Source organism: Triticum aestivum, chromosome 6B, assembly GCF_018294505.1.
Source record: "Triticum aestivum cultivar Chinese Spring chromosome 6B, IWGSC CS RefSeq v2.1, whole genome shotgun sequence".
Lineage (NCBI taxonomy): Eukaryota > Viridiplantae > Streptophyta > Magnoliopsida > Poales > Poaceae > Triticum > Triticum aestivum.
The window spans coordinates 689,320,723-689,392,811 of record NC_057810.1 but is presented as its reverse complement, the minus strand read 5'-3'; positions in this window follow the sequence as shown (position 1 = coordinate 689,392,811).

The window sequence follows — 72,089 nt, the reverse complement described above, 5'->3', positions numbered from 1 at the left end:
TCCGAACACTTTCACAAGTGCGGCACCCGAACTTATAGCATTATATGCATCGGCTCCGAATCATGTCTTGGGTCAATAGTTGGGTTTGCCCGGCTCCCATGTTTTGGTACCTTATGTTCCGTTGTATCGGCTAAGGTAGCACTGGGAGAACCACTGCGATTGTGCCCCAGTTGAGCTGGGCGAGCGCCTCAGTGGAGAAAGCTAAAACTGACCGTCATGATGAGGCGAGAGCCGGTCGCTGTTCGAAAGGTTTTTTGCGAGTCCCTAAAGACTTATGCCGCTTAGAGCGAGGAGCCAGCTTTGTCCGGCCCAGGCGTGGATAGCGCCCCAAATTCGGCCTTCCGAACACTAGGGGCTTCGCCGAAATTTAAAATTATAGAATTCTATGGCTAAGTGAGAGTGTTCAAGCATTATAAGTCCGGTTGCCTTGTTCGTTGTGTTGAGCGCCTCCCTAGATGGACCCAAAAATGGGAACAAGAGTGCTCAAATCTATCCCGAACACCCCAGCACTCGTGGTATGGGGGCTGAAGCCGACGACTTGCCATCTCTCAGATTTGATAAACAGCCGCACAGAAGGTAATGTTTTAAATTAACAAGCGTTGCTTAGCGCATATGAACAAAGTTTTCAGCGCACATGATAACAAAATGCGAGTCTACTCAAATATTACATCTTTGGGGCACTCACCCGCAATAATGCGGGCACCCTTCAGGACACTCTTATAATACATCTCGGGTGTGCGATACTCCTGGCCCAGCGGTGGCGTGTCCGTCACAAGCTTCTGAGCATCCATATTGCCCCAGTGCACCTTTGCGCGGGCAAGGGCCCGATGGGCACCTTCAATGCAGGCGGAGTGCTTGATGACTTCAACCCATGGACACGCATCCACCAGCCGCGGCACCAGGCCGAAGTAGCTCCCAGGCATGGCCTCCTTAGGCCACAGCCGAACTATGAGGCCCTTTATGGCTTGTTCGGCCACCTTGTGGAGCTCGACCAGCTGCTTCAGCTGGTCGCTAAGGGGCACCGGATGTCCGACCTCAGCATACTGAGACCAGAAGACCTTCTCCGTCGAGTTCCCCTCCTCGGCCCTATAGAAAGCGGCAGCTTCGGACACGCTGCGGGGCAGATCTGCGAACGCTCCTAGAGAGCTCCGAATTTGGGTAAGTGATAGGTAATCCACAGTCACATGCTTACTTTGCATGAAAAATGCCTTATCCGCTGCTATTTTCTTCAACGCCTCGACTTCCTGGAGGGCCTTATAGGCTTCTGCCTTAGCGGCTTTGGCACTCTCAAGAGCCGTTGCAAGCTCGGACTCTCGAGTCTTCGAGTCACGCTCCAAACTCTCATGTTTTTCCACGAGAGCCTGGAGCTCTTGCTGTACCTTCGCCACCCGCGCCTCCTGCCTCTCTCGCTTGGTGCGCTCCGCAGCCGCATTACGTTCGGCCGCGGACACCGCCTCCTTCAGGGTCGCCACCTCGTTTGTGGCCCCTGCAATACCCATGTTATCCTTGTCATTCTTCTTGCAACCAAATCCTTTTCTGTAAGGTACAATTTTAATAATGTGTTACTCACCTTCCTTGTCCTCGAGCTGCTTCTTGGCACGGCCGAGCTCGCTCTCGGACCGCTCGAGGCTTTGCTTCAAAGTATTGACCTCCGCAGTCAGTGCGGCAGAGGTCAGCAGCACAGCCCGCAATCCCATATTGACATATTTTTTATATGACTCCTGCGTATATCTTTTTAGATCCTCAGTCCGGCTTTTCTTTCCGAATACCGAACTGAGCATCAGGGGCTACTGTCAATGCGGTACTATTTTACATATATCAAAATTCTTACGTCAAAGCCTGTTAGAAGGCTGCTGCAGGCTTCGGTCAGCCCGCTCTTGGCGAGCTGAACCTTCTGAATCACCGCACTCATAACAGTGCGGTGTTCCTCTTCGATGGAGGCGCCATTGAGCGCCTCCAGCAAGCTATCCGGCGCCTCCGGTTGGACGGAGGCTGCCGGCGTCACAGTCTTGCCCTTCTTACGAAGGGGCCGCCCGCCAGACTCCGGAGCCACTATGGGTTCCGGGGCTGAGTCCGATGCAAAGTCCGAGAGGTTGCCCTGCGGCACCTCCGGGGCCTCCTCCTCCTAGCGGGTCCCTTCCCGGGATCCCACCTAGGCATCGTCCGCATCACGGGGGGTGGAGGCGGTCGGAAGAGAATCCATATCCGACGCACCCAAGGACCCGCTCAACGAAGCGGGAAGATCATCCTTGGGCGGACTGCAGGGTTGTATGCGGCATTAGAAAGACACTATGTGGCGAAAAGAAAAACCATGAAGTTATTCGGGAGTCCGGATACTTACGATCTCACCAGGGGCTTGGCCCTTGGAGGCCAATCCTCGTCGTCATCTCCGGTGTTGGCAGAGCAGGCCGGGGGAAGAGTACTTCCCTTCTTGGACCCTTCGGCCTCCCTCGTTGGGGAAGCCTTCCTTTTCTTCCCTCCCCCCCGCTGGGGGAGAGGCCTTCTTCTTCTCCTCATCGCCTTTGTGGGAGGAGTCTGCCTCGGAGTCATCGTCCGATGACACCTGAAAACGGGAACTCTTCCGAGTGCCCGTGGACTTCTTCTTGGCCTTCTTCTCCGGCACCACGAGGGGTGCCGGAGCCAGCAGCCCCGTTAAGCGGGCGTCCGCTGGGTCCTCTGGCAATGGGGCCGGACAGATAGTCTGTTCAGCCTTCTTCAGCCAGTCCTGTCAAAGGAGGGGGATTTTAGATCCCGCATAGAGTCAAACTACGGAAAACAAGTGTCCTGTAAAGGGCAAAATCGCTTACCTCGCTAGCCGGACGCTGCGAGCTGAATCCGCAATCTTTGGTAGCGGATGCGGGGGCCTCGGCGCCCTTAAACAACACCCTCCAGGCATCTTCGTACGTAGTGTCGAAGAGCCCGCTCAAAGTCTGGTGCTGCTCCGAATCGAACTCCCACATATTGAAGCCCCGTCGTTGGCACGGGAGAATCCGGCGGATGAGCATGACCTGGACTATGTTGACAAGCTTGAGCTTCTTGTTCACTAGCTTTTGGATGCAGGCTTGGAGTCCGGTCAGCTCCTCCGAATCACCCCATGTCCGGCCGCTCTCTTTCCAGGAGGTGAGCCGTATGGGGATGCCAGATCTGAATTCGGGGGCCACTGCCCATTCAGGGTCACGCGGCTCGGTGATGTAGAACCACCCTGATTGCCACCCCTTAATGGTTTCCATGAAAGTGCCCTCAAGCCAAGTAACGTTGGGCATCTTGCCCACCATGGCGCCTCCGCACTCCGCTTGGCTGCCCTTCACAACATTCGGCTTGATATTGAAGGTCTTGAGCCACAAGCCGAAGTGGGGCTGGATGCAGAGGAAGGCCTCACACACGACGATAAACGCCGAGATGTTGAGGATGAAATTCGGGGCCAGATCATGGAAATCCAGGCCGTAGTAGAACATGAGCCCCCGGACAAAGGGATGGAGTGGGAAGCCCAGTCCGCGGAGGAAATGGGAAAGAAATACTATCCTCTCATGGGGCCTGGGGGTGGGGATGAGCTCTCCCTCGTCGGGGAGCCGGTGTGCGATGTCGCTGGACAGATATCCGGCGCTGCGCAGCTTCTGGATGTGCCCCTCCGTAACGGAGGAGGCCATCCACTTGCCTCCCGCTCTGGACATAGTTGGAGAAGGTTGAGGTGAGATGTCCGGACTTGGGCGCTGGAGCTCGAGTTCATGGAGATGGATAAGCCAAGGAGGAAGAAGGCGCAGATAAAAGGGTTGTATCTTTATCCCCTTATATGGGCGGACGAAAACATGCGTCCCCACCGGCCTGATAAAACTCGCTTATCTCCCAAGCGCCGCAGTCAATGGCGCGGTTGGGTTACCCATGTCCGTATTGATGGGAATCCCGGAATAAGGGGAACACGATCTCCGCTTCGACAAGACGTGCCAAGGAAACCGCTTCGCTAAACACGCTGAGGTGGTACAATAAAAATGATTCGAGTAAATGCTTGGTAGTGGTGTGACGTCACGCCACCAAATACGTCAGCAGATTGAACTTGTGTAAATATTATTCTCTCTATGGTTGTATGTGGAATTTATTTTGCAGAGCCGGACACTATCCTGGTGTTCACAATCTTCTATAAATTATTCGGAGAAGGAACCCGCCTTGCAACGCCGAAGACAATATGCGCGCCGGACTCGTCGTCATTGAAGCCTAGTTCAGGGGCTACTGAGGGAGTCCTGGACTAGGGGGTGTCCGGATAGCCGAACTATCATCATCAGCCGGACTCCAAGACTATGAAGATACAAGATTGAAGACTTCGTCCCGTGTCCGGATGGGACTTTCCTTGGCGTGGAAGGCAAGCTTGGCAATACGAATATGTAGATCTCCTACCATTATAACCGACTCTGTGTAACCCTAGCCCTCTCCGGTGTCTATATAAACCGGATGGCTTTAGTCCGTAGGACGAACAACAATCATACCATAGGCTAGCTTCTAGGGTTTAGCCTCCTTGATCTCGTGGTAGATCTACTCTTGTAATACCCACATCATCAATATCAATCAAGCAGGACGTAGGGTTTTACCTCCATCAAGAGGGCCCGAACCTGGGTAAAACATCGTGTCCCTTGTCTCCTGTTACCATCCGCCTATACGCACAGTTCGGGACCCCCTACCCGAGATCCGCTGGTTTTGACACCGACAAGCGTGCCTTCCTGTTCCGGATCCAGAGCAGTGCTGATACTAAACTGTTTGGATGAATCACCAGGAACAAAATCTACCAACTTAGTCTCATCAACCGGTTTAAACTTCAGGGTCGGATCATGCTCTGTGGTGGGCTTTTCAGAGGCGTCATATCTGCCGAATCAACATTGTCCTTGTAGAACTTCAACTCTTCTGCTACGCAAACCGACTCAGCAGAGGCTGCATCACCCTCTTCGCAGTCCAAAGCGATCTTATGACTCCCGTGCACCGTGATGGTCCCCTTATGACCCGACATTTTGAGCTATAAATAAATACAATAGGGCCTTGCCATGAACCTTGCGTAAGCCGGCCGTCCTATCAGGGCGTGATATGGGCTCTGGATTTTCACCACCTCAAAGGTCAAAGTTTCTGACCTGGAATCATGCTCATCACCGAACACAACCTCCAAAGCTATCTTGCCAACCGGATATGCCGATTTACCTGGTACTACACCGTGAAAAACAGTGTTTGACGGTCTAAGATTCTTATCCCTCAATCCCATGCGACGGAAGGTTTCATAATACAGGATGTTAATGCTGCTCCCTCCATCCATGAGTACCTTGGTGAACTTATAACTCCCCACCTGAGGTGCCACCACTAAAGCCAGATGACCCGAATTATCAACCCAGGGCGGATGATCCTCTCTGCTCCACACAATGGGCTACTCGGACCAACGCAAGTAACGGGGTACTGCCGGTTCAACAACATTAACTGCCCTCTTGTGAAGCTTCTGATCGCGCTTACACAAGCTCGTGGTGAAAACATGATACTGCCCGTTATTCAACTGCTTCGGGTGACTCTGATAACCCGATTGCTGCTGATTCCCCTGATTATTCTATTGGTTGTGACTGCCTTGGTTGTTCTGGTTGCCCTGATTATTCTGAAATCCTGAGTTTGAACCGCCGCCGCCGTAACCCGACCCGTGTGATCCTGGACCTGAACCGCCAGACGGACCCTGATCGTACCGGAAGAGATCAGAGTTTTTGAACTCCTTCATAATGAAGCAATCCTTCAAGAGGTGCGTGGCCAAAACCTCCTTCGTCCCGTGCTTTGGGCAGGGCTGGTTTAACAGGCGCTCCAGATTCATGCCTCCACCATGCTGGGGCGGTTTACCCTTACGACGCTGCGCATTGCCCTGCACATTGGTGTTAGCCACAAAATCCGAAATGTCCGCTTTACGCTTACCATTGTTCCCATGGCCCGCCTGGTTATGCTGCTGTCCCTTTGCACCGCCGTTCTTCTTTCCCTTCTTCGGCTTCTCTTCATCCGAATCGGGATCCTTGGTATTATCAGAATCGGCATACTTAACCAAGGCTGCCATAAGTGTTCCCATGTCATTGCAGTGCCATTTGAGCCATCCCTATTTCATCTTCAGCGACTTAAACAGGCAATTTCCCTCCAATGTCAGGATTGTCGAATCAGCCCTGATACGGTCCGATGAATGCAGAATTTCTGAAACCCGGCGCACCCAATGAGTCGTTGATTCGTTTTCCCCTTGGACAGAAGCAACCAGATCCACGATTAACATGGGTTGCTTACATGTATCTTTGAATTTTGCTATAAACCGGGCCTTCAACTCATCCCATGAACCGATGGAGTTAGTGGGCAGGCTCTTTAACCAAGTGCGAGTTGTTCCTTCCAACATCGTGGTGAAGAATTTTGCACACGCCACTTCATTTACATCCAACATCTCCATAGCCATCTCGTAGCTCTCAACCCATGACTTGGGGGGTAAATCGGCAGTGTAGTTAGGCACCTTACGCGGGTCCTTGAAATCCTTGGGTAACCACACATTGCGTAGAGCCGGGGTGAGACACGACACTCCCCAGGAGCTGAAAGCAAGTCCTCGTTCCACTGACGCCGCTGGCTGAACTGGGGCGGGCTGACGATGGCCCGCGTACTGTGCCGCTAACTCTGCCTCCCTTCGTGCTCTACCATTATCCACCATGTCTCGAGCATTTGCACCACCACGCGCCGGATTAGGCCCACGAGGGGCGTCACGGTTCCGCACACTGCTTGACACAGTCGGTTCATCAATGTGCCCGCTGTAGCTCTTGCTCGGGCGAGGGATTGAGTGAATCCTGTCTCGGTTGTATGAATAAGCCTGCTGCTACACCATGGCAGTCTGAAGAAGATCCCTGGCCCGCCGCGTCTCAATCGCTGCTGGAGACTCACCCTCCATTGGAATAGCTGCCAAATGAGATGCCGTAGCAATCATGTTGTCCAAAGGGGTGGAGAAGTGACCCAGCGGGGGTGTCATGTACTGCGGCGGGTTATCTGTTCGTTGAGGCAGGACCATCACCCGTGGTTGATCTGGCGCCGCGGTCCTAGGCGCTGCAGTCCGGTTTACCGCTGCTGGGTTGCTGGTCCCTGCTCCTGGCGTATTGACGAGATTCATTGCATTGTAATCCAGCGGCAGACAAGACTGATGCCTTCTCCTCAATACGTCATTCGAAGCGTTCTGATCCAGCAGGAGTCGGTAATTCTCGGCCTGAATCCTTTATGACTGGGAATCTAAAGCAACCCGTTCCTCAGCCATCCTGGTTTCCTCAGCTGCCAAATCCTCCTTGGCCCGAGTTATCTGATCCCGCAGCTTTGTGACCTCTGCATTATGGTGATCTTGAGTCGCTGGGGTAACTGCTATAGTCATCAACATCGTCCAGGCATCCAATAAACCAGACAGAACTTGAGTCAGCCGGCGCGCGGGGCCTCCTGCCCCGGCTGCCGATCCGGAAACCATAGCTGCTGAAGTTGAAGATTGTAAGTTGGGCTGCATATCAGCCATGAAGATCGCAATCTGGTTTGGCGGTTCCAAGAGGTCTGGAATACTGTCGCCATCGGAATAACCCTCGAACCGACGTCCTGCACTTGATACAACGACTCAGTCTCTCCGGTGGATGATCCGCCGTCGGAGTAGATAGCCGTTTCACCATCAGATACCGGTTCAGATTCGGTACCATGGATGAATCCTACAAATGCCCGCTTCATGGCAGGCTGAACCCGGGCAGGGCTTGCACGCTGAGCCGTCTCGGCGAGGTCGGTGCAGATGTCCGGCTCAGGTCCTGGTTCGCCGATCTTGCCGATGAAGATGTGAATTCCTCCAAAGGGGACCCGGTACCCGTACTCAATTGAGCCGGCGTCGGGGCCCCAGCCTGCGTCATTGATGTAGAGCTTGCCGCGATGACTCTTGGTCATCCGGCCAACTGCGTATCCTTTGAGTCCCTCGAAGCTGCCCTTCAAGAACTCGAAACCATCGTGCGATAGCCCCACGGTGGGTGCCAACTGTCGTGGAATTATCACATCAGATGTCCTAGCAAAAGGACTTAGTCGTGGAGCCATCGCAATGAGATTAGCTTGAAGGGGTTAAACCGGAACAAAGGACACGGGGAGTTTATACTGGTTCGGCCCCTTGCGGTGAAGGTAAAAGCCTCCAGTTGTTGTGGGATTGATTGATCTTGATGAGCAGGGAGCGAATCCGCTTTACCTATCTCTCGAGCTGTTGTTTCTTGTCCCTGAACCGCCGCCGGGTCGTCCCTATATATACACAGGTTGACGCCCGGCCGGTCTACAGAGTCCCGAGGCCGGCTCATACAAGTGTCCGGCTCGGTTTCTTCCTTTCCCTAACTTACAATACAAGTTATACGTCTATGGCAGTTTACTACTATGGGCCCTAATCCGCCATTTGGCTCTGGGCCTCTAAGCCTCCATAGATAAAATTCCATATCCTTCATCTTCATGGGCTCTTATACATGACTCCTTGTGAGTGTAATTCGGCCCCTCCTGGGCGGTTTACACTCAATAGTCATATCCCCAACATTAGGCCCTAGATTGGTTTGAACCTGTTCATGTCAATCTTCAACTTGGAAAAATTCTGATTTGAACATCTTCATGTTGACCATGTAAACCGCCATGACGTCATCTTCTGAAATCGCCGTAAACCGCCATGACGTCATCTGCGTAAAAAACTCATAAATATTTCCCTTTTATTAATTAATCTCTGAATATCGAGGCGACAACTGTGTCCCATTCACCATTTTAGGCTCCTCGATTTCCGCGGTTGCCTACTTATCCATCTGCCTTTATAAATAGGACCGGAAGGTCTTTTTCTTTCCCTTCCATGCTTCTTCTTCCTCCTCGCGACTCCCAAGCCCTATAGCTCCGCCGCCGCCCTCGACTTTCAAGCTCTGCATCGCCACTGGCCGCTGCATCAACCTGATCGTACCAGAGAACTGCAACACTTCTCCTCCGCTCCTGTGAAGCCGGTAAGCCTTCCCTCTTCAACCCTAGATCTGCATTAGGGTTTCATACCTTCGACGGTGTTCATCAGTGTTCATCGTTGTTCGTTTTCTTTCCCTTACTGTCTCATCGAATCTAGACAAACTTGACATATTTCCTTTTCGGCCGAAGCTGTAGTTTTATTTTGCCTCGCCATAATATCCCCTCTTTTATGAACAGATCCCATATGAACCTTTGCTATGCTGCTGTTGCCATTTTAGATCTTTGATATTTTTCCTTTTCCTGAAGCGCTAGATCCATAATGATAACCTTAGCTTGTGAAACCTGTTTGCGTAGCACTTAGCAATTTTCAGATCTGTTTTCTTCCATACCACTGTAGGCGGTTTAACCTTTAGAAAATGATAATCCGCCAGGTACAATTAGCCCTCACATAAACTGCCATCTTTACTTGAACATCAGTATCATGTTTAACGTGCACACATGCTCTGATTAAATCCCCTAGTTTGACACCGGTTTATACATATCAATCATGAACCGTGAACTGGCATTTGAACTTCCTTTACAGTTTGTCATCAAAAATGGCCAAACAGTTCTCCTCTTGCAATTGGGTTCCCTCCGCGGATTACAGAAGAGCAACTTACTGGGTATGTTGTGGCTGATGATACGTCTCCGTTGTATCTACTTTTCCAAACACTTTTGCCCTTGTTTTAGACTCTAACTTGTATGATTTGAATGGAACTAACCCGGACTGACGATGTTTTCAGCAGAATTGCCATGGTGTTGTTTTTTGTGCAAAAAATAAAGATTCTTGAAATGTCCTGAAACTCCACGGAACACCTTAGAAAAAATAACGAAAAATCCTTGCAAAAGATGAAGACCAGGGGGCCCGCACCCTGTCCACGAGGGTGGGGGGCGCCCCCCTACCTCGTGCCCCCCCTGGTGGCCCTCCACGCCAACTCCAACTCCATATATTGGCTTTCAGGGAGAAAAAATCAGAGAGAAGAAATCATCGCGTTTTACGCTACGGAGCCGCTGCCATCATCAACCATCCTCCATCACCAATTTCATGATGCTCACCGCCATGCGTGAGTAATTCCATCGTAGGCTTGCTGGACGGTGATGGGTTGGATGAGATTTATCATGTAATCGAGTTAGTTTTGTTAGGGTTTGATCCCTAGTATCCACTATGTTCTGAGATTGATGTTGCTAAGACTTTGCTATGCTTAATGCTTGTCACTAGGGCCCGAGTGCCATGATTTCAGATCTAAACCTATTATTTTTTCATGAATATATGTGTGTTCTAGATCCTATCTTGCAAGTCTATAGTCACCTACTATGTGTTATGATCCGGCAACCCCGAAGTGACAGTAATCAGAACCACTCCCGGTGATGACCATAGTTTGAGGAGTTCATGTATTCACTATGTGCTAATGCTTTGTTCCGGTTCTCTATTAAAAGGAGGCCTTAATATCCCTTAGTTTCCAATAGGACCCTGCTGCCACAGGAGGGTAGGACAAAAGATGTCATGCAAGTTCTTTTCCATAAGCACGTATGACTATGTTCGGTATACATGCCTACATTACATTAATGAACTAGAGCTAGTTCTGTGTCACCCTATGTTATGACTGTTACACGATGAACCACATCCGGCATAATTATCCATCATTGATCTGGTGCCTACGAGTTTTCCATATACTGGTTTACGCTCATTTACTTTTTCGTTGCTACTGTTACAATCACTACAAAATACCAAAAACATTACTTTTGCCGTCTTTACTTTTGTTACCGTTACCACCACTATCATATTACTTTGCTACTAAACACCTTGCTGCAGATACTAAGTTTCCAGGTGTGGTTGAATTGACAACTCAGCTGCTAATACTTGAGAATATTCTTTGGCTCCTCTTGTGTTGAATCAACAAATTTGGGTTGAATACTCTACCCTCGAAAACTGTTGCGATCCCCTATACATGTGGGTTATCAAGACCTTTTTCTGGCGCCGTTGCCGGGGAGCATAGCTCTATTCTTTGAGTCACTTAGGATTTATATCTGCTGGACACTATGAAGAACTTGAAAGACGCTAAGACCAAGATTTTACCCTCAACTACGAGGGGAGGTAAGGAACTGCCATCTAGCTCTGCACTAGATTCTCCTTCTGTTATGAGTAAGCTTGCGACCCCTAAACCTGCTACTGCTATGAATTCTGATATGTCACATGTTATTGATGATGCCACTTCTGCTATGCATGATACTTACGATGAAACTACTTCTATGCTTGATACTGCTGTGCCACTTGGTGAATATCTTGATGAGCAAATTGCTAGGTCTAGAGAAAGAGAAATTATTGAACCTGAACACGATGATGTTAGTGACGATGAACCTATGCCTGCTATTCCTGAGGGTTATCTTTTTGATGCAGAATCTTCTGCCTCTATTTTTGCTTGCCAGGATAGATATGAACTTAAGAGGTTGCTAATTAAATGGAGTAAAGAATATCTTAGAGATAGAATGAGACCCGACCCTGATTTTGCTACTTCACCTATTTGTGTTCTCGATAAGGATTATTATGATTTTTCTGTTGATCCAGATATAATTACTTTGGTTGAATCCGATCCTTTCTATGGCTATGAATCTGAAACTGTTGTGGCATGTCTTACTAAGTTGAATGACATAGCTGCCCTATTTACTAATAATGAGAGATCGCACTATCTTTATTTACTCAAAATATTTCCGTTCTCGTTAAAGGGTGATGCTAAGATATGGTATAATTCTCTTGATCCTGGTTGTGTGCAAAGTCCGCAGGATATGATTTATTACTTCTTTGCTAAATATTTCCCTGCTCATAAGAAACAAGCTGCTTTGAGGGAAATATACAATTTTGTACAAATTGAAGAAGAGAGTCTCCCACAAGCTTGGGGGAGGCTTCTCAAGTTACTCAATGCTTTGCCTAATCATCCTCTTAAGAAACCTGAAATATTTGATATCTTTTATAATGGATTAAGTGATGCTTCCAGAGATTACCTGGATAGTTGTGCTGGTTCTCTTTTGAGGGAAAGAACACCAGATGACGCTAAAATTCTATTGAATAATATGTTGGCCAATGAAAATAATTGGGCACCTCCCGAGCCACGTCCTGAGCCAGCTCCTGAGCCAACTCTTGAGCCAATTATTGAGCCTATTCCTGAACCAACTCCAAAGAAGAGAGGTGTTCTATTTCTTAGTCCCGAAGATATGCAATATGCAAAGAAATCTATGAAAGAAAAAGGTATTAAAGCTAAAGATGTTAAGAATTTACCTCCTATTGAAGAAATACACGGTCTTAATTTACCGCCTGTTGAAGAAGTATATGATCTCAATTACTTATTTACTGAAGAACCTCCCGATATCCCGACACAGGTAGTAAAGGCAAATTCTCTCTATAGATATGATAAAGCTGAAGTTCCTCCTACTAAAATTGCTAGTCAGTTCTTGGATGAGTTTGATAAATTTATGTTTAAGCAAGATGACTTCAATGCTTATTTTGGTAGACAATTAAAACAAGATGCTTATATGATTAAACGCTTGGGTGATTATATGGCTGATATTAGAGGTGAACTTAAACTTGTTAGCAAACATGCTTCTATGGTTACCACTCAAGTAGAACAAGTGCTTAAAGCTCAAAAAGAAGCGCTTGATGAATGAATAGTAAGAAAAATGATTATGCTATTAGAGTGGCTACTAGAACCGGTGGAATGACTCAGGAACCTTTGTATCCTGAAGGCCACCCTAAGAGAATCGAGCAAGATTCTCGGAGAAATGATATTGATGTACCTAGTTCTTCTAAAAAGAACAAAAAGAAAAATGATAGGACTTTGCAAACTTCTAGTGAACATATCGCTGAGCCACATGAAAATCCAATTGATATTTCTATTTCCGATGCTGAAACACAATCAGGTGATGAACATGAACCCAGTGATAATGTTAATGATAATGTTCATGTTGATGCTCAACCTAGTAACGATAATGATGTAGAAGTTGAACCTGTTGTTGATCTTGATAACCCACAATCAAGGAATCAATGTTATGATAAAAGATATTTTGTTGCTAGGAAACTGTTGGAAATATGCCCTAGAGGCAATAATAAATTAGTTATTATTATTATATTATATTTCCTTGTTCATGATAATCGTTTATTATCCATGCTATAATTGTATTGATAGGAAACTCAGATACATGTGTGGGTACATAGACAACACCATGTCCCTAGTAAGCCTCTAATTGACTAGCTCGTTGATCAATAGATGGTTACAGTTTCCTCACCATGGACATTGGATGTCGTTGATAACGGGATCACATCATTAGGAGAATGATGTGATGGACAAGACCCAATCCTAAGCCTAGCACAAAGATCGTGTAGTTCGTATGCTAAAGCTTTTCTAATGTCAAGTATCATTTCCTTAGACCATGAGATTGTGCAACTCCCGGATACCGTTGGAATGCTTTGGGTGTACCAAACGTCACAACGTAACTGGGTGGCTATAAAGGTGCACTACGTGTATCTCCAAAAGTGTCTGTTGGGTTGGCACGAATCGAGACTGGGATTTGTCACTCCGGTTGACGGAGAGGTATCTCTGGGCCCACTCGATAGGACATCATCATAATGTGCACAATGTGACCAAGGGGTTGATCACGGGATGATGTGTTACGGAACGAGTAAAGAGACTTGCCAGTAACGAGATAGAACAAGGTATCGGCATACCGACGATCGAATCTCGGGCAAGTATAATACCGATAGACAAAGGGAATTGTATACGGGATCAATTGAGTCCTTGACATCGTGGTTCATCCGATGAGATCATCGTGGAACATGTGGGAGCCAACATGGGTATCCAGATCCCGTTGTTGGTTATTGACCGGAGAACGTCTCGGTCATGCCTGCATGGTTCCCGAACCCATAGGGTCTACACACCTAAGGTTCGATGATGCTAGGGTTATAGGGAATAGATATACGTGGTTACCGAATGTTGTTCGGAGTCCCGGATGAGATCCCGGACATCACGAGGAGTTCCGGAATGGCCGGAGGTAAAGATTTATATATGGAAAGTTGTTGTTCGGGTTCCGGGAAATGTTCGGGTTTTTCTGGTATTGTACCGGGAAGCTTCCAGAAGGTTCCGGAGGATTCCGGAGGGGTCCGGAGGTCCGTGAATTGTTCCACCACGTCCAATACAGCAGCATGGGCTGTAAGGGGGCGCCCTAGCCTTAATGGGCCAGGGGAACCAGCCCCCCAAGGCCCATGTGCATGGGAGAGGGGAAACCCTAAGGGGGAGGGCCTCCACTTGACTTGGGAGGCACTCCTCCCCCCTTGGCCGCCGCCCACAACCCTAGATGGGATCTAGGGGGGCCGACCCCTTCTCTTCCCACCTATAAATAGTGGAGGGGTGGGAGGGCAGCCGCACCCCAAGTTCTGGCGCAGCCCTCCCCCTCTCCCAAGTACTCCTCCTCTCCCGCGCTGCTTGGCGAAGCCCTGCAAGATTGCCACGCTCCTCCACCACCACCACGCCGTCGTGCTGCTGCTGGACAGAGTGTTCCCCAACCTCTCCCTCTCTCCTTGCTGGATCAAGGCGTGGGAGACGTCACCGGGCTGTATGTGTGTTGAACGCGGAGGTGCCGTCCGTTCGGCACTAGGATCTCCGGTGATTTGGATCACGATGAGTACGACTCCTTCAACCCCGTTCTCTTGAACGCTTCCGCTTAGCGATCTACAAGGGTATGTAGATGCACTCTCCTTCTCCTCGTTGCTGGTCTCTCCATAGATAGATCTTGGTGACTCATAGGAAATTTTTGAATTTCTGCTACGTTCCCTAACATAAACATGGTAAAGAAAGGGAACCATGGGTTCAGAAACCCATGCCTTTTCCTCCGAAACTATCCAAGAAAAAGGATGATGAGGATTTCGAGCGCTTTGCTAAAATGATTAGACCCATCTTTTTGCGTATGCGATTAACGGACGCGCTCAAAAGAAATCCTTATTCTAAGTATATGAAGGATATTATTACTAATAAAAGAAAGATACCTGAAGCTGAAATTTCCACCATGCTCGCTAATTATACTTTTAAGGGTGGAGTACCAAAGAAACTTGGAGATCCCGGAGTACCTACTATACCATGCTCCATTAAGAGAAATTATGTTAAAACTGCCTTATGTGATCTTGGAGCCGGTGTTAGTGTTATGCCTCTCTCTTTATATCGTAGACTTGACTTGAATAAGTTGACACCTACTGAAATATCTTTGCAAATGGCTGATAAATCAACTGCTATACCTGTCGGTATTTGTGAGGATGTGCCTGTTGTGGTTGCAAACATTACTATTTTAACGGACTTTGTTATTCTTGATATTCCCGAGGATGATAGTATGCCTATCATTCTTGGAAGACCTTTCCTTAATACTGCAGGGGCCATTATTGATTGCACCAAAGGCAATGTCACTTTTCATGTTAATGGCAATGAGCAGACGGTACATTTTCTGAGGAAACAACCTCAAGTTTATAGTATCAACTCTATTGAAAAAGTTCCATCGATTATATTTGGAGGTTTCAAATTTCCTCTCCCTACTGTCAAGAAAAAGTATGATATTCTAATTGTTGGGGATTTTCATATCCCCGTTGAGGTAACTTAGTGCCATTCGAAATTTCTCCGGTTCCGTGTTAATCGGAATGAGCTCGTTAACAAGACTTGATCAACCTTGTTAGTGGATTCATTTTGATGACCACGAGATGGATGAAACTAGAAGAACAACCTTCTGTACCCTCTTTATATTTCCTGTTATTTAGTAGAAATAAAGTAAAATAGTATTTTTCTGTCTGTCTCCCGACTTATCCGTGCAATATGAAATTATCCCGAAAATAAAAGTCCTTAGAATGCCATGCCAATTTAATATGATTTTTCGGGAATATTTGAGAATTTACTGTGCAAAAATTACCACGGGGGGAGCTGCCACCTAGCCACGAGGGTGGAGGGCGCGCCCTACCCCCCAGGGCGCGCCCCCTGTCTCGTGGGTCCATTGTGGCCCTCCTCCACTTATTCCTGCACCCATGTTCTTCCTCTATCTCACACAAACATGAAAAACCAACTCAAGCATGAGTTCCAGCCCCCGTTGCTGTGATTTTCGATCTCCTTGCTCAAAGCACCTCTTGCAAAACTGCTTGGGGAGATTGTTCCTTGGTATGTGACTCCTCCATTGGTCCAATTAGTTTTTGTTCTAGTGCTTTATTCATTGCAAATTTGTGCTGCATAGGTGACCATGTTCTTGAGCTTGCATGTCAAATTTATATGGTTCCAAGTAGTTCCAATGCTTAATATAGGCTCTAGGCACTTGTAGGAGTTGTTGCTATCAATTTTATTGAAGTTGGTACACTTTCATTTGGAGTTACTAAAAATTTCAGAAATTTTTCAGAGGAAACAATATGTTTAGGAGGATGTTCCAAGGTGGACCTTCAGGAAAGCAAGGTCCCGGGCTTGCAATACGAGATGCTGACGAGGAACCACCAAGAGATGCTCCTGTGAGGCCCTGTGAATGGCCGTCGGAAAATTTTATGAATCAAGTGGGAATCAAAGAAGAATTTAGTGCGTATTTGAGTAACGCCAGCCTTGAGGACTTTGAGCTGACAAATGCCCCCAGTATCATGATCTCACAAGTTCATTTGTGAGGAGGTTTGAGTTTTCATCTTCGCGTAATTCTCCTTCAGTCATGTTTGACCTTTATGACAAATCTTATACCGTGGACTTAGAGGATTTCACTTCTGCTTGCAAGCTTCCATCATGGGGTAATGTCAGGGATCCCCCTAAATCTGAATATAGAGACTTTCTTGCTAAAACAACTATGGGGGAATCTAGAGATATAACACAAGCTACTTTAGGGAGCATTCATTTCCCTGCTATACACTATTTTGCTCTCTTTATAGGTAGATGTATTAATGCTAAGGATGAAGTATGTCACTTGTGTGCTCCTGATCTCAGCATTCTCAGAAGTGCTGTGTTAGGAGACCAATCTTATCATATGAGAGCCATCGTAGCTCATAGGTTGCATCAGAATAGACATAACGGGGATTTCTTTGGAGGAATTCATGCAACCCGCTTAGCTAATTTTCTTGAGATAGACATTCATGAGGATGACATGGAGTTATCCCCCTCTTATTTAGATTTTGATTATATGGTTTCTCGCCGGTTTGTTGAGAGGACAGAGCCACCTCTCCAGTATCGACTAATCTTTAACAAATGTCATGTAGTCCATATTGCTCTTCCTGCTCCCGCCTTCTTTGATTTTCAGACAAATGGAAGATATGTTATTACTAGAGAGGAGGCAGATGAATACGAGAGGAGAGAGGAGACAGCCCGACGCTACGCTGCGGCTCAGGAGGCTATAGCCGCTGCATCACAGTATGACCCCAGTTTCACTTACGGGTATCCGCCAGGCCATCCCTGGCAATAGACCAACTTAGGCCAAAAGCCTAAGCTTGGGGGAGTACGTATTTCCCACCGACATTACATTCATGTTCACACACACTCATTGCTAGATGTCGGTGTTCATACTCTTTCACTGTAATATCAATGCTAGTTTATTTTCTTTTTCCTGCTTGTGTGTTTAATAAACCTTAAGAAAAATAAAAAAATAGTAGTAGTTTATTTCTTTGCTGTAGTAATTAAAAAGGAAAACGCAAAAATATTTCCATTTCTTCTTTTGCTTGTTGGGAGCTTTCCCATGTAAATAGTTTTTATTTCTTTTCTTTTCTTTGGGGTCACTAGGAGAAGACCATGATTAAATTGTTGAAGTGGCTCTTATATGCATGAATGATTATTTAACTTAGAGCCCACATTACTTTTCTTCTCTCTTGAGTTGAATGCTTGCAGATTCCAGCTTAGTCCAATGCACGTGCACTCTTATTATTATACACTTCATTCGGTCGTGCAAGTGAAAGGCAATAATGATGATATATGCTGGACTTATTGGGATGAGAAAAGTTGGTATGAACTCGACCTCTCTTGTTTTTGTAAATATGATGATTCATCGTTCCTGAGTTAGCTATTATGAAGTAGACATATTTGCAATGACATTTAGAGATTATAGTTGCTTGTTCCATGCTTGATTAGCTATGAGTTATAATGGTTTACCTTGCGTACCAACATGCTATTAGAATGATTATGATGTGGTATGATGGGATGGTATCCTCCTTTAAATGAATTGAGTGACTAGACTTGGCACATGTTCACACATGTAGTTGAATCCAATCAACATAGCCTTCATGATATTTATGTTCATGGTGGATTATGTCCTACTCATGCTTGTACTCGGTGTGAATTAATTTTAATGCATGTTTACGACTGTTGTCGCTCTCTCAGTTGGTCGCTTCCCAGTGTTTTGCTAGCCTTCACCTGTACTAAGCGTGAATACTACTTGTGCATCCAAACTCCTTAAACCCCAAAGTTATTCCATATGAGTCCACTATACCTTCCTATATGCGGTATTTACCTGCCGTTCCATGTAAATTTGTATGTGCCAAACTCCAAACCTTCAAATGAAATTCTGTTTTGTATACTCGAGCAGCTCATGTTTCAACTAGGGCTGCCCTTATCTTCCATGTTAGGCGGTTATTCTCAAGAGGAGTGGACTCCGCTCCTCATTCACGAGAAAAATGGCTGGTCATCGGGATGCCCAATCCCATGCTTTATGCAACCTAAATCAAAATAATTGCAAACAAAACTCCCCTTGGGACCCGTTGGATGTTGGAGGCACTCGTTGTTTCGAGCAAGCCATGGATTGATGCTTGTGGAGGAAGGGGAGTATAAACTTTACCATTTTGTTTGGGAACCGCCTATAATTTGTTTAGCATGGAAGATATCATCATCTCATAGTTGTTGCGTTGACGGCAAAACTATGCCGCTCAAATGTTATTCAATCTCTATTTTAAAAACCGAGCTCTGGCACCTCTACAAATCCCTGCTTCCCTCTGCGAAGGGCCTATCTATTTACTTTTATGTTGAGTCACCACCCTTCTTATTACAAAGCACCCGCTGGAGAGCACATTGTCGTTTGCATTCATTATTATTGGTTTATATTGGGTATGACTTGACTGGATCTCTTTTACCATGAATTACAATGTTTAGTCAGTCCTTCATCTTTGAAGGTGCTCTACATTTATGTTTTGCGGTCTCAGAAAGGGCTAGCGAGATACCATTCCGTTATATCATGTTATGATTATTTTGAGAAAGTGTTGTCATCCGAGTTTTGTTATTATAGCTCGCTAGCTGATTATGCTATTGATATGAGCAATTGTGAGACCTTTGTGTTATTGTGAGAATGGTTAGTTCATAATATTTGCTGAAACTTGAATGCTGGCTTTTCATGTTTACAACAACAAGAGCAAACAGAGTTTGTAAAAGTTTTTCTTTTTCTCTTTCTGTTTGTCAACTGAATTGCTTGAGGACAAGCAAGGGTTTAAGCTTGGGGGAGTGGATACGTCTCTGTCATATCTACTTTTCCAAACACTTTTGCCCTTGTTTTAGACTCTAACTTGTATGATTTGAATGGAACTAACCCGGACTGACGTTGTTTTCAGCAGAATTGCAATGGTGTTGTTTTTTGTGCAGAAAATAAAGATTCTCGGAATGTCCTGAAACTCCACGGAACACCTTAGAAAAAATAAAGAAAAATCCTTGCAAAAGATGAAGACCAGGGGGCCCACACCCTGTCCACGAGGGTGGGGGCGCGCCCCCCTGGGTGTGCCCCCCTACCTCGTGGGCCCCTTGGTGGCCCTCCGACGCCAACTCCAACTCCATATATTGGCTTTCGGGGAGAAAAGAATTAGAGAGAAGAAATCATCGCATTTTACGATACGGAGCCGCCGCCAAGCCCTAATATCTCTCGGGAGGAGTCCGTTCGGGGCTCCGGAGAGGGGGATTCGTCGCCGTCGTCATCATCAACCATCCTCCATCACCAATTTAATGATGCTCACCGCCGTGCGTGAGTAATTCCATCATAGGCTTGCTGGACGGTGATGGGTTGGATGAGATTTATCATGTAATCGAGTTAGTTTTGTTAGGGTTTGATCCCTAGTATCCACTATGTTCTGAGATTGATGTTGCTATGACTTTGCTATGCTTAATGCTTGTCACTAGGGCCCGAGTGCCATGATTTCAGATCTAAACCTATTATGTTTTCATGAATATATGTGTGTTCTAGATCCTATCTTGCAAGTCTATAGTCACCTACTACGTGTTATAATCCGGCAACCCCGAAGTGACAATAATCGGAACCACTCCCGGTGATGACCATAGTTTGAGGAGTTCATGTATTCACTATGTGCTAATGCTTTGTTCCAGTTCTCTATTAAAAGGAGGCCTTAATATCCCTTAGTTTCCAATAGGACCCCGCTGCCATGGGAGGGTAGGACAAAAGATGTCATGCAAGTTCTTTTCCATAAGCACGTATGACTATGTTAGGAATACATGCCTACATTACATTAATGAACTAGAGCTAGTTCTGTGTCACCCTATGTTATGACTGTTACATGATGAACCACATCCGGCATAATTATCCATCATTGATCCGGTGCCTACGAGTTTTCCATATACTGGTTTACGCTCATTTACTTTTTCGTTGCTACTGTTACAATCACTACAAAATACCAAAAACATTACTTTTGTTACCATTATCACCACTATCATATTACTTTGCTACTAAACACCTTGCTGCAGATACTAAGTTTCCAGGTGTGGTTGAATTGACAACTCAGCTACTAATACTTGAGAATATTCTTTGGCTCCTTTTGTGTCGAATCAACAAATTTGGGTTGAATACTCTCCCCTCGAAAACTGTTGCGATCCCCTATACTTGTGGGTTATCACCTGACGCTTTAGCAAAGAAAGAGATCATTCATTAGAGAGTCCCGGGTACTGAAAATCCTCCTGAACCTCAAGATGGAGAAGTAGTTGTGTTTATGCAGCATCTGGACCGAGGGTTTAGCCCTCCCGGATCAAAAAATTTCCATGATGTACTTGCCAGCTTCCAACTCCATCCTCAAGACATTGGACTGAACTCTGTGTCCAACATTTGCAATTTCCAAGTGTTCTGTGAAGTTTATCTGCAAGAAGAATCGACTGTTGAACTTTTCAGAGACTTCTTCCACTTGAACCGCCGTACTGAATTTATCGATGGCCCCAATACTGAACTTGGCGGGGTGTCGATTCAAAAAAGGAAAGAAGTCAATTTTCCTCATGCCAAACATCACAGCCACCCCAAGGATTGGAGACAGACGTGGTTCTACTCCCGGAACACTGCTCTTGATGATGACAATCCTCTGCCAGGTTATCGTCTTTACCGGCTCAGCAATGAACATCCACTGCCCCAACGGCTTACTACCAGAGAACGATCAACATATGCACCGCAGCTTTCTAAGCTCCAGGCTCTTATGGCAAACGGTTTAACCGGTATTGACCTTATCCGTTGCTGGGTTTCATGGAGTATCTTGCCCTTAAGCCGTCGCACCGGATTAATGTATGAATATCCTGGGGATGTCAAGCATCCTCAACGGCACACTGATATACAGCTGACTGATGACGAGATCATTGAGTCTGTCAACAAGATGTTAGATGAACCAATATCTGAGTGCAACAAGACTGGGTTGCGTCCCTTTTATGCCTCCAACAAACCGCCAGCTGAAAGAATTTATCTTTTTGCTTTAATCCATCTCCCTTTTAACACTTTCTGATAGCCTTCTGTTTGTCCTTGTAGGACAAAAATCCGTTCTGGAAGAGATAAACTCAGGACAAGCCGGCAAAACCACAAGACAAACCGGTGAGAGCACCTCGTAGCAAGACCAAGGTCACAAAGAGCCCAGCAAAGAAGAAAACCGCCGAGTCCTCTGATCCACCCGAAGATGTTGATGACTCAGAACCAGAGGTAGAACTTCACTTGGTTCATTTTTCATGCATCTTATTGACAATCGTCATTATGAGGATGATGCAGAAGACAACCATGCTGACCACGTAGAGGTAATCTCCCTTTCCTCTGATTCAGATCATGTGCCAATACAAAAACTTCATCGCGCAGTCCGCAAAGTAAAACATTCACATCCTCTTGCTCATTTGAATCCACACTTTTCTTTGAAGACACATCAACATGAAGCTCGTCGCACCACCCGGCATAGTGGGCAACAGGTTACTTCCTCCGGTTTACTGGACATCCCAGTTCGAAAACGCTGTCCAGAGGTCCCTTGTACTTCTAAAGTTCTAATACATCTTATCCCTTGGCGGGTTACTTACGATACCCTCTTAATCCGTCCGATTCGAATTATCAGGGAACTTCCAATTCATCTTCTGGCGATTCATCAACCACATAGATGCCTCCACTCAAGACCGTTCCTGGGTAAGCATAGTAGACTTTATTTTTCTGTCTTGCTCCAGTTTACCGTACTGATCCCTGTATCTTGTTCTTTTCAGTGCCAAAGCCAGACTTAGCAAGAAAGCTAAGCTAACTATTCCAACTGATGATAATCAGACCCCTGAACCAGAGAGAACCTATGAACCTCACGAATGTCGATGATGTCCAAGAAGATCCAATTCCTCTGGTTCAAGATACTTTTGCTGAACCGGACGAGAGAAATGTCATGAACCAACCTGCTGATCCACCAAGCCCAGCCAAGGATGAAGATGCTCTGCCAAGCCCAGCCAGGAATACTGACAATCCGCCAAGCCCAGCCAAAGGTGGTGATGATGATGTTGTCATTACTGGTACTGGTCATACTGTTCCTGGCAACCCGGTCGCCTTATCCAAGCATATTGCCATGGAAGAATTTGCTGCTATGGGCAAAGGCAAGTGGAAAACAGAGTTATCCAGCTGTGTTAACCTCAATGCTCAGGAACTCCATTCTGGATTTCTAAACCGCCTGTATACAAGTCGTGATTATGAAGCCGGTTTAGTCAACTTGATGAAGGAGCGCTATGAGGTAACTTCTGTTCAAACGTTTTATAGAGTTCTTCCCTTTTGCTTTATATCAACTCCAGTGTAGCCCCCAAGGGCCGGTTTATCTCTTCAAGATGGACCGGTACTTCTTGTTGTAACACTTATCCTTGTTGAATTCCTTTACACCCGATTTATCTGATCAAATAGGCGTTAACCCCAAGTGCCAAGTTTAATACTTGTATTGAGCCTTGGGACTTAAAATATTAGTGAAAAAGAAGCAATCCACATTAGTCCCCAAGTGCCAAGTGCATAACTTGTTATGTGCTTGGGACTTTGAAAAAATATTTCCAATTTACTTCTTTTGTGTGTTGTAGGCCGACTTAACCAGCAAAAATTCTAAAATCGCCGATCTCCAAGAAAACATCAAGTCCCAACAAGCCGAAACATCAATGGCGAAGGATGAACTGAAAGGCGCTTTAACATCCATGGAGCAATTGAGGGATGGCTTTAAAAACGAGCGGACAGGCTGGGAAACTAAAAAAGCCGCTTTGCTGAAGCAGGCGGAGGATGCTGAAGCGGCATTGAAACCGATGGCAGAAGAGCTGACTGTCTTAAAGCGGTGAATCCACTATGACCTCTTTCATCTTTGGTAAGTACTTTTTTCAAGAGCCTTGCTTAAACATCATTGAAACTGCCGGTTTAACAGCATGTTCTTAAACCGTTGCAGGTAGTCGTGTTGCTCATCTAGGCTTGGATATGCGCAAGAAGTTGAAAGCAGCCTATACCTTGATAGAACAATTGTATACTGGCGCTCAACGAGTCATCTGCGCAGCCTTATAAAACAAACCGGCGCCAACTTTAATCAAGGATACGTTGGCCAAGTTATCTATGACTCCTGCCCAACTAGAGGAGATGAAGAGATCTGTTGCAAGGGCTGGCGCTTTATCTGCACTGACTCGGGTCAAGGCTTGGATAGCTGATCTTGACCCGGTAGACATTGGAGATGGCTATCCTAGCCAACAAGAAGATGGGTCAGAATTTGACAATGAAGCCCTCAAAGCCTTGACAAAGGAGATGCGCCCGCTTGCCAGCAAATTGGCGGAAGAAGTTGACTTGTCCGTCTACCAGTCCAACTATGATGCGGACAACAAGCGGATTGAGTCATCTGTGAATGAAGTGCAAAATCTTATCCCGCCAATCCGTAAGCACACTTATGCCCGTGACATTGAATCATCTAATCTTATAAGCAACGAAGCTGTCTTCCAAGCTTTAACCGGGATTGATTGTGCCACCATTGACTTCTAGCCACTGGGTGGGGAGGAGGAGGTTGAACCGACGCGAGATGATCCATCAACTTCACGTCAACCTGGTGACGAATCATAGTCCGGCAGCCGACTTTATTTCCACAGATTGCATTCTGGGCAACAAACAATTATTCTTTTGGGCATCAAAGCGCCTTGTAATAGGCTAGTTGAAATACTTTAATCTTCTGCCATCGTGCACTACTACATGACACTGTGTAATCCGTCATGATTGTTGCTATGCTTGCTCATGTGCCTTAGTGCTTTCATAAAATCCTGCTTTCTGCATTTGAGAAACTTAAATGTGCCCTGGCGGTTTACCACCGGACGGGTCATAATACCCAATACAGAACTAGAGTTTTTATAACCAAGGCTGTAAAGCAATGAAATATGAAATATATCATACCTGTGATATTGAATCACATCGTTGGCTTACCAATTTGCATAGTAAGGGTGATAACCCAAATCTTGAGTGTTGATAACTCCCACCATGCTATCCTGGTGCATAATAAGCCATGCCGGGTTATGATAAACACCGGATGATCATCCTGGCGACTTATAGTCAATGCCAGACCGGGCTAAGAAATGCCGGTTCATAATTGATTATGTGCTAACAACTGATAGTTGAAAGCTACGCCGGGTTAAGAAACACCGGGTTGATGTAATGACTTATAGTCAGGCCGGGTCAATAGACACCGGTTTAACTCAAAACCTTATCAAAGGAGAGAAAACTTTGCAAAAACAAAATCAAATGAAAATTTGTAGTCGAGGCTTTTCAAGGGCTGCCGGGACCAAATTCGAGGCTTTTCATGGGCTGCCAGGCCGCTGAGTTAAACCATTTGACACAACCTTTTAAGATGGGCCTCCAATTAACCAATCGTCATTTTAACTTTAACAAGTTCAGGGTCTGTACAAGATTGACTTGTCAAACTTTCGGCGGGTCATACCAGGATTACGTGGACAGGAGTGGCTTACTTGATGAAGGCAGGTTAACCTGGAGTTTTAGGCGAATACACCAGGCTTCCAAGCCGTGGCTTGATAGCCTATTACAAGGGTCCTTTCAAACTCTTTGTTGCTTTGCACAAAGAGCCCCCAAGTAACTTTGTGAGCTGTGCTCAATGGGTGCCTATGTTTGAGCTGTGCTTAGCAACAAAATTCTCTTTGGCCCCTTGGGTGTGAAGCTCCCAAGCTTTATTGTGGCATGATAGCCGGTTTAATGGACAAATAGGACGTCGCTTTATAAGCAGAAGCCCCCTTGTAGCCAAGAAATATTGGAAGAACGGCAGAGGCCTTGCTTGTAGCAAGGATGCCGGTTTATTATATTGATCATAATATATACATTGTCAAAATATGTACATAATGGGAGCCTATGGCTCAAGTGTAGTAAGGCCAAAGATGAGCGATATTCCACGGTCGACGGGTCTCCTCCTCCGATTTGCGTGAGTCTTTGTGCTATCGAACGTCAATGAGGTAGTATGATCCGTTGTGTAGATTCTTGCTGACCACAAAGGGCCCTTCTCAAGGTGGGGATAACTTGTGCATATTGGTCTGATCCTGGATGAGCCGGAGCACTAAGTCGCCTTCTTGAAAGGTTCTTGTTTTAACCCGATGGCTGTGATAACGCCGCAGGTCTTGCTGATAAACCGCCGAACGAGCCAACGCCATGTCTCATTTTCATCTAACAGGTCCTGTGCTTCTTGACGCGCTTGCTCATTGTCCGCTTCAACATAATTTGCAACTTGGGGGGAGTCATGATGAATATCACTTGGGAGCACTGCCTCTGCCCCGTAAACCATGAAGAAAGGTGTATAACCGGTAGATCAATTTGGGGTGGTGTTTATGCTCCACAACACAGATGGTAATTCCTCCACCCAACAACCCGGCGTTCGCTTCAAAGGAACCATAAGCCGGGGCTTGATACCCTTCGAGATTTCCTGATTAGCTCTCTCAGCTTGACCATTAGACTGGGGGTGAGCCACAGACGACACATCAATGTGCTCTCGTTGACAGAAGTCCTTCATCTCACCTTTGGAGAGGTTCATGCCATTATCTGTGATGATGCTGTGTGGAAAACCAAAGTGGAAGGTCACCTTCTTGATGAATTGAACCGCCGTGGCTGCGTCAGACTTGCTTACTGGCTTCGCTTCAACCCATTTAGTAAACCTGTCAACCGCCACCAATAGGTGGGTCTTCTTATCTTTGGATCGCTTAAAAGGCCCTACCATATCAAGCCCCCAAGTAGCAAATGGCCAAGTGATTGGAATCATCCTTAGCTCCTGAGCCAGAACATGAGCTCGTCATGAGAACTTCTGACAACTGTCGCACCACCTCACCAAGTCCTCAGCATCAGCATGAGCCGTCAGCCAATAGAAGCCATGACAAAAAGTTTTAGCAACCAAGGATTTTGAACCGGCGTGGTGACCACAGTCTCGTTCGTGGATCTCACGTAGAATCTCACAGCCTTCTTCAGGAGAAACACAGCGCTGGAACACACCTGAGACACTAGAGTGGTGTAACTCGCCATTGTGAATAACCATGGACTTGGATCGCCGGATTATCTGCCTTGCCAAAACTGCATCTTCTGGCAACTCGCCCCAGTTCATATACGCAAAATATGGAACCGTCCAATCTGGAATAATATGTAAAGCGGACACCAATTGTTCCTCCGGATCAGGAATAGCCAGGTCCTCCTCTGTAAGCAACTTAACTGACGGGTTATGCAAGACATCCAGAAAGGTATTGGGTGGCACCGGTTTATGTTGAGATCCCAACCGGCTTAAAGCATCTGCTGCTTCATTTTTGCGCCGATCAATGTGCTCAACCTGATAACCCTTGAAATGACTAGCAACAATATCCACCTCTCATCGGTAAGCCGCCATGAGTGGATCCTTGGAATCCCAAGTACCTGAAACTTGCTGAGCCACCAGATCGGAGTCCCCAAAGCATCGTACCCGGCTTAAGTTCATTTCCTTAGCCACCCGAAGACCATGGAGTAAGGCCTCGTACTCAACTACATTGTTAGTACAAGGAAACATTAAGCGGAGAACATAATGATTTTTATCACCTCGAGGGGAAGTAAGGACAACTCCAGCCCCCGAACCCTCCAATTGCCTGGACCCATCAAAGTGAATACTCCAGTATGTGCTATCCAGTTTGTCTTCCGGTGCCTGCAACTCTGTCCAGTCATTGATGAAATCCATAAGAGCCTGGGACTTGATAGCTGTTCGAGGCATATATTTCAAACCGTGTGGTCCAAGCTCAATAGCCAACTTAGCAACCTGGCCAGTTGCCTCCCTGTTCTGGATTATATCCCCCAAAGGAGCGGAACTGACCACTGTGATAGGATGGACCTGAAAGTACTGTTTAAGCTTCCGACTTGCCATGAAAACCCCATACACTAGCTTCTGCCAATGCATATATCTTTGCTTTGACTCAATGAGCACTTCGCTGATATAATAAACCGGCCTTTGAACCGGATATTCCTTCCCAGCCTCCTTGCGTTCCACCACAATAGCTACGCTGACAACTCAGGCATTGGCAACCACATATAACAACAGCGGGTTCTTATCGACCGGAGCAGCAAGAACCGGCGGTTCAGCCAACAGCTTCTTTAAGTCCTCAAATGCCGCATTAGCAGCATCACTCCAGACAAAATTGTCTGTCTTCTTCAACATCTGATACAGAGGGATTGCCTTCTCTCCCAACCTGCTGATAAAACGGCTCAGAGCCGCAATACGACCCGCCAGACGTTGAACATCATTGATACACGCCGGTATAGCCAGAGACGTAATAGCCTTGATCTTTTCCGGATTAGCCTCAATGCCCCTGTTAGATACCAGAAAACCTAAGAGCTTGCCTGCCAGAACACCGAAAATGCACTTGTCCGGATTGAGCATCATCTTATAAACCCGAAGATTTTCAAAGGTCTCCTTGAGGTCATCTATCAGTGTCTCCTTCTTCCTGGATTTTACCACAATATCGTCCACATAAGCATGAACATTGCGCCCAATCTGAGTATGAAGACAATTCTGCACACATCGCTGATAAGTCGCCTGGGCACTCTTGAGCCCAAAGGGCATAGATACATAGCAGAAGGCTCCAAAGGGAGTGATGAAGGTTGTCTTCTCCTGGTCCTTAACTGCCATCTTCATCTGATGATAACCAGAATAAGCATCCAAGAAACTCAAACGCTCACAACCCGTCGTAGCATCAATGATTTGATAAATACAAGGGAGAGCAAAAGGATCAACCGGACAAGCCTTGTTCAAGTCCGTGTAATCCACACACATGCGCCAAGTGCCATTCTTCTTAAGCACTAGGACCGGATTAGCCAACCACTCCAGATGAAAAACCTCAATTATAAACCCAGCTGCCAAGAGTTGGGCTACCTCCTGACCAATAGCCTTGCGCCTTTCTTCATTGAAGCGGCGGAGAAACTGCTTGACCGGTTTAAACTTAGGATCAATATTGAGATTGTGCTCAGCGAGTTCCCTCGGTACACCAGGCATGTCAGAAGGTTTCCATGCAAAGATGTCCCGGTTCTCACTGATGAACTCGATGAGCGCGCCTTCCTATTTTGGTTCCAGAGTAGTGCTGATACTAAACTGTTTGGATGAATCGCCAGGAACAAAATCTACCAACTTAGTCTCATCAGCCGGTTTAAACTTCAGGGTCGGGTCATGCTCTATTGTGGGCTTTTTCAGAGGCGTCATATCTGCTGGATCAACATTGTCCTTGTAGAACTTCAACTCTTCTGCTGCGCAAACCGACTCTGCATAGGCTACATCACCCTCTTCATAGTCCAAAGCCATCTTACGACTCCCATGCACCGTGATGGTCCCCTTATGACCAGGCATTTTGAGCTATAAATAAATATAACAGGGCCTTGCCATGAACTTTGCGTAAGACGGCCGTCCAAACAGGGCGTGATATGGGCTCTGGATTTTCACCACCTCAAAGGTCAAAGGTTCTGACCTGGAATCATGCTCATCACCGAACACAACCTTTAAAGCTATCTTGCCAACCAGATATGCCGATTTACCTGGTACTACACCGTGAAAAACAATGTTTGACGGTTTAAGATTCTTATCCGTCAATCCCATGCGACGGAAGGTTTCATAATACAGGATGTTGATGCCGCTCCCTCCATCCATGAGTACCTTGGTGAACTTATAACCCCCCACCTGAGGTGCCACCACTAAAGCCAGATGACCTGGATTATCAACCCGGGGCGGATGATCCTCTCTGCTCCACACAATGGGCTGCTCAGACCAACACAAGTAACGGGGTACTGCCGGTTCAACAACATTAACTGCCCTCTTGTGAAGCTTTTGATCGCGCTTACACAAGCTCGTGGTGAAAACATGATACTGCCCATTATTCAACTGCTTTGGGTGACTCTGATAACCCGATTGCTGCTGATTCCCTTGATTATTCTGCTGGTTGTGACCACCTTGGTTGTTCTTGTTGCCCTGATTATTCTGAAATCCTGAGTTTGAACCGCCGCCGCCGCAACCCGACCCGTGAGATCCTGGACCTGAACCGCCAGACGGACCCTGATCGTACCGGAAAATATAAGAGTTTTTGAACTCCTTCATAATGAAGCAATCCTTCCAGAGGTGCATGGCCAGAACCTCCTTCATCCCGTGCTTTGGGCAGGGCTGGTTTAACAGGCGCTCCAGATTCATGCCTCCATCGTGCTGGGGCGGTTTACCCTTAAGACGCTGCGCATTGCCCTGCACATTGGTGTTAGCCACAAAATCCGAATTGTCCGCTTTATGGTTACCATTGTTCCCATGGCCCGCCTGGTTATGCTGATGTCCCTTTGCACCGCCATTCTTCTTTCCCTTCTCCGACTTCTCTTTGTCAGAATTGGGATCCTTGGTATTATCAGAATCGACATACTTAACCAAGGCTGCCATAAGTGTTCCCATGTCATTGCAGTGGCGTTTGAGCCGTCCCAATTTCATCTTCAGCGACTTAAACCGGCAATTGCCCTCCAATGTCAGGATTGTCGAATCAGCCCTGATACGGTCCGATGAATGCAGAATTTCCGAAACCCGGTGCACCCAATGAGTCGTTGATTCGTTTTCCCCTTGGACACAAGCAACCAGATCCACGATTGACATGGGTTGCTTACATGTATCTTTGAAGTTGCTATAAACCGGGCCTTCAACTCATCCCATGAACCGATGGAGTTAGCAGGCTGGCTCTTTAACCAAGTGCGAGATGTTCCTTCCAACATCATGGTGAAGTATTTTGCACACACCGCTTCATCTACATCCAACATCTCCATAGCCATCTCGTAGCTCTCAGCCCATGACTCGGGGGGTAAATCGGCGGTGTAGTTAGGCACCTTACGTGGGTCCTTGAAATCATTGGGTAACCGCACATTGCATAGAGCCAGGGTGAGACACGACACTCCCCAGGAGCTGAAAGCAAGTCCTCGTTCCACTGATGCCGCTGGCTGAACTGGGGCGGGCTGACGATGACCCGCGTATTGTGCCGCTAACTCTGGCTCCCTTCGTGCTCTACTATTATCCACCACGTCCTGAGCATTTGCACCACCACACGCTGGATTAGGCCCACGAGGGGCGTCACGGTTCTGCACACTGCTTGACATAGCCGGTTCATCAATGTGCCTGCTGTAGCTCTTGCTTGGGCGAGCGGTTGAGTGAATCCTGTCTCGGCTATATTAATAAGCCTGCTGCTGCACCATGGCAGTCTGAAGAAGATCCCTGGCCCGCCGCATCTCAACTGCCGCTGGAGACTCACCCTCCATTGGAATAGCTGCCAAATGAGATGCCGCAGCAATCATGTTGTCCAAAGGGGTGGAGAAGTGACCCAGCGGGGGTGTCATGTACTGCGGCGGGTTATCTGTTCATCGAGGCGGGCTCATCACCCGTGGTTGATCCGGTGCTCTGGTCCTAGGCGCTGCAGTCTGGTTTACCACTGCCGGATTGCTAGTCCCTGCTCCTGGCGTATTGAAGAGATTCATCGCATTGTAATCCGACGGCAGGTGAGACTGATGCCTTCTCCTCAATACGTCATTCGAAGTGTTCTGATCCAGCAGGAGTCGGTAATTCTCGGCCTGAATCCTCTGTGACTGGGAATCTAAAGCGGCCCGTTCCTCAGGCATCCTTGTTTCCTCAGCTGGCAAATCCTCCTTGGCCTTGGTTATCTAATCCCGCAGCTTTGTGACCTCCGCATTATGGTGATCTTGAGTCGCTGGGGTAACTGCTTTAGTCAGCAACATCGTCCAGGCATCCAATAAACCGGACAGAACTTGAGCCGGCCGGCGCGCGGGGCCTCTTGCCCCGGCTGCCGATCCGGAAACCATAGCTGCTGCAGTTGAAGATTGTAAGTTGGGCTGCGTACCAGCCATCAAGATCGCGAGGTCCGGAATACTGTCGCCATCGGAATAACCCTCGAACCGACCGTCCTGCACTTGATACAACGACTCAGCCTCTCCAATGGATGATCCACCGTCAGAGTAGATAGCCGTTTCACAATCAGATACCGGTTTAGATTCGGTACCATGGATGAATCCTATGAACGCCCGCTTCATGGCAGGATGAACCCGCGCAGGGCTTGCACACTGAGCCGTCTCAGCGAGGTCGGTGCAGATGTCCGGCTCAGGGCCCGGTTCGCCGATCTTGGTGATGAAGACGTGAATTCCTCCGAAGGGGACCCGGTACCCGTACTCAATTGAGCTGGCGTCGGGGCCCCAGCCTGCATCATTGATGTAGAGCTTGCCGCGATGACTCTTGGTTATCCGGCCAACCGCGTATCCCTTGAGTCCCTCGAAGCTGCCCTTCAAGAACTCGAAACCATCATGCGATAGCCCCACGGTGGTCGCCAACTGTCGTGGAATTATCACGTCAGATGTCCTAGCGAAAGGACTTTGTCGTGGAGCCATCACAACGAGATTAGCTTGAAGGGGTTAAACCAGAACAAAGGACACGGGGAGTTTATACTGGTTCGGCCCCTTGCGGTGAAGGTAAAAGCCTACGATCCAATTATTGTGGGATTGATTGATCTCGATGACCAGGGAGCAAATCTTCTTTACCTATCTCTTGAGCTGTTGTTTCTTGTCCCTGAACCGCCGCCGGGTCGTCCCTATATATACATAGGTTGACGCCCGGCCGGTCTACAGAATCCTGAGGCCGACTCATACAAGTGTCCAGCTCAGTTTCTTCCTTTCCCTAACTTACAATACAAGTTATACATCTATGGAGGTTTACTACTATGGGCCCTAATCCGCCATTGGGCTCTGGGCCTCTAAGCCTCCATAGATAAAACGCCATACCCTTCATCTTCATGGGATCTTATAGAGGACTCCTTGTGAGTGTAATCCGGCCCCTCCTGGGTGGTTTACACTCAGTTGTCATATCCCCAACAGATTGCCTACACAGTGAAGAACATGATAGCCCTGAGGAATTTGAACATCAAAATATCCGACCGTTGCTGAGCCGCGCGCTAGCCGTTCCAAAATATCTACCACCTAACAGTCATATCATTGAAGGGCATTTATGTCTTATCATGCCGGGTTGCTCCCTAGGCTATAAATAGTCGCCCCCTACAACCAGTAGCTGGTTGGCTGCTCCGAGAGAAACTAACACTTGTCATTTGAGAGCATCCCATCCTCCGAGGACTTTGAGCGAAAATCATCAAGTGAGGAAAAACCCAAATCCCAAACCCAAACCTACAAACCCCAAAGTGATTGAGCATCACTGAAGAGATTGTTCTTGTGTGGAACCGACACTTGTTACCTTTGAGGACTGTGTATCCTCCAGACGGTTAGGCGTCATGGTCTGAGCATCCAAGAGGAATTTTGGATTGCCGAGTGACCAAGTCTGTGAAGGTTTGGAAGTCACCTGTGAAGACTTACCACTACTGTTGGGCGAGATTTGCGTGATCTTAGCTCAAGGAGAATACAGTGAGGATTGTGTGTCCGGGACTATGTGTCCTCGAGTTTGAATACTCAGCCGCTCCAACCAAAATACAACTCTCACAGCAGTTGGAACTAGTCGAACAAATCATTGTCAGCACCAAGCCAACTGGTTCTATTTCCTCAGCCCTTTCATTACCTCAGTTATGTGTTGATGTACATGATCATTACTGCTTGAAGACATTGACTGAAGACTTTCTCTATTTCCTCAGTCCTAATTCTTCAGTCTGTTTGCCTTCATCCTGCTTATCCCGTGTTTACGCTTTCGGTACTCAGTGTGTGTCTTTCATTTCATCACGATGACTATGTTGTTACTCTGTTTTGCTTATACCTGAGTACTTATTTTGCTGCAAGTAGTTCTTCTCTTAGGAATTTCCCCACCTTGAAATTCCTCAGTCAAGATTTCTTAAAAATCGCCTATTCACCCCCCTCTAGTCGACTTAACGCACTTTCAATTGGTATCAGAGCAAGGTACTCCCTTATTCTGTGTGATTTTGGTTTAACCGCCTGGAATTTTAGTCATGTCGACTGCAGGTATGATCAAGGTCTCGGCTGGGTGTCCTACCATTGACGGCACGGACTACCCCTACTGGAAGAACAAGATGCGTATACATCTTGATGCAATTGATAACGATCTTTGGTACATTGTGGAAAATGGCATTCCCTCAGTCACTCTGTCTATGAATGCTACCGATGTGAAGAGATTCAAGCAACTCAATTCTCAAGCGAAGAATATCAGATGTGGCCATCTGAGCAAACGTCAGTACGGCAGAGTGAGTGCATTGGAAACTGCTAAGCTGATTTGGGACAGGCTATCCAAGGTCAACGAAGGAGTCTCAACTCAACGTGACTCCCGAGTTTATGTTCTTCGCAATCTCTCCAATCGCTTCAAAAGACTCGACAACAAAAATGTTCAGCAAACCTTCGATCGCCTCACTAACATCTCAAATGAGATTCAAGCACTTGGTGCTACTGATATCACCGATCATGAGGTGGTGAAGAAATTGTGGAGATCACTTGACACCTCATTTGATACCCTCACACTGATGATTCAAGAACGAGCTGATTACAAGTCACTTGATCCCGCTGATATCCTCGAGAGGCTAAATACTCATGAGTTCTAGCTTGCTGAAAAGAGAGATCTCTATGGATCTAGCTACGGAAGATCACGTGCACTGAAGGCCAAGGCAGTATCTGAGTCCGAAGTTGAGGATTCTGGTAGCAGCCTTGGTGATCCTGAAGAACTGAGCCAGGAGCTAGCAATGCTCGTGAGGAAATTCCAGAAGTTCTCTCGCTGTGGCCGTTTTGGAAAGTCTTCAAGAAATGATGATTCCTCATCCCGTGACTACAAGAAGAGAACTTGCCACAAATGCAAGAAACCTGGTCACTACATGTCTGATTGTCCTCTGTGGGAAAAGGAATCAAAGAAGAAGAAGTACAAAGATGATGACTCTGACGATTCAAAGAAGAAGAAGAAATCCTCAAAGTCTTCACCATCAAAATCCTCAAAGTCCTCATCTCACAAGAAGAGCAGCTCCAAGAAGGCCCGGACATTCATTGGCTTGGAAATGGACTCTGAAGCGGAATCTGAGGATAATATGGAAGAGGAGGAATATGAGGAATCTGACTCTAGTGTGGCTAGCCTAGCCCTCGCTACTGCATACGTCAGCAATTCCATCTTCAACGCTGAAGAAAATGACTTCTCCGACTCTGCTGACAAGGGCAACGATGACTATGCTCCCACCTATTGCTTCATGGCAAAAGGTGCCAAGGTACTCAAGCATTCCCCCTTTGACTCTAGTGAGGATGAAACTGATGACAATCTTAATCCTAGCTATTCGAAACTTGCTAAAATTGTTGTTAAACAACAGAAGGCTTTAGAAAAGATTCAAAATCAGCTAGGCAGAAGTGATAACCTATTGGGTGAGGAATTGAATCGAACTAAGACTCTAACAGATAATCTTCAAAGACTTCAAACTCGGTTTAACAACCTTCAAAATCATCATAACACTCTCTTAACTGATCATGAGACGCTTTTTTATGAATTTCTTCAGAGAAATCAAGATCTTGAGATGTTAAAGTGAGTTATGAAGATATTCGGACGGAAAACGATTCATTGCTTGCTCAACAAATCAGTTCGGCTCAGGAAGAATTTGTTCCACCATGTCTTAAATGCATTGAGCGTGAATCTGCTAATTCATCACCTGAATGTTCAAATGCTTCTATTGCTGCAAATTCTTCAACTATCTCTGTGGTCACAAATTCCTCATCTAAGGATACCATATGTATCACTGACGATAATGCAGGGCTGAAAGAATTGTATGTGACAGGCATTTACAAAAGCCTCAAAGGGCATCAGACTCTTTGTGATGTGCTTAAAAAGCAGATCTTGAACAGGAAACCTAGGAAAGAGGGTATTTGCCTTTGAGAGGAAACTCAATGCTGATGGAACCTACTGGAAACCTGAGCAGTACCCCAAAACCTGATGGGTTGCTGTGAAAGGACCTCCTGTAGATCCATGCAATTTATCTGGCTTTACCTCGGATTCTTCATATTCCTCCGATGAGTCATTTGACTCCAATTATAAGCTGTTCAAGAATCAGAACAGTGAAGTATTTGCTCGATATGTTGGAACTAACTGCAGGAACGGTCCCCCTATGAAGAAAATCTGGGTTCCTAAACATTGCCTTGAAAATCTTTAGGTGAATGTCATCATGACACCATCCATGAAGAATAGGAACCCCAGATCAAATTCTTCATATGGACAAAACTCTTCATATGGATACAAGTCCTCATATGGACCAAATTCTTCACGAGGATCACATTCCTCACATGGATCAAAATCCTCATATGATTATCATCGTGCTAACACTTCTATTTCGCACGGAAAGTCTAAGGGCCATGAAGATGTGCATTATTCTTCAAATCATTATGTTCATAAGTCCTTGAAGAATTTCTCTGCTTATTCATATGCTTACCCTAACCACTCTTCTGTGAAACGAAGTGCACTCGCTTCTATGCCATCATTTTCTTATGGAGCTCGTAGAATGATGAACTCTTTGCCACCCCTCCAGATGTGGGTGGTGAAGAAAAAGAACTAATCTCTTATGCAGGGTCAGGTCTCCAGACGAACTTGATCGTCTGAAGAATTTGCTAGAGACCTGAATGTGCTTGAAAGGACGCAAGCTAATCACGAAGAAATGAATCATTCATTTCTCACGTCCTCATATTGCTATATTTGTTACTGAAAGATCGAGGATGTCGCCTAGAGGGGGGGGGTGAATAGGTGCTTTAAAATAATTATGGTTTAGGCTTGAAAAAATGCGGAATAAACCTAGTGGTTAATTTGTCAAGCACAAAACCTAAAACAACTAGGCTCACCTATGTGCACCAACAACTTATGCTAAGCAATATAAGCAACTATGTGATAGCAATATATATGACAAAGAACAATATGGCTATCACGAAGTAAAGTGCATAAGTAAAGGGCTCGGGTAAGAGATAACTAAGGCACACAGAGACGATGATGTATCCCGAAGTTCACACCCTTGCGGATGCTAATCTATGTTTGGAGCGGTGTGGAGGCACAATGCTCCCCAAGAAGCCACTAGGGCCACCGTAATCTCCTCACGCCCTTGCACAATACAAGATGCCGTGATTCCACTAAGGGACCCTTGAGGGCGGTCACCAAACCCGTACAGATGGCGACCCTTGGGGGCGGTCACCGAACCCGTACACTTTGGCAACCCTTGGGGGCGGTCACCGATACCCGTCAAATTGCTTGGGATGATCTCCACAACCAAATTGGAGACCCCGACGCTTGCCCGGAGCTTTACACCACAATGATTGAGCTCCGAACAACACCAACCCTCTAGGGCGCCAAGGCACCCAGGAGGAGCAAGCTCTAGGGTGTCCAAACACCCAAGAGTAACAAGCTCAATGGTACCAAGCTGTTGGAAATATGCCCTAGAGGCAATAATAAAATGGTTATTTTTGTATTTCCTTGTTCATGATAATTGTCTATTGTTCATGCTATAATTGTATTAACTGGAAACCGTAATACATGTGTGAATACATAGACCACAACATGTCCCTACTGAGCCTCTGGTTGACTAGCTCGTTGATCAATAAATGGTTATGATTTCCTGATGATGGACATTGGTTGTCATTGATAATGGGATCACATCATTAGGAGAATGATGTGATGGACAAGACCCAATCCTAAGCATAGCACAAGATCGTGTAGTTTGTTTGCTATGGGCTTTTCTAATGTCAAGTATCGTTTCCTTAGACCATGAGATTGTGCAACTCCCGGATACCGTATGAATGCTTTGGGTGTACCAAACGTCACAACGTAACTGGGTGGCTATAAAGGTGCACTACAGGTATCACCGAAAGTGTCTGTTTGGTTGGCATGAATCGCGACTCGGATTTGTCACTTCGTATGATGGAGAGGTATCTCTGGGCCCACTCGGTAATGCATCATCGTAATGAGCTCAATGTGACTAATGAGTTAGCCACGGGATCATGCATTACGGAACAACTAAAGATACTTGCCGGTAACGAGATTGAACGCGGTATGGGGATACCGACGATCGAATCTCGGGCAAGTAACATACCCATAGACAAAGGGAATTGTATACGGGATTGATTGAATCCCCGACATCGTGGTTCATCCGATGTGATCATCGTGGAACATGTGGGAGCCAATATGGGTATCCAGATCCCGCTATTGGTTATTGGCCGGAGAGGTGTCTCGGTCATGTCTGCATGGTTCTCAAACCCGTAGGGTCTACACACTTAAGGTTCAGTGATGCTAGAGTTGTTATGGGAAATTGTATGTGGTTACCAAAGGTTGTTCGGAGTCCTAGATGAGATCTCGGACGTCACGAGGAGTTCCGGAATGGTCCGGAGGTGGGAAGTCCAGTTTCAGTCGCGAAATGGTTTCGGGGGTTATCGGTATTGTACCGGGACCACCGAAAGGTGTCCGGAGGTCCACCGGGTGGGGCCACCTGCCCCGGGGGACTTAATGGGCTGAATATGGGAAGGAACCATCCCCTAGTGGGCTGGTGCGCCCCTCCCCAAGGGCCCAAGGCGCCTAGGGTGGGAATCCCTAGGGGAGGGGGGCGCCTCCACCTTGCTTGGGGGGCAAGCCTACCTTCCTGGCCGCCGCCCCCCTCTAGATGGGATCTAGAGGGGCCGGCCCCCTCTCCCCTTCACCCTATAAATATAGGGGGGTGGTGGAAGGGCTGCATTACCCCTTCCCTGGTGCAGCCCTCTCCCTCCTCCAACACCTCCTCCTCCCTCGTAGTGCTTGGTGAAGCCCTGCTGGAGAACCACGAGCTCCACCACCACCACGCCGTCGTGCTGCCGGAGCTCTCCCTCAACTTCTCCTCTCCCCTTGCTGGATCAAGAAGGAGGAGACGTCCCCGGGCTGTACGTGTGTTGAACGCGGAGGCGCCGTCCGTTCGGTGCTAGATCAGATCTTCCGTGATTTGAATCGCCGCAAGTATGACTCCATCAACCGCGTTCTGGTAACGCTTCTGCTTAGCGATCTTCAAGGGTATGAAGATGCACTCCCTCTCTCTCTCGTTGCTAGTATCTCCTAGATTGATCTTGGTGACACGTAGGAAAATTTTGAAATATTACTACGTTTCCCAACAGTGCATCATGAGCTAGGTCTATTGCGTAGATTCTATGCACGAGTAGAACACAAGTAGTTGTGGGCGTCGGTTTATTCAACTTTCTTACTATTACTAGTCCTATCTTGTTTCGGCGGTATTGTGGGATGAAGCGGCCCGGACCGACCTTACATGTACGCTTACGTGAGACAGGTTCCACAGACTAACACGCACTTGTTGCATAAAGGTGGCTAGCAGGTGCCAGTTTCTCCCACTTTAGTCGGATCGAATTCGATGAAAAGGGTCCTTATGAAGGGTAACTCACTACAGGAATCTGCTACTTTGCCATCTGCCACGGCGGACGGCAAAGGCATGGATGGCGGACGGCAAAGACCTTTGCCGTCAGCTGCGGACGGCAAAAGGTGACGACAAAGTAGGGGACGGCAAAGAGCTGCATTGCCGTCTGCTTCGGGCAGCTGACGGCAAAGAAGACGGACGGCAATAAATGCGCTGTTACTCCGTTAGGTGGTTAACGGCAGGCCTTTGCCGTCCGCTGCGGACGTCAAAGCCTTTGCCGTCAGCTGCTGATGGCAAACTGATCAAATTGGTCAGCCTCCCAGGAAGCACAGTTGCCTGCCACGTGGCCTCTTTGCCGTCCGCTGCTGATGGCAAAGAACCCTTTGCCGTCGGTGGCAGACGGCAAAGAGCCTGCATATTGTCTCTTTTTTCTGTTTTTTTAATCCAACAATTTTCACAACAAATATATATGACATATATAGATATATTTCCATATCACATATCCAGCACATAAGTTTCGTATCACATATCACATCAGTTTCATCCATACACATTTTTCATACATAAGCAAGTTCCATCCATACACATTGTTCATACATAAGCAAGTTCCATCCATATACATATTACAATGCAAAGTTTCGTCAAGATAGCAAGTTCTATCATAGCAAGCTAGATACAATGCAAAGTTTCATCAAAGGAAAAGCAAGCACTCCATCATAGCAAGCTAGCTTCCATGAAGTGAATGAAATCTGCAAAATGGTAAATAAGAAAGTTAGAAATAGGTGACTAGAACAAGAAGAAGACTAGAACAAGAAGTATATGTCATTTATGAGCTAACTTAGGTGAAATGGATCATATATGAGCTAACAAAGTTGAAATGGGTTGTTTGTGAGCTAACTTAGTTGAAATGGATCATTTATGAGCTAACTTAGTTGAAATGGGTCATTTATGAGCTAACTTAGGTGAAATGGATCGTTTATGAGCTAACTTAGGTGGAATGGATCGTTTTTGAGCTAACTTAGGTGAAATGAATCATTTATGAGCTTTTATGAGCTAACTTAGTTGAAATGGGTCGTTTATGACCTAACTTAGGTGAAATGGATCATTTAAGAGCTAATTTAGGTGAAATGGATCGTTTTTAGCTAACGTAGGTGAAATTGATCGTTTAGGAGCAAATCTAGGTGAAATGGGTCATTTTGGAGCTAACCTACGTGAAATGGGTCATTTTGGAGCTAACCTAGGTGAAATGAGTCATTTTGGAGCTAACCTAGGTGAAATGGGTCATTTTAAAGCTAACATAGGTAAAATGGATCATTTACGAGCTAATCTACTAAAATGGGTCATTTTAGAGCTAACTTGGATAAATTGGATCACTTGTAAGCTAACTAAGGTAAAATGAGTCATATTAGAGCTAACTTAGGTAAAATTGATCGTTTATGAGCTAACTAAGTTAATTATGCAATTTTTGACATAAGTAAGCTTATTAAGTCATTTTCAAGGAAAAGAAGCTAACTCTAGGTCATTATGGTAAGCATATTGGAGGAAATAAAGCTAAGTCTAAGTCTAGAGAAACTTACCGTGATCAGGGAGGTGGAGGAGCGGGCTGGCTCGTGCCGGTAGCTGGAGAAGGATCGTGCGATGCGTTTCTGGAGTTAAGCTGCACCAAAGATCATTTCCAATGTCTCGTTAGCATTATGACACTCAAATGTTAAGACTAGCAAGTAATGTCCATTCAAATTAAACTCACCGTGCTCCAAGGAGCAATCACTGGCATCGGCGGAGCGGTCTGACCGGACTTCTCGCACACAGACTACACATTTGGTTTTCACAACAGAGTCATACTAGTTAGTAATGAGACTCAAATGTTAAGACTAGCAAGTAATCTGCAGAAGAAACTTACCACAAGGAGCTCATACATGGCCCTTGCCTGCATGTCATTCCGTGCCCTCTCCTCCTCCAACATCTTTGTCGTCCTCTCCTCCAACTCCCGCTGCCTCTCCGCCGCCTCCGCCAGAAGTTTCTTCGTTCTATCTCTCTCACTCTGTATAGCAGCCTGCAACACCACTCTTATGACCATTTGTAATCATTGATGGAAGCGCACACAATGTAATGGAGAAAGATAGCTGAGTACGTATAACTAACCTTGATGGCGAGTTGGACTGGCCGTTCACGGGGCCTTATCTCAGGAGCGGAGCTTGACTGACGTGCCTTGATCTCCGGGAGAGTGCTAGGACAACGGATAAGTCCATCTCCCATGGCTATGGAGCCATGGGACCTCCCGCCACCAGATATCATCAGCAACTCTGTATCAATGGGACCCTGGCTCGGGTTAAAGTCCTCCCCTTTCCTCGCCTTCCCCTGATCTCTATATTGCACGAGATTGTCGTGGGCGGAGATGTTGGTGAAGTTCTTTGGATCATCGAGGTCAGACGCAGAGAATGCCTTGACTTTCTTGTAAGAGCCAGTGTGGGCCATGGCATACAGGTCGTACACCTCTGGCACCTTATTTGCCTTATTGTAGCATGCCTGAAAGAGAGAAACAAAGTAAATTAGTAATTAAAGGGCTAAAGCTAGCATGATGAATGAATTGCGTGAATCATGAAGCAAACCACATACCAAGTTCCGCCCGTACTGAAATAAGTTGGAGCTGCCTTGGTGGTGTGGCACACCTTCCATTTGGGCACGTTTGTCCTTGGCCTCGTTGTGGGTGGCCCTCCATTCTTTTGAGCACCACCCATCGACCAACACCTCCCAACAATCCATCCGATCCACACACCATCTCTGAGGGGCCTAAGTTAGCAAATAGAAACTTCAGCGCTACGGCTATGAATTACTAAATGAAGGAATTAAGTACAAGGCCTTAAGAATTACCTTCATGTACTGCTCCTTACTCAAGAACTTATCGCGGCAATCTTGCTTGGACTTCTTGATACCACGGTCGGCGTAGTAGTCTCGAACAGACTGCACCCGAGCCTCATGCCGTAAGTTCTGAAGTAGGCGCTTGCACTCCTTGTGGATAACATCTGCCGCCTCCTCCTCGTATCCCTCCTCACACCTATAGAATGACTGCAATCAAATGAGACAATATTGATTAGTACAATTAATAACTAGCTACTTGAAGATTTTTAATTGTGTAAAGGAGAAATTACCCAGAACTTTCTGATCACCATGTCTGCCCTTGTCTTGCACAAGACACCGTCGATAATCTCACCCGGCGGGGCCGGGGCAGCCAAGTAGTGCTCCCAACTGAATCCAACCTCTGGAAGCCGACCCTCACCAGGCAACGTGACAAACCCCGGAAAGTTTTGCCGAATCAGAACTCCAAGGACGGAGTTGGGCCGGCGGACACTTTCATGGTGGTCCCAACCCCTGCAGCATGAGAAGGCCAACGCATTAGTTATTTGAAGAAACGTGAATGCATAAGGTACAAAAATATTAAATGTACTTACCTCTCCCCATCAGGGAAAATCAACCACCTCTGCTCGCGGGTCGCCGGCACGGACGGGAGCCGTGTAGCACCACGCTGGTAGACGTTGCCACCCTCCTCCCCCTCCTCCTCAAAATCAGTCGGCTCCCCGCCATCATCAGCATGGCCACTCGGCTCCCCGCCATCATCAGCATGGCCACTCGGCTCCCCGCCATCATCATCATGGCCACTCGGCTCCCCGCCATCCTCATGCTGACCCGACCAAGTACCCCATCCAGACGTGTGCTCCTCCAGGGTCTTGTGGTCCCAACTCTCGTGGGCCGAAGGCCCGTCGACCCGAGGCTCATGGGCCGAAGACCCGTGGACCGGAGGCTCGTGGATCGGAGTCCGTGTAGCCTCCTCCTCAGATGAGTCCACCCTAGCAGTCACGTGCTCGGGTGAAACAGCTGGGGGCGGCGGCGAGGAAGGCGCCGTAAGAGTCACCCTACCTCTTCTCCCGCGACCACGTGCTCCACCTCGGCCCTTCTTCTTACCTCGTCCCCTGATGGGCACCGCGGTCGACGAAGAAGGGCCCGGCGGTGTCACCATACTGTCCAGCAACGCTCGGCGGAGAGGTGCGTGTGGAATGGAAGACCTCACACTACGCGCCGACGAAGAAGGGGCCTCGGCGCACTACCGACCAGCGCCCACCATCTTTCAACACCTGCCATGACAAAGAATAAACGAAATTAGTACAACATGAAAAAAGTACCGACATGAATAATAATATGTATATCACTTAAGTGTACCATCATCAAGTACAACATAAACAACTGCACATTTAAAACTACCCAATCAACACAATTATATATGATGTTTTTCATAACAAAATCGAAAATATATGACCTAACTAATAATTCACAAATATATGACCCCGTCGGCCTCTCGAAGGCCAAAGAACACCTTTTCGGGAGGTGTCGGGGGTCGGGGTGTCGTGTCGGTGTCGGGGTGCCGTGTCGGGGTCGGGGTCGGGGTCTCGGGGTCGGGGTGTCGGGTCGGGGTGCCGTGTTGGTGTCGGGGTCGGGGTGTCGGGTCAGGCTCGAGGTCGGGGTGTTGGGTCAGGCTCGGGGTCGGGGTGTCGGTGTCGGTGTCGGGGTCGGGGTCGGGGTCTCGGGGTCGGGGTGTCGGGGTCTCGGGGTCGGGGTGTCGGGGTCTCGGGGTCAGGGTATCGGGTCGGGGTCGGGGTGTCGTGTCGGTGTCGGGGTCGGGGTGTCGGTGTCTGGGTCGGGGTGCTGGGTCGGGGTCGGGGTGCCATGTCGGTGTCGGGGTCGGGGTGTCGGGTCAGGCTCGGGGTCGGGGTGTCGGGGTCGGGGTCGGGGTCGGGGTGTCGGGGTCGGGGTCGGGGTGTCGGGGTCGGGGTTTCGGGTCAGGGTGCCGGGTCGCGGTCGGGGTGCCGTGTCGGTATCGGGGTCGGGGTGTCGGGTCAGGCTCGGCGTCGGGGTCGGGGTCGGGGTGTCGGGGCGGGGTCTCAAGGTCGAGGTGTCGTGTCGGGGTGCCGGGTCGGGGTCGGGGTGCCGTGTCGGGTCGGGGTTTTTTCCCTCTTTTTTTCTTTTCTTCTTCTTCCTCTTCTTCCTTTTCTTCCTTTTTTCCCTTCTTCTTCTTCTTCTTCTTCTTCTTCTTCTTCTTCCTCCTCCTTTCCTTTTTCCTCTTCTTCTTCTCCTCCTCTCCTCTTTTTTCTTCTTCTTCTTCCTCTTCTTCTTTTTTCTTCTCCTCCTCCTCCTCCTCTTCTTCCTTTCCTTTTTCCTCTTCTTCTTCTCCTCCTCTCCTGTTTTTTCTTCTTCTTCTTCATCTTCTTCTTTTTTCTTCTCCTCCTCTTCTTCTTCTTCTTCCTTTCCTTTTTCCTCTTCTTCTTCTCCTCCTCTCCTGTTTTTTTTTCTTCTTCTTCTTTTTCTTTCCTAAAACTGAACTAAACCTAAATCTAAAACTAAAACTAAAACTAAAACTAAATCTAAACTAAACATAAACCTAAAACTAAAAAAGAAAAAACAGAGGAGGTAGAGCCCACCTGGGCTGGTAGAGGATGTGGCCGGTGGAGGAGGGGGGCGGGGCGGCCTGGGGCGGTGGGGCGTGGGGGGGGGGCGGGGGGCCGGGGCACGGCGGCGCCGAGATGCAGGGCGGCGGGGGCGACGGGGCGGGGGGCCGGTGGGGCGACGGCGCCGGGCGGCAGTGGCGACGAGGCGGGGGGCCGGTGGAGGAGGGGTGTCAGTGTCAAAACCGGCAGATCTCGGGTAGGGGGTCCCAAGCAGTGCGTCTTAGGATCAATGGTAACAGGAGGCAAGGGACACGATGTTTTACCCAGGTTCGGGCCCTCTTGATGGAGGTAAAACCCTACGTCATGCTTGATTGATATTGATGATGTGGGTATTACAAGAGTGGATCTACCACGAGATCAAGGAGGCTAAACCCTAGAAGCTAGCCTATGGTATGATTGTTGTTGTATATATCTATCGACTAGCCTGGCCCCGGTTTATATAATGCACCAGAGGCCTAGGATAACAAGAGTCCTAGCTGAATACGCCGGTGGGGGAGGAGTCCTTGTCTTGATCGCCAAGTCTTGTTGCTACTTCCTTGTATGCGGCAGCTGTCCGGACTGGCCCATGAGTATACGGCCATGGGGGTCCTCGGCCCAATCCAACTGATCGGGAGACGACGCGTTGAGTACCCCCTAGTCCAGGACACCGTCAGTAGCCCCCTGAACCGGTCTTCAAGTTAGGGACGCTCCTCGATTCTTCCGAATTGTTCTTCATCTTCGGTTGCCGGTCTTGAAAACTGGTTCAACAAATCTTCTCATCTTCGATCTTGAGGATCGCCGAAAATGCATTCGACGAGTTTACACGTCGGGTATCTGAGGAGCCCCTTTAAGTTTACGGCCTTTATCAATGCCTTGTTATTTTTATGCCATGCCTCGGGTTTGAAGTTGTTCCCGGGCGGCAATGTCCTCTTGCGTCCGAGCTCCAACGCTGGACTGCATTCGAGGTATCTTTTGCAGCCGAGCACCAATGCCGGACTGCTTCCCAGCTCTAACGCCGGACTATGTATCCGAGCTCCGACGCCAGACTGTATCCGAGCTCCAATGCCGGACTGTGTCCAAGCTCCAACGCCGGACTATATCCAAGATGTCATAGATCATCTTGATCCAAAAAAGTTGAAGGAGTTTAGCCGAGCTTAATGCCGGAAATGCCCTCTAAGTAGCCAGCCACTTGCATCCGAGTTATATGCCGAACTGCTTCCGAGGTGGTTAAGCACCTCGGTCATGGGCTGATTTTTGGTCAATGTTTTTTATTGATGCAATTTATTCTCTGACGAGATATATAGCCAGTAGCCCTCAAGGTGTGTATCGGTCTAAAACCCGAGATGCACCTGAAGGATGACATAAGACCGCTGATCCCAGTAACCGCTCAGACTCAGGTTGATTTGTGAAATCGACCTGAGGATCAAGTCCTAGCTCGGCAGAATACTTCGGGACACAAAAAGCGGCGTGCTCAGTCCTCGAGACTCAGGTTGGGTGCGGCCGACCAACCCGAGGATCAAAATCTCCTCGGAAACTATATTGCACTTAAAATATTCTGCATTGAACAGGCAATGCAGTAGCCCCCGAGACACTAGTCGGGTGGCAACACCAGATCAGGGGATCGATGTGCCCCTTTAATATTTGTAAATAATAAGCCCGAAGCCCAGTAGCCCCCAAGCCTTAATGCGGGCACGGGAGGCCGAATTAAGGATCGATATCCATAGTAAAATCACAAATTATGTGTAATGACTCTATGTATCCAAGTACTTTACGTCATTAATGCTCAGTTCCGCATTGTACAAAACTTTGTTGACCGGCCATCAGCTTCCACCTCCTCGGCCAATAGCCGATGAGTGTTTGTCCTACTTTATAAAGCCTTTATGAGGGCAAAGATTTACAACAAACAAGGCAATCTGGCCATACGGTTTTATAAACAAAGGTACGCGGAGAGACATGTTATATTACTGTTTAATAGAAGAAATTTCTTCCAAAGAAAATATTCCCGCTATCGGTTCCTTTCTTTGGGTTGTCATGCTAAGCATGATCATGAAACCGCAGCTCCAATGTAAGAGCAAAATATCGAGGATTTAGTTTGGGAGGCCAGTTAATAGCCGCCGGTAGTGTTCGGCGACAGTCAAGGTCAAGCCGTAAACACTTCGGCCATTGTTATGAATGGCCCGTCGTTTAACGCCATCATCGGATCGCCGACCAGTGTACGCTTAATGTGACAGTCAGTTTTTGGCTTTCTCCACTGAGGTGCTTAACCATGTGAGATGGAAGCACAATCGCAGTGGTTCTCCCTTTGCACACCTAGCCGAACAAAGCGGCACATAGGAGGGAAGCGCAGGAGCCGGGCAACCCAACTATTGACCGAAGACACAATTCGAAACCGATGCATATATAGCAATATCCGAGAATGTTTTTGCCGAATCTCTAAAGGTGTCCGGCGTTGCACTGCGAGACTTGTGCTGAAAACACACAAATAGTTTAAAAGTGCCATGGGCTCGAAAAGCCAAAAAACTTATTCAAAAGGTTAATGTCCGAACTAGATCAAGTGTTCGGTGCCAATCCGAAAATTGGACTTTAGAAAAAAAGGTGCTTCTGTCGTGCTTGAACATGACACATCCTATCTCAGAACTTCAAGCGGGTCAGCCTACAGCTTCAACCTCCTATCCCGAAGGCGGGGTACTTCTTTCTAGGTCAGTTTAGCAAACTAAACTCTAGCGGCTTTGAGAGAGAAATTAGGCTCCCCGACTAGTGACCGCACACTTGTGTCAAAAAAAGGAGTGATAAATAATAATAAAAACTTTGCAACGACTAAGAAGAAAAACACTTATCATAAAATGGCTCATATAAATTTAAGAGCCCCCAAGTGACTTGGGTAAAAGAATGATTGCATGTACCGAAGTACTTATATCATATCTATGTTCAACCGAACTTTAAACGCGTCTTAACCGACCGTCGGCTTCTCCCTCTTCAGTCAAGGACCGAAAAGTGTTATGTACTACATCTGTCGAGAATATCGATGGTGTTTCCAATAACCAGGCAATCAGGCCATAAGGCTGTAATAGACAAAGCGCGCTCAGGGAACTTATGCTATATTACTGCGAAGAGTAAGAAGCATCTTCGAAGAAAATAGTACCCCCACCGATACCTTTCTTCGGTGCTCATTGTTATTATGAGACTTGTGTAATAGATTTGTTGTACTCATGAGTTCCGTTGTGTGCCGACCATGATTGAAAACAATAAGAGTGCTAGCTTTCGGCTTCACCCAGTCTGAGGTCTGGCTCGGTTGACCCGATCATGACAATCACAGAGGTGCTCCCTTTACTCCCTAGCCGAACAATCGGGAACGTAGGGGTAAGCACAGGAGCCAGGCAACCCAGCTTGCAAATCGCTTAAGTCAATATGGTGCATATTGTGGTGTAATACACGAACAAGGAACGAAGCCATACAAGTATAATCATATGCAAGAGGAAAAAGCTTCATGAAGGAAGCCCCCAAGTAAACGGGGTATTTGAATTTGCGCGTCACAAACAAAGTTTGGACAAGGAAATTTTTACAAGCAACTTTTTTCCAAAAAAAAGTATAATGCTTGGTCGAGCCGAACACAAGTTAAAAATTAAAGCTTTGAGCATGAAAGCGACTTAGCTGGTTAATGTGTTCGGTATTGATGACGCGGTCCGAGCTTGATATGGGACAAGGTTCCATCCCTCAAGCCGGTCCCGAGGTGGCGGAGCGGAGAGCTCGACACGCCGAAGTGGTGACATAGCACGGTCAATGCAGTCCGGCACAGTGATGCCGAAGTCCCCGGCATGGGGTATTGAAGTGTTGACGAAGCCCCCCGTCCAGCCGAGGTGATGCCAAAGGATATAGTCCGGCTGGATCATTTTCCTATGCACAAAAAATAGTGCAAACCGGAGATAATAGTAATAATAAAAAATTCGTTGCATAACAAATAATTTATGCAAAGTGAGTAATAAAAGAAATATGGCCTAGTGCCGAAGTCAATGTCGATGCAGGGCGGCGGCGTGAAGGTAAAGGCATGGCAAGGCCTGAATTGACAGGTCGGTTCGAGTTCCGGATGCGGCGTTCGCCGGACTATGTACAGAAACTGACCGAACCACCATGCGACCGTCGTTAATGCGACCACCATTTGATAGACCTGTATACATATGACGGACAAACCAGAGTAATAATTCATTGGAAAAAATGAATCCTAAAAAGCAAAACATATTAGGATTAATAGCACCTGGCTTATTTGTTGTAGCAATCCGAAGAAAGGTGATTCACAAAATTGGGACTCGATCCACACACCTATCGCCTGATGGGCGATAAAGCAACGGCATGGCGATGCTGGCAAAGGTTGGCTCGCCGAGGCAAAGGCCTCGGTCCAGCTAACGTGACGGAGCTGGTCGGCCAGCGACACCGAAGTCTCCGGAGTAGGTTGATGAAGAGATGATGAAGCCCCCAGTCCGGCGATGCAGGTCATGACGTGGTCGATGCCAGCTTGATGAAGTGACCGTGTGGCGATGCAGGTGTGTCCGCTCCGTGTAATCCGTGGGGCGGCGATGTTGGTGACGATTTATCCTTCGCAATGCCGAACTATTGTTCGGCTGGCCGAGATGATGATCCGAAGAAATTGAGCTCGGCTCAACAAAGCGACGACGTGTCTAACGTAGGTCGGCCGCGGTCGAGTGATGTTGTCGGGCTGGTTTGACACCGGCGCGATGGTGAAGTTCGTATTGCAAGAATACTTTTAATACTACTGGGATGTGTTTGACAATAAAACACAACACCCCATACGAAAACTTCCTTCAAAAAGGATGTCCGAGATCCCGTTCATAAAGAAGATGAATTCGGGTCGGATTCATTCTCGCGCAGAAAACAGATCCAAAAAGTGATGCACTAATCGGAAGTTTCCCGGAGTTTGGACGGTCGGATCGAGTTGAATTTTTGGCAGGTGGTAGATATAGGAATTCCGCAGCAAATCAACGGTTGGATCCTCCACAGGACTTCCGAGCTAGATGCTGGATACCACGCCCTAAACTCGTTCGGATTCTCGTCCAGATTCAACAGGGCTCCGGTATATCGGAGATTGCCGGAGATTCCTCCATCGGAACTCGACGAAATTTTTGCAGGGTTGTTGTAGACATAATTCTGCATAATTCCACCGAAGTAATCGTCTAAGCGACACTCGAGGAGGCGGTGGCGGCGGATACAAGTTTGCTGTCCAGAAAAACAGCACGGTCGTCTGAGGGCAATGTTGACGTTGAGCCCCCGAGCTCCATGGATGACTCCTCCATGATCTTGATAGAGATCGGAGTTGGTGTTGATGAAGGCCTTCATCCGAACATGACGATCGGAGGTAGGGCGTGGTCCTCGGTCAAGCCAAGGTGACCAGTCGAGCTGGTGACGAAGAAGCCGACGTCGCAGTTGACCTGACGTCGAGCCATTGATCCTTTCGGCGATCACACAACGGAACTCTCAATGAAAGCACCAATGTCGGTTTCAAAACCGGCAGATATCGGATAGGGGGTCCCAAGCAGTGCGTCTTAGGATCAATTGTAACAGGAGGCAAGGGACACGATGTTTTACCCAGGTTCGGGCCCTCTTGATGGAGGTAAAATCCTACGTCTTGCTTGATTGATATTGATGATGTGGGTATTACAAGAGTCACGAGATCAAGGAGGCTAAATCCTAGAAGCTAGCCTATGGTATGATTGTTGTTGTATATATCTATCGACTAGCCTGGCCCCGGTTTATATAATGCACCAGAGGCCTAGGATAACAAGAGTCCTAGCCGAATACGCCGGTGGGGGAGGAGTCCTTGTCTTGATCGCCAAGTCTTGTTGATCCTTCCTTGTATGCGGCAGCTGTCCGGACTGGCCCATGAGTATACGGCCATGGGGGTCCTCGGCCCAATCCAACTGATCGGGAGACGAGGCGTTGAGTACCTCCTAGTCCAGGACATCATCAAGGGGGGCGGGGCGTCCTGGGGCGGCGGCGCCGGGCCCGGGGCGGTGGGGCACGGGGGGGCTGGGGCGCCGGGGGGCCGGGGCGCGGCGGCGCCGAGACGGCAGGGTGGCGGGGGCGACGGGGCAGGGGGCCGGTGGGGCGACCAGGCGGCGGCGAGTGCTGGGGGCGGCGCGCGTGTGGGAGCACGAGAGAAACAGAGAGAGAGGGCGGGTGCGCCGTTAGATATGTTGAATGTTTGTCGTCCGCCCTCTTTGCCGTCCGCTTTTTTGCTCTTTGCCGTCTGCTAGCGGACGGCAAAGAGGGGGGACGTTAAGTATTTTTTAAACAGCTCCTTAGTGGGGCCCCCCTCCCTCTTTGCCGTCTGCTAGCGGACGGCAAAGATTCTTTGCCGTCAGCTAGCGGACGGCAAAGAATAGGCTGATGGCAAAGGCTTTCTTTGCCATCAGCCAGTTCTTTGCCGTCTTCTTTCGTGTAGCTGATTGCAAAGAGCTTCTTTGCCGTCAGCTAGCAGACGACAAAGAGCTGGCAGATAGCAAAGTAGCTGATTCCAGTAGTGACTAGCAATTGGCATATCTCCGCTGTGGCTTTGCGTAGGTAAGAAACGTTCTTGCTAGAAACCCATAGCAGCCACGTAAAACATGCAACAACAATTAGAGGACGTCTAACTTGTTTTTGCAGGCTATGCTATGTGATGTGATATGGCCAAAAAGAATGTGATGAATGATATGTGATGTATGAGATTGATCATGTTCTTGTAATAGGAATCACGACTTGCATGTCGATGAGTATGACAACCGACAGGAGCCATAGGAGTTGTCTTAATTTATTGTATGACTGTGTGTCATTAAATAACGCCATGTAATTACTTTACTTTATTGCTAAAGCATTAGCCATAGTAGTAGAAGTAATAGTTGGCGAGACAACTTCATGAAGACACGATGATGGAGATCATGGTGTCATGCCAGTGACGAAGGTGATCATGTCGTGCCTCATGATGGAGATCAAATGCGCAAGATGATATTGGCCATATCATGTCACTTTATGATTTGCATGTGATGTTTGTCATGTTTACATCTTATTTGCTTAGAACGACGGTAACATAAATAAGATTATCCCTCATAAAATTTCAAGAAAGTGTTCCCCCTAACTGTGCACCATTGCGAAAGTTCGTTGTTTCGAAGCACCACGTGATGATCGGGTGTGATAGATTCTAAGGTTCGCATACAATAGGTGTAAGCTAGATTTACACATGCAAAACACATAGGTTGACTTGACGAGCCTAGCATGTATAGACATGGCCTAGGAACACAAGAGACCGAAAGGTCGAACATGAGTCGTATAGTGGATACGATCAACATGCATGAAGATGTTCACCGATGATGACTAGTCCGTCTCACGTGATGATCGGACACGGCCTAGTTGACTCAGATCATGTATCACTTGGATGACTAGAGGGATGTCTATCTAAGTGGGAGTTCATTAAATAATCATATGAACTTAATTATCATGAACATAGTCAAAAGGTCTTTGCAAATTATGTTGCAGCTCACGCTTTGGTTCTACTATTTTTAGATATGTTCCTAGAGAAAATTTTAGTTGAAAGTTGATAGTAGCAATTATGCGGACTGGGTCCGTAAACTGAGGATTGTCCTCATTGCCGCACAGAAGGCTTATGTCCTTAATGCACCGCTCGGTGTGCTGAACCTCGAGCGTCGTTTGTGGATCTTCTGAACATCTCACATACACGTTTTGATGACTACGTAATACTTCAGTGCGTAATGTTAAATGGTTTAGAATTGAGGCACCGAAGACATTTTTTGATACATCGCAGAACATATGAGATGTTACAAGAGCTGAAATTGGGATTTCAGGCTCGTGCCCACGTCAAGAGGTATGAGACCTCTGATAAGATTCTTAACCTGCAAACTAAGGGAGAAAAGCTCAATCGTTGAACATGTGCTCAGATTGTCTGAGTACTACAATCGTTTGAATTGAGTGGGAGTTAATCTTCCATATGACATAGTGATAGTTCTCCAAAGTCACTGCCACCAAGCTACTAGAGCTTCGTGATGAACTATAACATATCAGGGATAAATATGATGATCCTTGAACTATTCGCGATGTTTGACACCACGAAAGTAGAAATCAAGTAGGAGCATAAATTGTTGATGGTTAGTAAAACCACTAGTTTCAAGAAGGGCAAGGGCAAGAAAGGATACTTCATGAAATGGAAAATCAGTTGCTGCTCTAGTGAAGAAACCCAAGGTTGAACCCAAACCCGAGAGTAAGTGCTTCTGTAATGAGGGGAACGGTCACTGAAGCAAAACTTCCCTAGATACTTGGTAGGTGAGAAGGCTGGCAAGGTCGACAGAAGTATATTGGATATACATTATATTAATGTGTGCTTTACTAGTACTCCTAGTAGCACCAGGGTAATAGATACCGGTTCGATTGCTAAATGTTGGTAACTCAAAATAAAAGGCTACGGAACAAACAGAGACTAGCTAAAGGTGAGATGACGATATGTGTTGGAAGTGTTTCCAAGGTTGATGTGATCAAGCATCGCATGCTCCCTCTACCATCGAGATTGGTGTTAAACCTAAATAATTGTTATACGGGATTCATTGAATCCCCGACATCGTGGTTCATCCGATGAGATCATCGTGGAACATGTGGGAGCCAATATGGGTATCCAGATCCTGCTATTGGTTATTGGCCGGAGAGGTGTCTCGGTCATGTCTGCATGGTTCCCGAACCCGTAGGGTCTACACACTTAAGGTTCGATGACGCTAGAGTTGTTATGGGAAGTTGTATGTGGTTACCGAAGGTTGTTCGGAGTCCCGGATGAGAACCCGAACGTCAAGAGGAGTTCCGGAATGGTCCGGAGGTGAAGATTTATATATGGGAAGTCCAGTTTCAGTCGCCGGAATGGTTTCGGGGGTTATCAGTATTGTACCGGGACCACCGAAAGGTGTCCGGAGGTCCACCGGGTGGGGCCACCTGCCCCGGGGGACTTAATGGCCTGAATATGTGAGGGAACCAGCCCCTAGTGGGCTAGTGCGCCCCTCCCCAAGGGCCCAAGGCACCTAGGGTTGGAAACCCTAGTGGAGGGGGCGCCTCCACCTTGCTTGGGGGGCAGGCCTCCCCTCCTGCCCCCCCCCCCCGCCTCTAGATGGGATCTAGAGGGGCCGGCCCCATCTCCCCTTCACCCTATAAATACAGGGGGGTGGGAGGGCTGCATTACCCCTTCCCTGGGGCAGCCCTCTCCCTCCTCTGACACCTCCTCCTCCTCCGTAGTGCTTGGCGAAGCCCTGCTGGAGAACCACGAGCTCCACCACCACCATGTCGTCGTGCTGCCGGAGCTCTCCCTCAACTTCTCCTCTCCCCTTGATGGATCAAGAAGGAGGAGACGTCCCCGGGCTGTACGTGTGTTGAACACGGAGGCGTCGTCCGTTCGGTGCTAGATCGGATCTTCTGCGATGTGAATCGCCGCGAGTACGACTCCATCAACCGCGTTCTAGTAACACTTCCGCTTAGCGATCTTCAAGGGTATGAAGACGCACTCCCTCTCTCTCTTGTTGCTAGTATCTCCTAGATTGATCTTGGTGACACGTAGGAAAATTTTGAATTATTACTACGTTCCCCAACACAAGCACCCAAGAGTAATAAGCTTCTCAACTTGTAACTTCCACGTATCACGTGGAGAACTCAAACCGATGCACCAAATGTAATGGCAAGGGCACACGGAGTGCCCAAGTCCTTCTCTCTCAAATCCCACCAAAGCAACTAATCCTAGGGAGGAAAATGAGAGGAAGAACAAGAAGGAGAACACCAAGAACTCCAAGATCTAGATCCAAGGGGTTCCCCTCACATAGAGGAGAAAGTGATTGTTGGAAATGTGGATCTATGTCTCCTCTCTCTTTTCCCTCAAAAACTAGCAAGAATCCATGGAGGGATTGAGAATTAGCAAGCTCGAGGAAGGTCAACAATGGAGGAAGAACACGAGCTCAAAGGATGAGGTTCAATGGGTAAGAAGACCCCCTTTTATAGGTGGGGCAAAATCCAACAGTTATGGTCACAGCCCGCACAGAGCGGTACTACCGCTCCAAGGAGCGGTACTACCGCTAAGGTGGTAGTACCCCTTTGAAAAACAACAACGAGGAGGCACAAGGCCAGTAGAACCGCCAGAGCGGTACTACCGCTCGTCCTCATGGTACTACCGCTCGACCTCACGGTACTACCGCAAATGGTAGCGGTACTACTCCTTGCGAGCGGTACAAAAATAATACTTCCGTGCCTACCTCCATAGGACTTGGGACAAGTTTTTTGGTCCGGAGCAGTACTACCGCTGTAGGAGCCGCGGTAGTACCGCTCTAGAGCGGTAGTAAAAAATTACATCCACTCCAATTCGCGGTAGTACCGCTGCAGCCTTTTCAGAACACCAAAACTGCCACAACTTTTGCAAACGTACTCCGAAATCGATGAAACCAAGTTTGCTGGAAAGCTAGCGACAAGGCTAACACTATCTTGAAAGAAATATAAATAAGAAGCAAAATAGAAAAGTCCCATAAGAAAATGATGAGAACCCTTCCTCGGATAAGACCGGTAAAACCTCCAACACCGAAAACATCATAGAAGACACATGCGAACTCCGTTTTCGATGAACTCAAGCTTGTCATTAAGATGACCATAAGCTCTAAGACTCACAAAGAGAACCAAACAAGAACCAAGAAACATAATGCAAGGATGCAATGGTTTGAGCTCTCTACTAACGATACGATCAAGCTACCAACTTGAGAGCCCCCCTTGATAGTACGGCAAACGATCCTATAACCCGGTCTCCCAACTACCACCACGAAACTGGTAAAATAGAAAACCTATCAAGGGCAAACCTTTGCCTTGCACATGGTCCACTTGAGCTAGATGATGAGGATCTTGACTCCCTCAAGTTGGACCACCTTTCTTGATTGTGTTGGCTCGATGAAGACTAGATGATTGCTCCCCCATAGTCCACTATGGGTGAGCCACTCTTCGGCACATCTTCACAAGTCCATTGATACCATAATGGATGTCAAGATTATAGCACTTTATCTCTTCGTGATTCTCCACTTGAACTTGCACACGATAATCTTCATGACGATTACCACTTGATGTCATCCTTTCCATGGTTTGTATGATATCTTCCTCTTGACGCAAGCCCATGGACACGTACCTAACCCCAAAAGAACTCTCACATAGACCATGGGCTAGTACACAAAGGGCAATGGACAATGTTTACCATACCATGTGATCACTTGATCGCTCTCGGTACATCTTCTACGCTTTGTGAGTTGATCAACTTGATTCACTCTTGACTTAGTCTTGATCAACTTGATTCACTCTTGACTTAGTCTTGATCAACTTGATTCACTCTTGACTTAGTCTTGATCAACTTGATTCACTCTTGACTTAGTCTTGATCAACCTTGAATCTTTACAGCTCTCTTCATTTGGATTATGTACTGAAGGTAAACATTAATGATCACACAATCTTCTTCTTCAAGACATGCTTGCAATAAGCTCAACACTCACATGACCAATCTTTGGATAATTCCTTAATAGCACCTTAGTCACCTCATAAACTCCTTGAAACCAACACATGGACTTCAAGAAAAGCCTATGGACAAATCCTTCAAATATAACTCAAGACAACCATTAGTCCATAGAGATCGTCATCAATTACCAAAACCAAACATGGGGGCACCGCATGTTCTTTCAATCTCCCGCATTTTGGTAATTGATGACAATCACTTTCAAGAGAGTTTATATAAGGAATTATGTATCACCATGCAATGCAACAACCAATAGTGCATGCGAATGACATGCAAATGCTAAGGAACGAAACCAAAGCAAGAGGAGATAACTCTCTAAACTTCTCCACAAAACTCTCTGAAACTTCTCCCCCATTGGCATCGATTGCCAAAATGTGGAATGCAATACACATACCCAAAGGTAAATACTTGGAGGAACACAAACTATATTGAGGCACAAAGATTGCTAAAGAATGATATGCCACAAAGACATAACAAAGCGAGAAACAAGCAATCAAAAGATACCAATTGAAGCAAGCAATCAAAGAATATAAATTGAACCAACTAGACCAAAGATCCTATGAGCCACATGAATGAAGGATATTATGATATGAGGCGAGGAGTGTTCTAAAGAAACTAGAGAAGCTCCCCATGATTTGTGCACAAATAAGATTTTTTTGTAATTGCATACAAACTGCACAAAATAGGATCACAGCTCCCCCAAAATCAATAGAAACTTACAAGAAGTGCAAGCGAGCATATAGGAAACCAAGCCTAGCACTTGCAACAAACAAATGGTTGAGCAGCATATAAATGGGGCAACTTAAGAGTAGGCTCAACCAAAGTGATGTGTGTGAGTCATGGCAAAGCACTTGAGAAGACTAATGTAAGGGTGAGCATTAAGCATCAACAGTCTTGAAAATTATGAGGCACATGGCACAAGGCCTATCATTCCCACACACAACTAGCAAAAAGGGTTCACAAGCTTACTAATTAGAAAAATAAAGAACCTATGCTTGTGACAACCCGTGGTGAATATATAAAAGGAAGCTCCGTTAAGAGGAGGGATACCAATTAAATTGGCAAAAGCCTCATCATAACAAGCAAGAGGGAAATAATCTTCACCACACAAGAGTGCAACAAGATGCAACGAGAAATGGCCCGCACTCACGAAACCACCAAGGAAAAAGGTGGACGTGAAAGAATAAGGATATCAACTAGATATGTAACTTATCTCAAGTGTATAAGATTCTCGGTAGATCAAAATCATGATGATATCAATCCACAAAGAAGGATGTACACATGAAATAGTTACAACAAGAAAAGAACAAGATATCCACAAGGAAGTCATACATATACCAAAAAGATATTTGCTTGGAAGCATAGCACATGGCTAGATAAGGTCTTATTGTATATAAATGAATTCCTACCACACAACCATCAAAGACATCACAACTAGCAACATGAGATCATCGTTGAGATGCTTTGAAAAAGGAAACAAGTACCACAAGAACGAATGAATTACATGCCATGATACAACCTACACAAGGTTGATGCAAGAAATGTGTGCATGTGCATGAAGTAGATGATGATACTTGTTACCGAGATACCATTGGAAGGATGTAGTAGATACAAATTGAAGGTAGATAGTAGTTCATTGATCATCCTAGCTTAACTCCAATAAGCACATGGTGACAACACCTTCCTTGTGAGTGATCCGAGCATCCAATGCATCTCTAAATGTTCCTAGAAGAACAACACAAACTAAACGGTACCCAAACTCATTTGGACCAAATAGTTAGAAGCACCAATACATAGGACAAACTACACATAAATATGTGCATACATATATGAAAATGAATTTCATGCACACCGCATCCAAATTGATACTAGGTGGAGTTTCCCCTATATATTGGGTCAAAGAAAGAAAGCATTTCAAATAAAATACATGAAGTAAGCATGCATGCTCAAAACTTTCAAGAACCGATACCAAATGAAAACGAAATGCCAAGTGAAAAGGATACCAAATAGATAAATCATCACTTGGAAGATATCATTAAAGATACATCAAGGAATGAGATATCCATTGATACACATTAAATTAAAGATGTCAAAGTCCCAAAGAGAGGATGGTTCCAAACAAACCAAGCTCTCATCAAAGTTTCATGATGGCACAAGGTACCAAAAAGAAAATGGCTTGCCTTCCACCAACATACACTTGATAAGGATCACAAGATGAGCGTTTTATAGAAAATAGGATAGCTCCCCCACGAGTTGTGCATTATAGAGAATTTGCATTTGAATATAAAATGCACAAGGTGGGATCACCACTTTCACTACATCTAGAAAACACTAGACGAGAACAAGAAATAAACAAGATCCACAAGTGGTATGGAAGACAACGGGAATTGACACAATCCTTGGCAAGAGAAAAGGAAAGTAAAACAAAAGCCAATGTAAAGATGATCAATAAATTCTACCACACATAAGTGACTACCAATTGTCAAAAGACAAGAAGTAGACGGAAAGAATTCCCGGTGGTAAATAGCAAGGAAATCCAACATCATCTTCACACCACACACAAGCAAATTGCAACTTGTAGAGCTAACATGCCACCTAGGAACAAGATAATTTACAATATCAATTCTAGGTGACAATATCTCAAATGTACACATTTTCTAGGCTTGTAATATGCACATAGCATATTACTCCCCCATAATGTGATACCAATAAGAACTTTACAAGAGGCAATAAGAGGATCCAACAGGAGATAATCAATGGAATTTTTAGAATTTGAATTTCTCATGAGAGATATACAACCTAGTGACTAGATAATCTTGTAATATCAATACTAGATGGTATTACTCATGTACACACACTTATAGGATTGTGAGGTGCACAAAGCACATCACCCCCCAAATGGGATGTTACATTAATCTCTCACACGAGCCAACTAGGATACAAACAAGAAGCATAAAGGCTCAACACACAACACACATGTACATGATGTGCAAACCAACACACACATACTTGATTGCTCAAGATAATCAAGTTGGAAGCACAACAAACACATGCAAGGAACAAAACCAAAACATGCAAAGGGGAAAGTAACTTTCAATGTAAACAATTTAAGTACAAGTTACCGCAAGGAGGCACATTGGATATAAGATAGAAACTTGATAACCCAATTGACTTGGCTTGAGACAATACGAATGATGAAGTCCCCTAAATTCTTCATAATGTAGCCAAGTCTCCAATGACCTCCAACAACACCTATTGATCAAGTTTGAGCTTGGTGGTCCCCAACCAAGTTGGGTTCTAAGAGGTTAGTCACAATAGGCTTGGCTACCCAAATGGTTCTTTTCTTGACACCACTTTGAGTACTAACAAGCTTGGCAAACACATTGCCAACTTTATCCTTACCAAGAGAATAGATATCATCAATAATAATTGGGTTGGACAAGTTACCACTAGTGCATGAAGAAGCGACGTGACCTTTCTCACGACATAAGTAGCAACATCTACACTTCACTTTCTTCTCACTTGATTTCTCAACAAGAGAAGCATTAACTTGAGTATTCTTGGGAAGTGTCCATTCTTCAACTTGAGGTTGAGAATGAGATTGAACTTGTGGCCTCTTCCCTTGTTGCTTGACACTAATGGCCTTCTTCTTCAATGGGCAAGATCCAACATGATGCCCTTCAATTTTGCACTTGAAGCAAATAATCTTGGTCGAATTCTTGACTTGTTCTTTTTTTTGAATATTTACTGTAGGGTAAAAACCCCACAGCCCTTTATTGCAGTCTCAAAGAAGCAAACTGTACAGAGAAAGGTAAAGATTACTACCCTAAACTAAAGGTTAAGAAGTACTTACAATTACATGAGGGAGTTAACCCAATCTACAAGCCTAGTCTTAGCGCTATCCTTAAACCTATGTGACAGGAGAAGGAGATCATGTACAAAACTGCCCCTCCAGGCAGCAAAAGTAGCCTGAACGCCCCTGAAGGTTCTCCCATTTCTGAGAATCCAAATATTCCAAGCAGTTGTTAGCATAACTTCAAAGAAGAAAGGATGCCCAAATCTATGCCTTGCTTGAGATATAGATTGCTGAATAGTAGAACCATGTGACCAATCGATCTGCAGGTAGTTCCAAACCTTGGCAGTGAAATTACATCCAAAGAAGAGATGTGCCATGTCCTCCCAAACAAAGGCATTATAGATGACACATGGATTATCAGCCGTAGGGGATCTCCAGTGCCTGCGGACCAGCATGTCCTTTGTGTTGAGCCTGTCAAAAAATAGAAGCCAGCCAAAAAACCTTAATTTTCATAGTACATCTGCTCTGCCAAAGCCACCTGCAAGGTTGAATAGTGGGGAGGTGTGTATGCATGATGTCATAGAAGCTCTTTGCAGAAAACTTCCCAGATTTACCAGGCCAAACCCAAACATCAGGAAATGTTGGATATCTCTGGAGATTGAATAACCATCCTTCCAAGGTTTCCAATTCAGCTGCTGCCTGCTGAGAAATGGGCAGATGAAACATGGAGTACAAATCCTGAGTTTGTAAAAAATCCCTGACAGAAACCTTATCATCCAAAACAAAAGAGAAAAGCCTTTGTAATCTAAGGCTAAGAGGCCTTGAAGAGCCACCTACATGCCAAGCATCCAGCCAAAAGAGAGCAGAATCAACCATATTAACTTGCACTGAAGCAATCGACCTATATGTGTCAGCAAGCTTGATAATGTCTTTCCACCAAAAGGATCCAGTTAGGACTGTTGCATGGGGCACAACTCCATCATAATAACTATCCCAAATCAATTGGACCCAAGGAACTTGCTTCTTGTTATAGAACTTATGCATTTGTTTGAGAAGCAAATCTTGGTTCTGGACATTGAGGTTTAGGATGCCAAGACCTCCCTTATCCTTTGGTCGACAAACTAAGTCCCAGGCAGCTAAAGACTGCTTAGGCACATCAGAATTTCCTCTCAACAAACACTGCCTGAAGATCCTATCCAACTGTTTGATAATACCAGGTGGGATATGCAAGCTGCAGAGGAAGTATATGGGCATTGAAGTAAGCACAGATGTGAGCAATTGCAACCTGGATCCTTGGTTGAGCATGGCAGAGCTAACAGACAGTCTTCTTTCAACACTATCCACTAGGGGCATGAAATCAATGATTCTAGGCTTTGTTGTACCAAGTGGCAAACCCAGATATGTGAAAGGTAACTGTTCAAGCTTAGATCCCAGGATGGAAGATAACCTCTGTGTCTCCTTCTTCTTGATTCTCTTGGACTTCTTCTTCTTATTGGAGTTGAATCTAAGTCCAGCTTTGTCATTGGGGGATTTTTGCACACACAAGATATTGTTGAGTGTGGCCTTCCCTTCATGACATTTTTCCAAGTCTTTCTTCAAAGAAGTGACTTGTGCCTTGAGCTCTTTGATTTCCTCTACATAGTTAGTCTTAATACAAGAACTAGAGGAAGTATAAACTTCATCGTGAGAGCAACAAGGCAAGGAAAGCAATTCATCACAAGATGTACCAATGTTATGCATGGATGAATCATGAGGACTAGCACAAGGCAATATAGCATTTTGACTAAAAGTAGTGCTAGTATCCACATGAGTCTCACTTGATGTTACCTTAGCAATCATGGCCTCATGAGCTCTCTTTAGCACATTATGGGATACTAGAAGATCATCATGAGAGCTTGAGAGCTTTTCATGGCTTTCTTCCAATTTCCCATAATTGATAGATAGCAACTCAAGTTGAGCTCATAGCTCAACATTCTCCTTCAAAATGGATGCTTGACAAGAAATAGAGTTAGTAGCACAAGCAACATCATTGACAACAAGAGGAGAAGGCAACTTGGCAAGCTCTTTCAAACAGGAAGCTTTAAGTTGAGCATGAGACTCGGTGAGTTCGATGAGCTCACTCTTAATGACCCTAGAGCCATTTTTGAGTTGCTCAAAGTCCTCAAGGAGTCTAGCATGAGCAACTTCAAGCTTAGCATTTTTAGTTTTGAAATCATTGGCCACCTCAAGAGCTCTATCATGAGATTCCCTCACTCTAGATAATTCTAGAGCAAAAGTCTCCTCAAGAGATTCGGAGGTGGTTTGTTCATGTTCAAGAGCTTGAGATAGCCCCGCGATCTCATTTGCGTAATCACGCTCATGAGCTTCCATTTTCTCAATGGTGACCTCATGATCCTCTAGATGAGATTCCAACTCCTCAATGTATTTCTTGCCATCAATGGCAATGGACATTATTTCCATGAAGTTGGAACGAGCAATTTTATTTTTATAAAGAGCTTTAAAAATCATTTCCCCCTTAGTTTTTAAGGAGGCAACATTATCAATCTCTTCATCATTATCCTCATCACCATTAGCATCAACATCATCATCAAGAGACATATTGGGGTACAAAGAAGGAGGTACCTTTGACGCCTTAGCCATAAGGCAAAAAGCAATAGATGATGATGTAGGATCCCTTGAGGCACCATTAAGAACCACATCTTGTTCCATGGAGTGTTCAGTTTCCTCAATATTGTTAGAACAACAATTCGAGGAAATAGATGCATTTTTATCATGGCAACAAGACATAGCAAGCATATCATCATGAGATTTAGTCAAGCAATTTCTACATGATATGCTAGGACTATCAACACAAGCATGTGAAACATTTGGAGTGCTCGAAGTGTTAAAGTCCAAAGAAGGAGCATTGCAATAAGATAGTGATGAAGAGTCACCAACGATTAGCACACTATCATCATTGCAATGACCAACACTACTCACCATAGCATTACCTTGTGGCAATCTACATGTAGGTGAAGTAGAAGAAGTTGAGAAGGCAACACGGTCGGAGGTGGAGGGAGAACAATCATCGCCACAAAACTTGGACACACCATATTTATCTTGAAGCTTCGTCCACAACTCATGAGCATCCCGAAACGGCATGAGTTGAAATATAACTGTATTGCTCAAAGCATCGAAAAGCACATTAGAAGCTTGAGCATTGAGATAAGAGTTTTTCTCATCATCTAAAGATAATCTTTGGGGATCCTTTGGAGGAGAAAAACCCATATCTACAATTCTCTCTAAATTTGGGTCCATGACCCTAAAGAGATTAAGCATGCGAATTAACCAAGCATCAAAATTTGTGCCATCGAAACTAAGAGTGTCAGAGAATCCTAATCCCCTACTCGACATCTTTACTCTCTAGGCGGTTAAGCCTAACAAGGAGAGACGAGGCTATGATACCAATTGAAAGATCGAGGATGTCGCCTAGAGGGGGAGGGTGAATAGGCGCTTTAAAATAATTACGGTTTAGGCTTGAACAAATGCGGAATAAACCTAGCCGTTAATTTGTCAAGAACAAAACCTAAAACAACTAGGCTCACCTATGTGCACCAAGAACTTATGCTAAGCAAGATAATCAACTATGTGATAGCAAGATATATGACAAAGAACAATATGGCTATCACAAAGTAAAGTGCATAAGTAAAGGGCTCGGGTAAGAGATAACCGAGTCACGCGGAGACGATGATGTATCCCGAATTTCACACCCTTGCGGATGCTAATATCCGTTTGGAGCGGTGTGGAGGCACAATGCTCCCCAAGAAGCCACTAGGGCCACCGTAATATACTCACGCCCTCGCATAATGCAAGATGTCGTGATTCCACTAAGGGACCCTTGAGGGCGGTCACCAAACTCGTACAAATGGCGACCCTTGGAGACTGTCACCGAACCCGTACACTTTGGCAACCCTTGGGGGCGGTCACCGGTACCCGTCAAATTGCTCGGGGCGATCTCCATAACCTAATTGGAGACCCCGACGCTTGCCCCAAGCTTTACACCACAATGATTGAGCTCCGAACAACACCAACCCTCTAGGGCGCCAAGGTACCCAAGAGGAGCAAGCTCTAGGGTGTCCAAACACCCAAGAGTAACAAGCTCAAGGGTACCAAGCACCCAAGAGTAATAAGCTTCTCAACTTGTAACTTCCACGTATCACGTGGAGAACTCAAACCGATGCACCAAATGCAATGGCAAGGGCACACGGAGTGCCCAAGTCCTTGTCTCTCAAATCCCACAAAAGCAACTAATGCTAGGGAGGAAAATGAGAGGAATAACAAGAAGGAGAACACCAAGAACTCCAAGATCTAGATCCAAGGGGTTCCCCTCACATAGAGGAGAAAGTGATTGGTGGAAATGTGGATCTAGATCTCCTCTCTCTTTTCCCTCAAAAACTAGCAGGAATCCATGGAAGGATTGAGAGTTAGCAAGCTCGAGGAAGGTCAACAATGGAGGAAGAACACGAGCTCAAAGGATGAGGTTCAATGGGGAAGAAGACCCCCTTTTATAGGTGGGAAATCCAATCGTTATGCTCACAGCCCGCACAGAGTGGTACTACCGCTCCAAGGAGCGGTACTACCGCTAGAGCGGTAGTACCCCTTTTGAAAAACAACAACGAGGAGGCAAAAGTCTAGTAGAACCACCGGAGCGGTACTACCGCTCGTCCTCACGGTACTACCGCAAATGGTAGCGGTACTACTACTTACGAGTGGTACAAAAAAAATACTTCTGTGCCTACCTCCGCATGACTTGGGACGAGTTTTTTGGTCTGGAGCGGTACTACCACTGTAGGAGCCGCGGTAGTACCACTCTGGAGCGGTAGTAAAAAATTACATCTACTCCAATTCGCGGTAGTACCGCTGCAGCCTTTTGAGAACACAAAACCTGCCACAACTTTTGCAAACGGACACCGAAATCGATGAAACCAAGTTTGTTGGAAAGCTAGCAACAAGGGCTAACACAATCTTGAAAGAAATATCAATAAGAAGCAAAATATAAAAGTCCCATAAGAAAATGGTGAGAACCCTTCCTTGGATAAGACCGGTAAAACCTCCAACACCGAAAACATCATAGAAGACGCATGCGAACTCCGTTTTCAATGAACTCAAGCTTGTCATCAAGATGACCATAAGCTCTAAGACTCACAAAGAGAACCAAACAAGAACCAAGTAACATGATGCAAGGATGCAATGGTTTGAGCTCTCTACTAATGATATGATCAAGCTACCAACTTGAGAGCCCCCCTTGATAGTACGGCAAACGATCATATAACCCGGTCTCCCAACTACCACTATGAGACCGGTAAAATAGAAAACCTATCAAGGGCAAACCTTTGCCTTGCTCATGGTACACTTGAGCTAGATGATGACGATCTTGACTCCCTCAAGTTGGACCACCTTTCTTGATTGTGTTGGCCCGATGAAGACTAGATGATTGCTCCCCCATAGTCCACTATGGGTGAGCCACTCTTTGGCACATCTTCACAAGTCCATTGATACCATAATGGATGGCAAGATTCAAGCACTTGATCTCTTCGTGATTCTCCACTTGAACTTGCACACGACAATCTTGATGACGATCACCACTTGATGTCATCCTTTCTATGGGTTGTATGATATCTTCCTCTTGACGCAAGCCCATGGACACGTACCTAACCTCACATAGAACTCTCACATAGACCATGGGTTAGTACACAAAGTGCAATGGGCAATGCTTTCCATACGATGGGATCACTTGATCCCTCTCGGTACATATTCTACGCTTTGTGAGTTGATCAACTTGATTCACTCCTGTCTTAGTCTTGATCAACTTGATTCACTCTTGACTTAGTCTTGATCAACCTTGAATCTTTCCAACTCTCCTCATTTGGATGATGTCTTGAAGGTAAACATGAATGATCACACAATCTTCTTCTTCAATACTTGCTTGCAATAAGCTCAACACTCACATGACCAATCTTTGGATAATTCCTTAATAGCACCTTGGTCAACTCATAAACTCCTTGAAACCAACACATGGACTTCAAGAAAAGACTATGGACAAATCCTTCAAATATAACTCAAGACAACCATTAGTCCATAGAGATTGTCATCAATTACCAAAACCAAACATGGGGGCACCGCATGTTCTTTCAGTTACTGTAGATGAAATTGAAATCATATTCTTCACTGATGAAGTATATGGGTTCGTAAGTTGCACTAATTCATCTGCAGGATGAACAACCCAAAGCTACTGAGTGGGTACTCGATAGTGGATGTACAAATCACATGACTGGTGACAGAAACTTGATGATGGGCACTGATTTGTCACCATCTCATCTGAAGCATATCACCTACGCTGACAAAGGAAAAAGCAAGGTACTGGGTCTAGGTAAGGTTGCAATCTCAAAGGATAAACACATGGACAAAGTCATGCTTGTTGAGTCCTTAGGATTCAATCTTATGTCAGTCTCAATGCTTTGTGATCTTGATATGGTTGTTGTCTTCAGCAAATTTCGCTGCCTTGTGCTAATGGAATCTGACAACTCCAAAGTCTTCGAAGGCTTTAGGAAAGGAAACTTGTATATTGTTGACTTCTCTGCAGGATCACAACCTGCCACATATCTACTCACAAAAGCTTCAGAATGCTGGTGATGGCATCGACGACTTGGTCATGCTGGGATGAGGAACTTGCATACACTCGCGAAGAAGAAACATGTCATTGGCATCGAGGGTGTCAAATTCCTTAAAGATCATCTTTGTGGGGCTTGTGAGTCTGGAAAGATCACCAGACCCAAGCATCCCGTGAAGACTATCATGACCACCTCTCGTCCTTTTGAATTACTTCTTATGGATCTATTTGGCCGTACTCATTATGCCATGTTCACTAGTTCTGCATGATTATATGGTTTTGTCATAGTTGATGAATATTCTAGTTACACATGGGTGCATATCATCACTTACAGAAATGAAGTGCAGGAAGTCTTCAGACGTTTTTCCTCAAGGGCTTCCACAAACTTTGGTGTGAAGATCAAGCATATCAGGAGTGATAACGGAACCGAGTTCAAAAATACTAGCCTCGATGAATATCTCGATATGCTTGGTATCACTCACGAATTATCTGCTCCTTATACTCCTTAGCAGAATGGCGTTGTGGAGCGCAAGAACAGGACTCTTGTTGAGATGGCTCGCACTATGCTTGATGAATACAAGACAGCTGAGCGCTTCTGGCCTGAAGTAATTGATAGTACGCGCCACATCATCAACAGGGTATATCTTCACAAATTCTTCAAAAAGACCTCATACGAACTCCTCACTGACAAGAAACCCAATGTAAGTTATTTCAAAGTCTTCGGTGCTAAATGCTGGATTAGAGATCCTCACCATCACTCTAAATTTGCACCGAAAGCACATACGGGTTTTATGCTTGGTTACGGAAAGGACTTGCACACCTACAGAGTCTTCAACACCGTTCACCACAAGGTTGTTGAAACTGTAGATGTGCATTTCGAGGAAACTAATGGCTCGCAAAGAGAGCACCTACCTCCTATGCTAGATGAAATGTCACCTAAGGAATCCATCAAGTTCAAAGCCACTAAGGATGTCATCCCTACCGAAGAAATTGCTGAAGAAGTCATTCCTGATCGTGAGCAAAATCATGCTGGTGCTGCTGAAGAAACTGGTCCTGAAGAAACTGCTAGGCCTAAGCAAAGTCATCAAGCCGCACATCCTCGCATTGCAAATGAAGTGCAAATCGAGCATCTATGACATCGAAGCACTAGGTCCCCTCACGCGCTCAAAAGCTTCACATTTATCTAACTTTTGTGGGCATTTTGCTTTTGTCTATATCATAGAGCCCACTAAAGTAGGTGAAGCATTCATGGAATCTGAGTGGATTCAAGCCATGCAAGATGAATTACATCAATTCGAGCTCAACAATGTGCGGGAGCTTTTCAAGTGACTAGACCGTCGCAAGCACAACATCATCGATACCAAATGGATCTACCGCAACAAACAAGATGAAAATGGCCTCGTGGTGAGAAATAAGGCTCGACTTGTAGCTCAAGGCTACACATAGGTTGAAGGAATTGATTTTGATGAAATTTTTGCACCTGTTGCTAGACTTGAGGCTATTCGCATATTGCTTGCTTATGCTAACCATCATAATATCATCTTACAACAAATGGATGCGAAAAGTGCATTCCTCAATGGTAAGCTTGAGGAAGAAGTATATGTTGCTCAACCACCAGGTTTTTAGGATCCAAAATTTCCAGATCACGTCTACAGACTCAACAAGGCCCACTATGGCCTCAGCAAGCACCTCGGGCGTGGTATGACACACTGAAGGAATTCCTCATGAAGAAAGGCTTCAAACCCGGTTCACTTGACCCAACTCTTTTCACCAAATCATATGATGATGAATTATTCGTGTGCCAAATATATGTTGATGATATTATCTTTGGCTGTACTAACCAACGTTACAGTGATGAATTTGCCTATATGATGAGTGAAGAATATCAAATGTCTATGATGGGAGAATTGAAATTCTTCTTAGGTCTTCAGATTCATCAACAATACAATGGCATATTCATATCTCAGGAGAAATACCTCAAGGATGTATTGAGGAAATTCGGCATGCAAGACTGCAAAGGCGTCAAAATTCCCATGCCCACAAATGGCCATCTATGCACTGATGAAAATGGTAAAGACTTCGATCAAAAGGTATACCATTCCATGATTGGATCCTTATTGTACCTATGTGCATCTAGGCCGGATATTATGCTTAGTGTTTGCATGTGTGCCCGATTTCAAGCTACACCGAAGGAATCACACCATAAGGCTGTGAAGCATATTCTTCCATATCTAGCTCACACACCAACACTTGGATTATGGTATCCCAAGGGCTCTTCCTTTGATCTCATTGGATATTCAGACTCTGACTATGCTGGCGATCGGGAGGACCGCAAGTCAACGTCAGGCACATGTCATTTCCTCAGACGATCCTTGGTATGTTGGTCCTTGAAGAAGCAGAATTGCATATCACTCTCCACTGCAGAGGCTGAGTACATTGTTGCTGGATCCTGCTGTGCTCAATTACTATGGATGAAGCAAACACTCAAGGACTATGGCATCAACGTGAGGAATGTGCCTCTCTACTGCGACAATGAGAGTGCTATCAAGATTGCTCACAACTCAGTTCAGCACTCGAAGACAAAGCACATCCAGTTTCGTCATCATTTTCTTCGTGATCATGTGTTGAAGGGCGACATCTCCATCGACCACGCAAGCACTGAAGACCAGCTGGCCCATATCTTCACTAAGCCCTTGGATGAGAAAAGATTTAGCAAGTTGCGGTGTGAGCTAAATATCCTAGAATCTTCGAATGTTCTTTGAAAAGTACACACATTCTAACACTTATGCTGACTTGATGATTTAGATGTGCAACACACGAAGTAACGTTTTTCTTCAATCAATGAAGACTAACCCTCTAAGTGTGAAGAAATTAATGAAGAAATTGATTCTCAGAACCCTACGAGAATTGTACGTGGTGTCTAAAATCAGCTTTCTTATACGGTGGGTTACGCCACCAACCAAAGTTGAAAATCTTCAATTTGAGTTTTTCTTTGTTTTTGAAATTCCTCAATTTTCAAATTCTTCAACTTTGAATTGTCTTCAATCTTTCCGTCGTTGTTCTTCATTTGACTATATATATATGAGTTTATGTCCTCTACAACATTCACTTACTGCTACTTCTTCAAGTTGACTTTTCTGCTAAGTGAATGTGATCGGACCCTTTCCCCTCTATGCTAAACTCAACCCAGTCTATTCACAAATTCTTCATGTGCGTTCTATTTGAAACTCGTTCAAATTCTTCACTGTTTCCTTGACAACTGAAGAAATTGCGAACGACACTTTAAAATATTTTTATCTGAAATTTTCGGCTTTTGCCGCTCAAACTGTTACGCATTCCATGATATACTTATCTATGCACCCAAGATCTCACACGATCTCCACTTCTCAGTACGTGGGTGACACATGTCACGTGAATGAGAAGGGTCAGGGGCATGTTCGTCCAAATTCTTCGGGCGAACAGTTATTCATCTCCGCTATAAATACCCCTTCCCTTCCTCATTTCACTTTTACTCCGCTCAAACTCCAACCCTCGCTCAAGCTTCTCAAACCCTAGCGCCGCCGCTAACTCCATCATCGCCGGTGAGGAAGAGCTTCACTGCCTTGACCTCGTCGCCGGCGTACTCGCGTCGGCCGCGGAAATCTTCCCTCCGCCGCTGCCGTAGACGTCTTCCTCCGCCAAGTTAGGGTGTGGAAGATCCGAGCTGACGAACTTCCAAATCTACACTTCTAGTTCATCGTGTTCTTCGTCAAGGGTAATTAAAAGTTACTTTTACTGCATTTATTCTACTGATGATTTTCATCAAATCCTCAAAAGGTGTTTATTCTTCAATCTCCACACTCTAAACACCTTGCACAAATCTTAAGTTCTTGATATGTTTCTCTAAGTGATGTTTTTCTTCATGATTCCTCAATTGTGTGAATCTCACGATCCGCACAACTCTGGAACCTAAGACAAAGAACGCTTAGTGAAATTCTTCAAGACACATCGGGTCAATTTCCTCAAACTTGTTCAATTTACAAAAACCTTCTAAGAACGCATATGACCTCTCCAAATTCTTGGCACCTATACTATGTTCACAGGTACACATGTCTGCTGCTGAATCACTTGGTTCTCATCAACTTAAGTCATTTGCAGCGTTCCTCGAAGAAAAGCTGCATACTTCTTCAGAGAACTCGATTGTGCAAATTCCTCAGCTGAAGAAAACGGCAGATGGAAAAAGGCCTCAGAAAGGAGGAAAGAAGCTTGAGGTCAATACTGCTTTTGAGATCCCTGCGGATATCTACATAGGGTACTGCACGCCTGATGAGGCAACTCACGGCAAGGAAACTAAGAATGAGCGCAAAGTGTGCATTCAGAGGATAGAAAGAAGATGGGCAAGAGAGTGGAGGGAGTACAGATATGTCACTCCCAAATACATGAAGAAATTCGCTCTCAACCCTCCATGCCCAAGACCTCCTATGGCACCTAGCCAATTGGCTGATCCAACAAGCCTTAAACATGGTGAGGATTATGCTGATGAGTGGGCCAGGCGGCGAGCTAAGCTGGCCAATCAGGCCAAAGAAGCAGTGAAGAAATTCAATGAGGATTCTTCTGCTGCCGCTGCCGCTGCTGAGGCTTCTTCAAGCAAGAAGGCTATGCCAAAGAAGCCAGGCAAGAAACCACCTTCCTCAGCTATGCCCTCACGGCCAAGTTCTGCTGCAATGCCCTCACGGACAATTTGCTCAGCGCCACCAAGGCAAATTCCTCAATCTGCCCCAATTCCTCAGGCTGCTCAAGTTCCCCGGGTTTCAAAACCCTCAGCTCCTCTGGCAAAGTCCTTAGCACCCGTGCATCTCGCCACATGCCAATGGACCACATGCATATCTATTGCCTTAGGAGCTTCAACAAGTTCTTCAGCTCACCCTTCATCAACCGGTCCTACTCTGCTGAAGACCAATGTCGGTGTCAAAACCGGCGGATCTCGGGCAGGGGGTCCCGAACTGTGCGTCTAGGCGGATGGTAACAGGAGACAAGGGACACGATGTTTTTACCCAGGTTCGGGCCCTCTCGATGGAGGTAAAACCCTACTCCTGCTTGATTAATATTGATGATATGGGTAGTACAAGAGTGGATCTACCACGAGATCAAAGAGGCTAAACCCTAGAAGCTAGCCTATGGTATGATTGTTGTTTGTCCTACGGACTAAAACTCTCCAGTTTATATAGATACCGGAGAGGGCTAGGGTTACACAAAGTCAGTTACAATGGGAGGAGATCTTCATATCGTATCGTCAAGCTTGCCTTCCACGCCAAGGAAAGTCCCATCCGGACACGGGACGGAGTCTTCAATCTTGTATCTTCATAGTCTGGGAGTCCGGCCAAAGGTCATAGTCCGGCCATCCGGACACCCCCTAATCCAGGACTCCCTTAGTAGCCCCTGAACCAGGCTTCAATGACGACGAGTCCGGCGTGCAAGTTGTCTTCGGCATTGCAAGGCGGGTTCCTCCTCTGAATACTTCATAGAAGATGTTGAACACCAG